Consider the following 69,910-nt stretch of genomic DNA (forward strand, 5'->3'; position numbering starts at 1 on the left):
AAAAGTTGGAAAAAAAATCTAGGTAGCAAGAAAATCTGTATGTCCACCGATTACATGTATGCACATTTGTTCACCTTATGATAGAGGCAGTTTCCAGTATATTCTTATAGCTAGTGACATCTGGTGATCAGGTCATATTTAGTTTTCTGGACAATTTTTACTATGTAAATCATCATGCATGAAGAAAAAAAACAGAAGTTATGCATTGATTGCATTCCAATTTCCAAAATAAATTAAATGGGACAGATCATAGTTCATTTTTCAGGCTTAATAATATACCTTATGGCATAAACCACGAAGGATTGCAAACTTTCTGATATCCTCATAGTTTAAATTCTTTATATTCCACTCATAGCGCTTCAGAAGAAACACTTCAAGCCAATTCCACACAACGGAATTGACACCAGAAGGCTGATCTGGTTCTACATTTTCAGGAACTCCAAGCATTAAATTCAATGCTGCTGCAATTGCTGCTGCCATTTTCTCAGGCTTCTGAACTGCAGATATTACTGCCTGCAGGATATGCTTAAAAGCGCGTACTATCATCTCATGTATGCAAAGGGATTGCACATGTGATAACTTTTCTGAAAGCTTAACCTGGAAAAAGAAACATTAAGTGATAATAATTAGGTTATACTCAAGTAAGATTATATGCCAGGATCTTCTTCATCCAAATAGTAACGATAATAACATCTGCAGACTAAAGGACAACTCATGCATCTGAGCCTGGGTTCGATGGTGATACTAATAGAAAATGTCCTAGTGATAAACATATCAAAAGGAACTGTAAAAACGTACAACTTGTCCAAGGGATCGCATCCGAAGACCTCTAGTATGCATGAAATCTGTCAATGTCCGGCCATCTACTGGTGAGAGCTCTAAAGAACCAAAATCTGCAACCTGTTATCCATGACAAGTGTCACTCGGAATATAAATGGTACAACCAATTTGATTTTTATGGAAGGATATATATAGTTACCAGTTTCGGTAGCGCTACATCATCATAATATTTTTGGGACAACTCAATCAATTCGTGCAGGGACTGTCAAGGTAAATACCAGTCAAAAACATGTTTCAACATTGGAAGTAGTATACTCAACCCACATATATGAAACACTACCTTTGAATGAAGTCCAGTCTCTGACTCTTTTAATCGAGAGAATGCAGCATCAGATAACATTGATTTTAACATAACCTCATTTTCACTTGCACCGTTATCAAGCTGAGATTCTGTCACATTCAATGTTTTTTCAGCTTCATCAGCAGAAGATTTTAAATTCTCATTCTGTTGGTCTGCAGTATTTCCGTCCAATGTCTTCTTTCTGTTTTTAAGGGATTTAAGCGGTGTTCCTAGTCCCTCAACCTTCATTTCATTTTTGGTCTTCTCACTAGGCAGTTTCTTCTCTTTTTCTGTTTTCTTCTGATCTTGTAAATGCTGTATCCAGCAGGCTCCAAGTTCCCATCTCACAAAAGCATCCAGATCATGTTCTTCTTGCTGAAGCTCTTCAAGACTGTCTTGCAGCAGTCTCTTAACAAAAGCTTGGGAAGATTCAAGTTGCTCAGATTCTAATGTTCGAGAATGTGCTGATGCTTTATTTTCTTCAGTTGTAGCATTTTCATGTAGTAATAATCTTAAACTGCAAAATATAAGGTCAAAGTAAGGGCTAATTAAATCAAAGACAAAAAGAGACAAAACTCAAATAAGATACGCGATAAGATACTTTAAATGCAAGGATGGAACAACATCCATGGTTGCATACGCAACTTCTTTTGTGAATCAAGGTGGAGGTGAAGGAACAAATTGTGTAAGACAAAGTAGTATCAATAGTAATTAATGTGCTACTAAGCATAATTACAAGAAAGAGTATAGCAACCTATCAATATTTAGGGCATTAGCACCCCCATCAGGCTGGTCTAGAAGTTCTTGGCTTCGTAATGGAGTATTTGCTCTGGCATTGTCAATCCCTTGAACTTTCACGCATGCAATATAGCCACAATACCTCACATTCACAACACCTAAAGTGGCAATATCCTGCAAATATTTATTTAATAAAAATCCAATAAAAAAAAGTAAGATAAGAATGGACAACAGCAGTACTTCTATCATTCCCCTGAGTTTCTTACATGAGCAGCCGTATTTTCATCAGCTGTGATCCCCTTAAGCAGGTTTCTTTCTCCCAGTTTCTTGTCATCCAATCCTATAGCTTGTTCTCCATCAATCTTAGTATCAATTTTGCAACTAGCATTAGATGCATCTTTCATGACAGTTATGCTCAAGTCTCCAACTTTCTCTGTCAAGACAACTCGACTATTTGAAGCAGAATTAGCTGATTCTAAAGTTTGCATTACATGTTTCACAGCCGTAATGGCCATGAATATTGCAACATCGACAAACAAACTGTGAAGAAGAAATGTTTTTCTATCTCTAATTTGCCTCTCCTCGGCAGTTTTGCATGGCATAGATGCAAGAAACAACAGTTCATTTGCATAAGGTAGCAGATCACTTTTGCCATCTCTGCCTAGACCACCTCCATTCCCTCCCCAGTTTTCATCTTCTGTGGGCAGAGGGGGAAATGTAGATGGTGATTGTGCAGCTATGGGCGGAATAAGCCACGTGTTGGCTCTGAAGCCAAAAGGGAGGTTTCCAAACTGCAGTAAGAAAATATCCGGTCACATATATTCTGCAATACAATGTTGTGAAGGAAAATCTTTTAAGATGACAGTATATCAGTGAAGCTGCAGAGAAATTAGGAGTAGTATGCCCTCTACCTTATTCCTTTCTGAGAATGCTTTCATTAGTCCATCATAAGCCTGAAATGGATAAATTAAGGTATGTCAAATCTCATAAATATTTCCAGCCTTTGAAAGGGAACAGTTATACAAATTTTCAGAAAACAAGTGGAACATTGTTGACCAGAAACATATATTTAGTCATCTTGACCTGTCATCTGTCCACCTGGCAAGAAAGTACTATCTAGCTGAGGCCATTCTTACAACGATTCTGGGAACCCCAGTTTAGTGGTGCACCAAATTTTGTTTGGAATTCCAAGTACCTCAGATATAAGGAAGCAAAGTCTACACAGCTCAACTCTATGAAACATAACTGAAAGATTTACATCCATTTCAATTTAAAGTTGACAGGAGCTATGACACTCAAAAACTCTTATATGCTGTGTGCATAGACAAAATTGGAATATTAAATATGCATGTGTAGTTTAAGTCCCATCAATAAAGGTTAGAGTGCTTACATTATCAAAGGCTCTGCTGAGTTGTCTCAGCAGGTCAACCAGATTGTGACAAAAAAACTGCTGCTTTCCAGTACCATAAAAACCTTTCCTTGAAGCTTCTATAAAAATTAATTTCCCATTGCACAATTTTACCTGCAAAAAAACGTTGCTCAAATGCATGCATTAAAAGCTCAGCAAATTCAAGCGATGGAAACAGTTCTCACCTCAAGAGAGAAAAGGTGATCATCACCAGAAACTTCATCGGTGCTTTTCCTCTCTGCTCTCCTTATAACTGCATAAATTATTTCATAAGTATACACCTCATAGACTAAAACTCTAAGAAGAAGAAGTCTGTGAAAAAGCAAGAAACTAAAGAACCGGACACACATAAAGCAGCATCATTAGTTAAAATATGTGTTAAATATAACCCAAATAGAACAGTAATATCAACTTTGCACGGCAGAACTTGAATTCGTTTTCACATCTTAACAGATGCTTTGCATAATGCATGATGAAATACACCAACAAACAGTTCTCTATCGTGGTATCACCACCTACAGTTCTCTATGGTATCTATCATTACTTGCACATCGATTCCTCCGATCATGCTTAGATTTTTAGCGAAAACACCACCATGCCGTATCATTATGCACCTCCAAACAAATTTCGTTGTATTATCAATCACATATGCTTCAATTTCTGGCGCAGATTTCATAATATCAAGTTAAACTGTTTCAAAGGAAACAGAACAAAACTACAAAGTTGAAGTGATTGAATAGGTCATTCCAGCTGATTAAAATGCAAAGAGACGGCGTAAGAAAAGCCGGCAGACATTACATTGAAGAGGAGGCGTGAGGTGAGAGAGAGAGAAGAACTCGTAGAAGCTCCCGAGCTTCGGAGAAGTGTTGCTCATCTCTCCTTCTCGATCAACCGCAGCTGCAGATCCGTCCTTCGCCTCCGACTCCGCCGGCGGCGGCGGAGAACTCTCTTTCTTACTCTTAGCGCGGGGAGACTTGATCGCTTTCTTAGAAACCTTGGCGTCCTGAGCTCCACGGCCATCCTTTCCCTCTTCTCCGCCCTTGGGAGATGCGGCGGGAGAGGAGCCCTTTTCCGCCGACGGCCCAAACGACGTCGTGCAAGCGACGATATCCAGCAGCCGTCTAACGTGCGCCGCGGCGCTACCTTCATCGTAGTCCTCTGCGAGGGCATAAAAGAGAATTAGCACCTTTTAATTGGTACGACGCCGTATTGGTAATTTCATGTTTTATTTTTGCAATATTTTAATATTACCTTCCACAAGCGTGAGGGTGCAGGGTTTGAGGGCGGATACGTCCACCGTATCTTTCAATCGTGGGCCCCTCACCTATTTATATAACAAAATAATATAAATAAAGAATTTTGTTTCCTACAAATTCCACTTTGGGATATGGAATGACGTATTTAGCTAATTCAGAAAATCTTAACTGGGATGTTCATAGATAGGTATATATTTGTTGGATACTATTGTAATATTTTGGAAATTAATGAAGAATAACAGACCATCAGATGCCAATTTTTATACTAGAACACTATGATGAATATAGAATATCAATATAAAAATAACTAAATTAAAATAATAATAACAATAATCAAATATAGAAATCAATGTATAAACAAAAGCAAATATTTTTATTAAAAATTGTACAGAAGAAAAACATGATAAGCCACTTAATTACCTCGTGAGATAAGGAATAGTTAGTGATGTTGCTCGTTACAGTACTAACGGATAACAATCGACGAACGTCTATAATTCTGTCGGTGGAAATTCCCTGCATTAAATTCAAAAATAAAATTTAAGATTATATATATTGAATCGCTGCGATAAAATATTCATTTGAGGCAATTTCGGTCATCTGTTTACATTAAAATTAAGCTTAATTCCTTTTCTATTTGTGTTTTTTTATTTATCACCGGTGTAGGCACTAAGCAAATTTCCAATGACCATCCTATAATAGGAGTAATTATTTTTCGCTCTTCCTTGATCAAATTTATACGTATTAAAATTCTTGCACTATTAAAACTAATTTTCATGTACAATAGTATATTTTATCATAATAAAGAAAAATACATGAAAAGAACAAAAAGAAGAAGACACGCCGAGTAATGTTTATTTTGTATTGGTCATTCGAATTTGCAAAATATATTCGCATACTTGATTTTATTTAATTTTTTATATTTTTCTTTTTATTTGAATACATTTACGTAACAGATAATAGTATGCTACAAACCTTCAAAATAACATGAGTCTCGTCCAGCAGATTCACTTTTATATCCACCACAACTGGAAGAACTGCAAAAATATAAAATTATTGGTTTATGAAATAACTACATGTGAATATAGTAGCAAAAATATAAAATTATTGGTTTATTTAATAACTGCATGTGAATATAGTAGCAAAATACTAATATAACATGGAAATTAAAAATTATACTATATAGTGTAAATATAATACTTACCCTTTTCTTCTTTCTTCTTCTTGTCTCCCTTGGTCTTGCCTCGCCCACTCTTCGGTGCCATTTCCAAGCTCGAGCTCGACTTGTTTACTTGATACGACGGAAGGCTCACTGGAGTAATTGCATATTACTTAAAATTGCAAGATATATTTATTATATGCGTAATTCTGCATGAAATTTTATTTGCAATAATCTACAATACGTATCACATTAAATTTAACTTGTTACAGTATTAATTAGTACTTCTAGTATTTTTGCTGAGGAGAAAACAATTAATAAGTTTAAAATAGAAAATTCAAATTTAAATCCGCACCCAATAAAAGAATGAGATTCTGACAACTTAGAATCCAAATTTAATGGAACAAGTTATTTAATGCGGCTTTGAATGTCCAATAAAGTAAGAATAAGGAAAGAAAAGTACTAACCAGTAGCAGAAGTGCTGCAGTTTGCAGAGGTTTATGTAAGGTTTAAGAGTTTAGATGGTAATGAAACAAAAGTGCACCATTAGAGAGTTTGTGTTGAAGCTTTTCACGTATTGAGAGAGAGAGAGAGAGAGAGAGAGTGGAAGAAGAGCAAGAGGAAGAGATATAGAGGGAAGTGGGGTGTGATAAGGAAGGAAGGGTTGAGATTTAACAGTCAGAATTATAGTGGCATTTTGTGGCAGCTTCTGTCCATAGGCAGTCATTATATTTTCTTATAGTATTTCATTTCCACCTAAATTCTTTTCTTACAGTAAGTACTGCCTCCGTCACTGAAAGTTTATCCCATTTTATCATTTCGGTCCGTCCCTGAAAGTTTATTTTATTTCACTTTTTATCATTTTTAGTAGTGGATCTCATATTCCACTAACTCATTTCTACTCACATTTTATTATAAAACTAATATATAAAAGTAGGACTCACGTTCCACTAACTTTTTCAACTCACTTTTCATTACATTTATTAAAACTCGTGTCAGATCAAAGTGGGACAATATTTGGGGACGGAGGTAGTATATTACTAAATTTATATTCCCAATTATTTATAGCGAATAAATAGAGGATTATTATTTTTATATATTCCGAGCAATAATATTTGTGTGTTCGGCCGTAGGAATTGTAGCAGTGGTAAAATGTTTGAGGAGTATCATTAATTGACATTTATATACTGCACGATTCTTAACTTTAATTGAGGTTAAAAAATTAGTAGTACTACTAGTATTTATAATTTTGATAGGTTATTATGACTCATTATATAAATATTGATCTGATTAAATTGTAAGATTATTTTAGTTGAAGGGATGACTATAACTCGTATCATATGATTATTATCTACGATTAAGTTGTGAGATTCAATCTCATGAATGAAACACATATTTAATCCTGAGATATAATCTTTCAAACCTAGCAGCCTCATTTTGTATACGTACGCAGGTCAAGATTACTGAATCCGTGCTTATTATATTATAAGCAACATTTCGTGGTATAGAATTTTGTATCATTACTTAATACTCCATGTTTATATGATGTTATGTAGTACTACTATTAATAGTTCTTCAATTACTTTATAATAAATAATCGAACTCCGGCCTATTAGATAGAAAAGAAGTGTATTGTCAATTGAGTCATGCTTTGGTCGGTTATTTAACCCATTTGTTGCTAATATTAGTTTTATGCACTTTAGACGCATTATTATTATTTATTAAATATTATTATTATTATTATTATTATTATTATTATTATTATTATTACTACTACTTATGATGCTACTAGTATTATTTATACCGGTAAGAGGGAGCAGATAACACTTTAGCAGATTGCAGAGGAGAAAAAGGGACCACTTATTGTTTAGCTACCCCACAAATGGGACGGTACCACTTGTTGAATAGTTTTTTTATTATACGATTAATGAAGATAACCTCGACACATATAAATCTAGTACTATCTAAATTGAAGTTTTATTGTATTTACGTCTTTGTTAGTATATCAATAGCGTAAAACATTTATTTGTCATTCAAAGAGACTTGAGTTCATCTCAGATGCAACATTAAAAACATAAATATTTATAAGATTTAATTAATGGTAATTATATATTATTACCAAATGCTTTATTTATATAATAAATAAAATTAAGATAAAACAAAATTATAATTTTAACTATAAAAGTACCATAAATTCATCAAGCGTGTATATATTCGAGCTATGATTTCATTTTTTAAATTTCTGAATACATCATTTTAAAATGGATTATAGAGAAAACATGCCATTCACATTGAAAGGATTAAGTAAAATACATGACACTATAGGATTAAAATTTTTATTTGAGTTGATCACGCATAAAATTATTTTTGTCAAAATTATGTGATTACTTGGTGGCGTTTTCTTATTAATTACTGAAGTTTAAATTGGTCAGTAGAAAAGACACCAAATTCTTACAAAATTTCTATTAAAATATCAATGAAAAACTCATGAAACTTTAATAAAATAAAATAAAATGAGACATGTCACACTTTGCGTACGTTTACCCTCAAATGTGTTCAGTGCATAAAATAAAACAAAAAAAGAAACATCTTGATCAGTTAAAACTAGCTAAGAAAATGTATCCACGTCTTGTGCTTGTTTTATTGTGTTTTTTCTTTTTATTATTCTTTGAATATTAAAGAGATAAAGGAAATGGAAAACAATTTTTATCAACAAGAAAAAAAGAAATGATGGAGATTGATCAGAGGACAGGATGTAGCTAATTTCCTCAACTGCAACTTGGAAAACATGTAGTACAAGAATGTGAATCAATATTGGACAACTATATTAACATATGGCCATTATTTTTTTGTCTTTGTATTAGTTACATATTACGCATATAGAGATTATTTACAATTGATTTGTGCAAATATTTTCCTCGCCTTTTTCAAATGACTATATCATAAAACGAAATTCATATTATCTCATAGTGGCACTCTTATACAAAAAAAACCTTTGCAAAAAAAACATTCATATTATCCCATATAGTGACACTCTCATACAAAAAAAATCCTCACTCAAATGTATGACCTTTTAGTAGATTCTTCTTGCGTTTCACGAGTTAGATAGGAAAAAACACACACACATATATATAAATGTATACTATATTGCAGAAAATTACGACTATAGGATAATACAATTTGCACCACAAGTTTTTTAATTTTTTGAAATTCCGAATTAAGAAACAAATAGTCAATTATCGGAAATTGACTAAAAAGGATGAATGAACTATACAGACAAAATTCTATGTGGTGTAATCAAATCGATTTTCATAACGGCATTGCGACCTTTATTTATTGTACCTTACACGCAACTTTATTTCAATTGTTCGAACTTCATTTTCTAATATTATGATTTTCAATAATAAATAGGAAAAAAGTGCATACGCTGCGGTCGTATCATACGTATTTATTCTATACCAAATTTTATTTATCAAACACAAAAATTAGTTTAATTAATTATAAATTTATAGGATATTGGTCCCTAAAATGACAAATTTTGACTGAAATTTGATATATCTTGTGAACTTTTAAGTTGATCCAAAACTTAGACTTGTATTAAATCTCCCACTAAATCAGTTTTTCCCAATTCATAAAAATTCACTACAAGGGATAAGTTCATAATTTTTCCGATCAAATTTTGAGTTAATAGGAAATACCAAATTATGACAAATTTTTATTTTAGGACCACTAGCCTTATCTAAATCTATTCTTTATCATTTCTCACACAAGATTTTTTATTTTAAACGATATTCATTTCATATTTAATTTTCTTGTTATCTCAAATTTGGGTAACTAAATATTTTATGTGTTTTACTACTACTCTCTCCGTCCACGAAAAATAATCTTATTTTATCATTTTGTGATATCCACGAAAAATAGTCTCATTTCAAAAATGAAAACATCCTCTCATATTTTTCCCACTTATCTTTGTCCTATAAAAATTTAGACATTTAGGACGACACGAAAATTAATGCACAAAAGGTAAAGTAAGGGACATATAGAAAGAAAAATAATTATAGTATTATTAATTGAAAATGAAGCTGACCTTAATTACTGAAAACAGAAGGGGATATTTTTGTGGGACATCCCAGAGTAGAAAATGCTCTTATTTTTATGTGACTTGAGGAGCATATATTTTCACAAACGGGAAACCCACTTCTATCAATACTGATTTTGTGAACTGGGTGTGGAATATTCGTAAAGTCGTAATAAACGAATAATCAATTAAATATACATGCATGTACTTAAAAAACTCTCGTAATTGTGGATTTAAATAAGTAAATGTTGTGTTGAGAATAATAGAACTCGAAGTACTGAGATCAATAAAATAGATATTTATAAGAGAGTTTTCGTCTTATTTTATAAAAATGGTTACTGTTGTCAAACGATTTGTTGAATCGCATATGATCATTCAATAATATGGTTCGCCTAATTCAATCGGAAAGAGAATTAGGATACATGGAAATCGAATATTGAGTGTATCCATATTCCATAATGTTATAAATTAGCTAAATTAAATTTATGATTCAAAAAATTTAATAATAAAATCATTAAATATTAATGGAAGACTGATAAATCATGATTGGAATTACTCGTCTCCATTAAATGTTTCCTTATTTGGATAGTCCTCAATAAATGTCGAATTTCATATTCACTATTTTTACTAAATGGACCTTACATTTCACTAACTCTTTCTACTCACGATTGTTTTATAAAAGTGAGGTCCACATTCCACTAACTTTTTTCACACACTTTTCTTCATAAAGTCAAAACGATTTCATAAAATTCGCACAGGTCAAATATGGAATAAAATTCAACCGGTCAAATATAAAATTCACATTTCTAAAAATAGAAACGTCACTCTCTCTACTTTTTCTCCATCTCTTACTTTATTCTCTCCACTTAACTCACAAAACAATACTCCCTTCGTCTCAAGGTAGATGTTACACTTTCCTTTTTAGTTTGTCCCACACAAGATGTCACATTTCTTCTTTTGAAAAAAATTCCCTCTCACATCAATTATAAAATTATATTTTCTCTCACCACTTAACACACAAAATAACATCTCCTAAAATCTCGTGTCATCTCCCAAGTGTGACATCTACCTTGGGACGGAGGGAGTACTATATAAAATCTCATGTCATAATAGAAATGTTCTACTTAAAATGGGATGGAGGGAGTATAAATGAATTGACCAATATCGAATATTCCAAATTATAAAACATGTTTTGAAATTTACCAAAATATATCTATATTTCATTTTAATTTTATAAAACTTAAGATTTTTTAACATATCAATATCCAACAATTCAAGAATTATTATACTTACATCATTTTTGTCCAATGTCATATTTTTTTATATTTATACTTGTAGTACTTAATCCGATTTGTGTTTATGGTTTTCACATGATTAATATCTTTAATTTTTGTATATGTTTATACATTATAAATATAAGTTTCTTAGGACAAAATAAGAAGATTTATTCTAATATTTAGCTTTAATTTTATCCTGATTAGCTCATCAAGCTAGCCCTTATATGAACGTTTAGGTTTATGGTTAGAAATTTACAACCCGATAAATTTCAATTCAATTATAGCATCAACCAACCAATTAACCCGAAACTCAAATAGGGTTGAACCGAAACTCAATGTACTGATCCGATTGACATTTCTATTTAGGAGAATACTTTGACCGATGATGAATTAATAGAAATAATTCAAATTAATTCATTGTTTATTTTGATGAATTAATTGATTTGAGCTAGTTTGACTATTTTATCCTTTAAATTGTTATATTTACTTTCATTCAAATATGTTTACTAAGCTCGAAATCACATATATCGAGAGGGTAACTTTGTTATAAATGTGTGATCTCATCGTACTTACGACTTTGGCCTGGATTTCCACTCCTTGCCAAGCTTCCGGCGACCGTCAATCAATAGCTCCTTCATGATTTACTTGACCTCTGCCTTTTTCCATCACAAAAAAGCAAACGCCATCTAAGAGTTATGGGGCTGTCGGAAACCTAAGCATTGGATTTTATAAATATTGCAGCATATTTCCATTTTGAATAATAAAATATAGAGCAGTATTCAGAACCTTTAGCAACAGTAAAATTTATCGAAAATTTTAACTTCAAAAGTAGTAGTACGTGCAAATAAAAAAGTGTGTCACATTTATGTATTCTTATAGGTCACTAATTTGCAATATGATTAATGGGTTCATTTTTCGTATGTCAGCATAGACTACAATACATAGCACACAGAATTCAGTTTATATCGATGGGCATACAAATATTACTCCAAGTCTGAATCAGTTTTTAAAACTACTTATATGTATATAGTAGCATTAACTAGTTATTTCACCATAAATTTTCGGTTTGAACTATTTTTTTGTATGTCCTGCTTCCATAATGCATCTACGTAATTCTTAATCACTATCATTTATATGTAACCGCACTAGCATAACATTAGGAAAAAGATGTAATAACATTGGAAGAAGTCAACTAATGCGCAATACCCACTAATCAATTGACGAATTATTACAACATGATTAATATAATTAGTGGGGCGGTAGAAAGTAGAAACCCTAGTACTACTAATTTATTCTTTCATCCTTAAATATGAGAATAGCATACATAATTTATTTAACTAACCGCGTTTAGTCAAATGATTAAAAAATTGACACATATTTTTGTCACCTCGGTATCTATCTCATCATTAAATATTGCAAATTGGTTGAATTCTAACATTGCATTCAGAGTTTATATTTTACACCATATAGCAACATGAATACAACCATACAAGTGAAAAAACATGAATACGTGTCAATAATGACAATAGGTTTAAGAAAAATTTTGCTAGAAATAAATGATTAATTACTTTATTGCTGAAAATTATAATTAAAACTTTTAACGGCACTCGGAATGACATGGAAGATTTACTTTCTGAGCACGTACCGACGTTCCCTACCGCAAAGCATGACTTGATCGCATGAGGGACAATTAAGCTTGTTGTGGCGTGTAAGAGTGTCCACAATAATGTGGTACAGCCACGGAAGCACTTAAGGCAAAGCCACAAAAACTCTTCACAGCCACAAAAACTATTCCACAACCACAAAAAATATGTCCAGCCCAATAGTGGCCATGCCACCGCCCAAATCACACTATTTTATCAATTATTGATATATTTTAGTTGTACTGGAACAAAATTAATTAGACAAAAATAAATAGAATGCAATGGAATGAAAAAAATGAGTTGGGAACATATATTAGAGATAGATATTTAAAAAAATTAAAAAAATTAAAAAAATCAAAAGTCAGAACCGCCACCCCCGCGGCTCTCAAAGCCGTGCAATAGGGCACCGCGGTCAGCGCCGCTGCCTCGCCGCGTATGCGGCTCGCGACTTTCCTCCACCCTCTGCCGCGCTTGCCCGTGTCCTTGGCATAGGGGAGCCGCGGCGCCGCCGAGGACGCGTCGGCCGCCGCAGCTCCCCTATTGTGGACACTCTAAGAGCACACTATTGCACGGCCAATTAGAGTTTGTCATGACATTAATGTTCAACTTCTTAGTACTTAAGAAAGAATTATGTATAGTAATAAAAAAACACATGAATTATGTAAGTGCTAAATTTTTTAGTGCTTAGAGGTTATAGATAGTACTAAAAATAATATAAGTGTCAGCGTATCAGTGTTCAACGATATATGAGAATTACTTTGTCATTCAAGAATAATAAAATCGGGTAATTTTATATATTTGTGACTGCTATCACTAGTTCAAAACATTAAATATGTCACGTTCTCTTAATTTGAAGGATACGATTGGGAAATATTCACCAATGGGGTTGGAGCTTAGTCCGAATTCTGTTGAGGATTAGCTGAGGTAAGAGCTTAACTAAGATACAGCATTGAATTAAAAAAGATTAAGTTGTACAAATTCCACTGATTGTGCGCCTTATACATACAAAATAATTTGTGTTTTTATATTTTGATTGACATTTTCTAGAGTCGTCGTATTGGTGTTAATTCTTGATAGGATGTCGCATTCAAATCCAATTTGAAAAGCGGAAAAATAGAAAAAGATTATAATTAAGATATACACACCTTTTTGGGACTTTTTCAATTTTAAATGTTAAAGAGATTTCGACCCCTAATTTTATATAGTTGCCCTCCTCACCAGAAATTATATGTACAATTCGAATATTTTAGTAACGAGAGATACAAAATACGTTACCAAATTTATTTTATTATTTAAAACAATTAATGGGCTAAAACGATTTCTACTTTATACCAATTGAAGGGCTAAATAAAAGGTAATCATATAGTCCGAATCCTGAAAACGGTACCCGAGTAAGATCCATTTGTAAAAACACCGGCAAAAATTTGAATTACGCCTATATATATAACAACGAGAAATTAAAATATAAAATTATTTTACAAATCGCAACGGCAGAAAATGGGGAAGAGATTGAGTAAAGCGCGATCAATCTGCTGCTGCGCCTCCCCACGGTCATCGTGCCGGAATCCACACGCGATTTTCAGCTGGTACGTATCTGATTCAGATGCTTTTCAATGTTTGTGTTACGAGTTTTAGTTTTCTATTTTTTTTGGAGTGTCTAAACTTGAAGATGAATAATATTGTTGATCTGAGTTCTAGTAGGTGAGAATGTATTGATTGAGTGTGGGTTACAATCGAGTGAGATATGTGGATTTAATTCGTGTTTGAGTGTTTTTGTTGTGTTTTATATTCAGCTTAAATGTTTTCATGATACACAATCACTGCTTCTGTTGAGAGCTTCATTCTGCTTTTGGATTCGCTTAAGTTTTTCTGAATTGCAACTGCTTCTATGCTTTCAGAAGATGTCTCATAAGTTACATTTGCTTGTCCTCACTTTTACATTGAGTTTTAACTTGAAAACTGGCTTTGCTTCAGTATCAATTTCAAGCAGTGTGCTGAGCCTCACTTTGCATAATGCAGAGATTGCACCAAGCTTATCCATGAGTTGAAATATGACTAGTTATGCAGTAGCATTTCTATAATCTGAAGGTATATTAATTGAAATCGTTCTATCTCGTATTTATCTTTGACATGAATAGGTATGAAGAGGATGTATGGGACGAGGTTGCCAAATTGTTGGATGGGAGATCTCTAGTGATGCTTGCTGTAACTTGCAAATGGTTTCAAGTTCCTGACCCTGGAAACGTCCCATTCAAATGGATCGAACTCTATACCACAGCTTTTGGTATTTTCAGTTCCTTATACGTTTTGTACAATTGTGGGATCAGAGAAATTGTTTTGACTGATGTATAGAGTTTAATTTACAGATGGAAGTCACACATACATGTTCCATCAGCAGGAGAAACATATTGGTAATGCATTACTGTGTACATTTTCCTGTTTTCTCTACAATTTGTTTACAATGAAGTGTTTGAAGAATGTAATCTATTAGGGTAGTGATTTTCAGTGAATGACATGATTAGCTATCTCTTCCCTCAAGTTTCAACTTGATATCTATCTATTACATTCTACTATGATTTTTACTCCACTTTCATGCTTTAGAGGACAATAAACAGTCTTCTGTCCAAATTCATTAGCTTTGTCTGGTAACAGATTAATTGGGTGCGAATTGGAGGATTCTTGTTTGACTCACCTGATGCTCTCCTGACTGAGAGTTTAATAGAATGCATAAAAACTCCCAAAGAGGAGACGTCAGAGAAATTGGTGAAGAAAGAAGGATACTGTTTGTTAAACAATATTAAAACTGGAATTTGGATTGCTGGTAATTCAAATTGCACCATTCCTTTCTCTAATTATATTGATCAATCATGGATATACCTAACTGACTTCTATTCTACTGCTTTTCTGTTTGAACACTTGCACCTTGTCTGATGCCCTGTTTGTGACCTTGGTACTTGTGATGGTGAGTTAAAACTTTCGACAATATAATTTATCAGTTTACATTCAAACTGCCTTAGTATGGTTTGATTCAAGAACACATGCCAAAATCTTTGATCAGCTTGCATTAGCACTTTCTATTGTTATATCTCTAGAAATATGAGAAACAAGTGAAACCATTAGTCATTATCTCCTCTGGCATGCTCGTATGTAAAAGAAATCGGTCCTTGAACTAAACAAGTATTCGATTCAGGTATAATGCAGACGTTGGATGCTAGGCATATTGAACTCTTCCTTAGAGAGGAATATCGTAGTGGGAGCTGGGACTACCACCTTTAAGGATCCCATAATGTCTACAACCAGGCTGATGTGGCTTCTGCTGGGATTTTCGACATCAAACATCTCAATGATGAATCAACTTCTGGTATGTATCTCATATCATCACACTTCCTTTTTGAGAATTTATTCATCCAATCCTCTGTATCATCCACTACGACAATAAACCTTAAGTTAGGCTGTGTCATTCTGAATAAAATTCCAGATATCTTTGATCTCAAGTCGTGGGTGTGAAAACAAAATAACTGGAAACAAAAAGCTATGATAACTCTTCACGCAGTTGCAGTAAACACTAATTTGCAAGATAATGAAGGTACTATTTCCATTTTTGGTAATAGTACTGCATCATTCACATCTTGAAATTTGAAACAAAAGCCTTATTCTTAGCAAACAGATTGATTTAGTTGCAACAGCTCAAAATAGGATAAGAGCGCTACTTGTGATTAATATGAATCAGGTCTTCAGATTAAATACCACGCCATGAGGGCCGGGAAAGATGGCAAAGTTGTATCGATTCGTATATCTCAGCAGCTGCTCCAAGTTTTGCCCTTAGCCTATTCATTTTTTGAATAAGAGTGTTTGTCTTTAGCTCATTAACGTCTCAACAAATATAACCATTTTTAGGCTTATCTTAAAGCATGTAGCCCTGTACCATTTAGCACTACCTTATTTCCTGCCCTTTGAGAGTATTTCTTAATTGAAATACCCAAATAGTACTACAACAGTTGTTGACAACATTATGCAGAAGTTGTAGGTGACCTCTATTTCCCCTTTTTACCTCTCGAGAATTGCCTTCATATTAAAATAACATGGTTGTCAATCCATCATTCTCAATAATCTAATCCCCTGCTCTGCTCATGTCAACTCCCTGGCTGCAACTTGAAAGAGTAAAGTCAATATTTTTTGCAAAAGTCAAAACATATATAGGGATACATGTCTCATGTAATTTAATATAATCCCTTAAATATTTTATAATTAATGTTGGAAACTAGAAGTAAAATCCCTTACGGTTCTCAACAAGATTGCAATTGTTCCTCTCAGGCCATTTTAATCAATTTAGTGAGATAATCAGTGACATGTTATTAATATCATCAATTTTATATTTAAGTTGAATTTGATCATTTGGTTAGCCCACCAAGCAAGCATCTGACTTTTTTACTTTAGCAACCTACACATACATGAATTCTCTCTTTAAAAACCCCAGACAAATGACAAATCCAACTCCTTTGACTAATGGAACGTGTCATAAAACTCATCCTCTTCTTCACTTTCATCCTCTCCTCCCACAAAATCCAAGCTCAAAAAAACCATTGCCCACCACAATATTGTGGAACCAATACCTTACCTATCCGTTTCCCCTTCACACTGCAGGAACAACAGCAGCCTCAAAACTGCGGCGGCTACCCCGGCTTCTCCCTCACTTGCTCCGACGATATTGCAGGGAGAGGAGCCCTTCTCTTGACCCTCCCATATTCTGGAAACTTCTCCGTCCGCTACATAAACTACCTCATGCAAGAGATCCAACTCTACGACCCGGACGGCTGCCTCCCGCTGAAGCTCATGGCTCTGAACCTGACCTCCTCGCCCTTCGAGGCCATGTACATGGACGAGTTCGTCTTCCTCAGCTGCCCCCGCGCTGCGGTGGCTGGGACGGGGCTCGCCACCGTCGACTGCCTCGGGAACTCCACGTCGGCGGTCGTGGCCACCACTTCGGGGACCCTCGCCGGGTCGATGAGCATGTGCACGACTATGTTCACGCTCCCGATCCCCGTGTCGTGGGACGACAGCGGCGGGCGAGGAGGAAGTGGTGATTGGCTGTCGTCGGATCTTGGCGGAGATCTGAGGCTGACGTGGAGCTTTCCCGACTGCAAAGGATGTGAGGCGCGGGGCGGAGTTTGTGGGTATGATCGGAACAGCACCGTCGGTGGGATTACTTGCTACTTTGATCACGGAAAAGGTAATCATTGATTAATACTAATGATTTTGTTGAGCCTTTTGTTGGAATTCAAGCAAAGTCAAAAATATTGTTGGATGTAGGATATTGATGGATTATGATATCATAGTAATGATTTGTTTTTAGTGAGTATGTTAAACAGATAAATGGGGACTTTAACTTAACCCTCAAGAAAAGAATGGACTTTAATTAGGTGACCAAGTAAATACACACATTGAAAATTTTATGTTTCATGATTTCTTTCCTATTGAAACTCTCGTTTTTTTGAATTTTTTACAATTGAGATGTTTTTATATATACGACTTTGTTCTTTTACGGAACATGACGAGAAATTTATCAAAGTAATGAAGATTTTAATTACTGATATATTGTCTTCTTCTTTGTTTCCACTTGTCACATGTGTATTTTTCAAGCCTAGTTAAGGTATTCAACCAAAATTCAAGCCACAAAATTAGAAAATAACCATTTATTAACCAACTGTCATTGCCTATATATATCACAAATTAAAATACAATGACCCAAACCTTATGAACCACCACTTTCTTATATTTAAAATCCTGGTAAACTCAAATATCTTAATTTAATTGGACTAATAAACTAATCCCACCCCGTCAACTTTGTATTGTATGCTATATTTATTTGTTGTCACAATACATTTTATCCAAGTTGTGACAAATTTTAATGTAACAACTACCCACAGGTAAAAAAGGGCTTGAGGTATTCAAAATCATTGCACTATCAATAGTGATACCAGCCATCATGTGCTCCATATGCATTTCATGCTTCACATGCATAGTGGAAAGAAGGGCAGCTCGGAATAGGGCTGCCACGGTGGCGCCACCTCCACCTCAGCCACCGGCGATGGTGGGTCTCGACGAGTCAACCATTGAGTCATACAAGAAGGTTGTGCTCGGCGAAAGCAAACGCCTTCCCGGACCCAATGGTGTCACCTGCCCTATATGCCTAGTTGATTATTGTCCAAAAGATGAACTCAGATGCATACCAGAGTGTCAACATTGCTTTCATTCCGAATGTGTTGATGAGTGGCTGAGATTGAATAGCTCTTGCCCTCTTTGTCGGAATTCACCATCACACCCTTTAGAAGCAGTGTGAGTGAAGATCAATTGTAAGTTCTAAAAGGATACATCATGTTAATAAAAAAATTTGGAGTTATACATGATAATCAAAAAGGGCATGAGAGTTTTTTTCTGTATATTTTACTATCAAGTCTATTTTAGTTTTGACGATTTAGTTATGTAAAAAATTAATTAGCCATAATTCTTTGTATATGACTGCACAGGTTGTTGGCTTGTTGCACTCAATGAATATTTTTGTTGAAAGATCTAAAGAGGTAAATATAAAGAAACATAAATTTTACAGTAATTCATGTGTTCGATACATTCCATATTATTGATTTTATAAATTTTCTCCTTCAAAATTACTAAAGTAATCAAATAATCGAATTGTATTTTCTAATTAAACTTAAAAATTGCATCAAATGTTCGATTTGATATTCCCTAATACCCGAACGAATGTAATACAAACCGCGAAATGCAAAATTTATTAGTAAATTATTTGAATATCAATTTGTATATTCACCCCCTTTAGCAAATTCAGTATAAAGATATTTAGTTCAAGTCGATTCATTTACATCTCTCAGAGCATCCACAATGGCGGATTTTCGGGCAGGTTTAATTTTTATCCACTAATGTGGATTCCCTAACCGTGAAATATGGTTCATATTAATTGAATAGATATTCTAATTTAAAATGTTAGAATACAATGAAGATTTGGAAAGCTTATTTTATAACATGAAATTACATGATTAGATAATTAAGAAGAGAAAAAAGAAAGTAGATGATACTCCATTAACTTAGAAGCCCGCACGATCCATGCTCATCAACGAAGAAGTATTAAAAACCCCATCGGCTCGTTATTTTATTAGACAAAAAGATTATTTAAATCAACATTTTTCGATATTCCCAATTCTAATAAAAAGCATACTCCATAATTTTGATTTTAAACTCAATTGAAGTACAATAACATTGACATTTAATATGAAATGAATGTGGTCGGGCTCAACTGCTGCAATATAAAAACAAGAATTAAATCTCATGTGATAGGAGATCAAGAAAGAACGACAAAGAGAATAGCCAACCTTCTCAAATGAGCTAATAGGGCTTATGTAGGAGTAATTAGTTATTGCTTTCTAAATAAGACAATTGCTTTCTAAATAAGACAATTGCTTTCATAAACTTTGTAGAGTTTTGATGGAAATACTATTAATTAGTGTCTACTTTACTTATGCTGTATCTTAATAGATAGTAGGTGGCCTATAATTTTTTGTATGTGCTCTCTAGAATTGCATCCATTTTCAAATAAGTCCACTTATTTGCTTGGGTCAAAACTTAATTTTTTTTTTTTAAATTTATATTTTATTCTTTAGTTTTATGTTAATCGAATTTAAATCATGCAAATAAGATTTTTATCATGTAAATCAAGTTTAATGGTATAATATCAGATTTTAATAATGTAAATTAGGTTTTTATTGTGTATATAAGGTTTGTAAATCAGGTTTAAATAGTGTAAACCACGTTTAAAAATAAAATTTAATCATGTAATATCAAGTTTTAATCATGTAAATAAGGTATAATTACGAAATATCGGGTCATATCGTGTAAATCAGGTTCGAGTCATTACTGTATTGTTATTGTATTGTGTCAACCCATATTACGTGCATCAGGAACTGGTTCGTGTCGTGCTCAAATGTGATGGTACAGATCAAGTTCATATTTAGATTGATCAGAACTTCTTTAACATGTCGAATTCAAATCACGCTGACTAATGGAAATTCTCATAAAAATCATCTTCTTCTCTTTCATCCTCTCCTCCCACAATGTCCAAGCTCAAACAAACCCTTGCCCTCCACAATTCTGTGGAACCAATAACATACCTATCCATTTCCCATTCACACTGCAGGGACAACAGCAGCCTCAAAACTGCGGCGGCTACCCCGGCTTCTCCCTCACTTGCTCCGGCGAGATTGAAGGGAGAGGAGCCCCTGTCTTGATCCTCCCATATTCCGGAAACTTCTCCGTCCGCTACATAAGCTACCTCATAAAAGAGATCCAACTCTACGACCCGGACGGCTGCCTCCCGCGGAAGCTCATGGCTCTGAACCTCACCTCCTCGCCCTTCGAGGCCATGTACATGGACGAATTCGTCTTCCTCAGCTGCCCCCGCGCTGTGGTGGCCGGGACGGGATTCACCACCGTCGACTGCCTCGGGAACTCCACGTCCGCGGTCATGGCCACCACTTCGGGGACCCTCGTAGGGGCGATATTGAGCATGTGCACGACTATGTTCACGCTCCCGATCCCCGTGTCGTGGAACAGCGGCGGCAGAGGAGGTGGTGATTGGCTGTCGTCGAATCTTGGCGGAGATCTGAGGCTGACGTGGAGCTTTCCCGACTGCAAAGGATGTGAGGACCGGGGCGGAGTTTGTGGGTATGATCGGAACAGCACCGTCGGAGGAGGGGTTACGTGCAAAAACGATAAAGGTAATACTCCCCTGAGTTTTAATGTGTAATGTTAAAGTAAAAGATGGTATAAGTATTGCTGATGGACGGTGGAGTCCATATTATCAGTTGTTTAAAATTTTCTTTATTTAGAATTGGTAAAATTAAACTACTTTTTTTATGGAAAGGAGGATAATACTAGTAATAATAATACATAAAAACTCCCTCTGTATTCAAAAAATAGAAACATTTGAAATGACATGGATTTTAATGCACAATCGGTAAAGTAAATGAGAAGAATTGGTAAAGTAAGAGAGATGAAAGGAAAAATGAATAAAGTAAGAGAGATGAAAAGAAAAAGTAGTGAAAGTAGAGTTAGTTGATTGTGGAGTCCATGTCCTAAAATAGAAAGATTCTAAAGTTTCTATTTTCAAGGAAAACCCCAAAATGGAAATAGTTACTATTTTTAAAAATGGAGGGAGTATTTCTTTTTGGATATAATTTTGTTGAGCCTTTAATTTGTTGGAATTCAAGCAAAATCAAATGTTGGATGTAGGATTGAGGAACTATGAGTCTGATTGATATCGTAATGATTTTCTTTCAAGAGGTGACTAAGTAAAACACACACATTGATAATTTTATGTTTGTATATTTATGACTCTTTGTTCTTTGAATGAACATTTTTTACTAGAAAATTTTCAAATTAATGAAAGTTTTAATTTATGATATAGTATTGCCTTCTTCTTTAATTCCTATTGTCAACTTTGAATTGTAGTTTACTATGTTAGTATTTATTTGTTGTTAGATTAGTAATTTTTATCCAAGTTGTGGGAAATTATGATCTAAGTACAGCCATAGGTAAACGAGGGCTTCAGCTGTTCACAACCATTCTTACAATATCAATAGTGATACCAATCATCCTATGCTTCGCATTGATAGAGGCAAGGAGGGCAGCTCGGAATAGGGAAGCTATGGCGCGGCATATGGCTGCCATGGAGTCGCGGTCCCCACCGGAGATGGTGGGTCTCGACGAGTCAACCATCGAGTCATTTGACAAAATTGTAATAGGCGGGAGCAAACGCATTACCGGACCTAATGATATCAAATGTTCAATATGCCTAGCTGATTACTGTCCAAAAGATGTACTCAGGCGCCTACCTGAATGTGAACATTGCTTTCATACCGAATGTATTGATGAGTGGCTGAGAAGGAATGTCTCTTGCCCTCTTTGTCGGAATTCGCCATTACACTCTTTAGAAGCAGTGTCTGAGAATGTCTGATACATTGGTGGACACACATAATGTCAGGGAGGGGCTTAAGCCCTTCCCAAATTAAGTTTTTGCATTTTTTAGTTGCAGAGCATTATAATTTTGTTTGTATTTTATGTAAATTAATGTGTAAAATCTCCTATTAAAACAATAAAATATAAGAAAATTGTATCTTATACAAAATTTAGTATATATAGTCCTTACCATACTAATTTTCTGCATCCGCCCGTAGTCTGATATATCACTTGTATTGAAAATGAGAGAATGCAGCCATATTCATTCTCCCAAGTTAGAAAAGGATATAGAGCTGATAAAAATTGTCAGTAACAACATATAGTAGTATAAGTTTGTTTTTACTATTACTCTATTTTGGATTTGACTATTCTACTATATGAATTAATTTAGCTACAATTCTTTTTACGCATTCGTGACTGCCCTGAAGCCCGCCCTATACATCGACACGTCAGCATTTTATCCTCCTGCCCTTTCACCTGCAGTGGGGCGCCTTGTAGGTTTTACTATTGTTTTGTTAATTAATTTAAATGTTTTCAAATATATAAATGCAAACTAATTAAAAAACACAACGATTAAATAGAAACGACAAATAATACATTGATTAAAAAAAAGTTACAATGGCTATAAATAAAAAAAATTGACTATTCTACAAAAGCCCCAACTTCCGGCGCAACTCATCGATCAACCCCTGGAGACGGCTACATGTCAGAGAGACCGTACGAATCCGTACTGAAGTCGGGGTCGTACTGCGTGTTTTCGTCGAACGACCGATATTCGCCAGGTTGTGTACCCGGCCACCGTGCGCCATCTCCAAATATCGGGCTACCAGGACTTGAGTATCCATCGGAATCCATTTTATAACGTAATTTGAGAGTAGAAAAGTGAATCGAAAAGTTACAAATGAAATCTGAGAATGTGGTATTTATATAAACAAAATTTTCGAATTAAAAAAAAAAACTAAAACGCGTTGCATCGTTCGCGTCGCCCACAGTGGGCGAACGATGCCCTATCGTCTGCACTTCGCCCGCGGAATAAGCTTAGGGCGCGGACGACGCATCGTCCGTTGTCCGCGCACCCGCAGCGGGCGCGCTATCGTCTGCCTCATTGTGGATGTTCTAAAGGAGAAAAGGTAAATTGAGAGTAGTAGTATAAGTTAAAGAAACATAAATTTAACAAGTACATGTGTTGGATGCATTCCACATTTATTGAAATTTTAATTATTTTATGAATTTTTTCATTTAAAATTGCTAAACGAATCGAATATTCAAATTGTATTTTCTAATTTACGCTTACACTTAAAATACAAATTAAATGTTCGATTCGATGTTCTCTAATACGCGAACGAATCGAATACGAACACGAACAGCTGAATGCATAAAACATTCGTGAACTAGTTAAATATAAATCCGTATTTAACAAATACTACTCCAAAAACTCAGTGCAATGATATTTGAGTTGTTGGGTTACAAACCCATCCCACATCGGATGAGGGAGGGAAGTTGGAAGGTGTATATAATTCCTGTCCAACCCCAATTAGTTTGAGGCCTTTTGGGAGTGACCCAAAAACAAATCCGTGCGGGCTTGACCCAAAGCGGACAAATGTTGCAGGCGACGATCCTAACAAGTGGTATCAGAGCTCAGGTGGCTATGGAACCCATCCCACATCGGATGAGGGAGGGAAGTTGGAAGGTTCGATTCAATTCGTTTATATCCCTAATCGTGAAATATGATTAATCATATATAATTGAATAAGTTACTAGAATATAATTGAAGATTTGGAAAGCTTATTTTATAACAAGCGAATTACATGATCAGATAATTAAAAAAAAAGTGAAGGGCATTAAGTTTGAAGCTGGCACGATCCATGCTCATCAACTACGAACAGTTCAACACCATAACGGGCCAATATCACTATTAGATTAAAATATTATTTAAATCATCTCTCAATATTCCCAATTCTAAATTATAGGAGTATGTTTTATTAGAATTTCTAATAAAATAGTACTATAATTTTGTTTTTAATATCAAATGATGTGGGAGCCACGCTCTCTACTGTTGGTCTGTTGCGAAATAGTAAAAGCAAGAATTAAATCTCATGTGATACTGAATATAAGAATAGAAGACTGATAATACTAATAGTCAACCTTTTCAAATTAGCTATTTACATACTAAAATGAGGCAACAATATGCTTTTACAATTAGACACTTGCTTTCCCAAATAGAACACATATATAATGCCATTTAAAATATAAAGTATTACATAGTACTAGACTACTAGTACATTTTTAGCTTCAAGACAATGTTTCTCTAATTAAACATGATATCATAGCTTTTCAATTCAGGTTTAACAGGATATCAGAGCAAATTCATGCTAAAAATGAAGGGAATGTGAAATCAGAAAAATGTGTGAACTCCCAACTAAGTTTTACTAAAACATTCAATGAATTAGTTTCACTGTCTTCTAGCAACACATGGAAGAAACAGTTTTACCTCTGTCACTAAATTTATCTACATCACTAACTGCAATTGCAAATTAAAAAACAATGAATTATCTATTCAGGGTATAGACCTTCTCACTGTTTATGGTTTGCAGCATGCAAATAACAGAACACTTCTCCAACTGAAAAAACAGAAGATAATAATCCAGAAAAATAAAAAGGAGAAAAGACTAAAGCAAAAGTTGGCAATGTCTCAACAATTTCCTTCCTTTGTCTTTACCCTCTAAGCAGGCCTGACTACTAAAATATGGGGCATCAGACAAAATATTAAACAAGTTAACATGTAAAGTAGTAGTAAATGTTTATGATGCACACTTATACATCAACCTTCTTATTCTTCTTCCAGTTAAAAATTATGTATATGGATATTCTTCAACTCTTGATTTTCTTCATTCTCTTCTTATCAGGAAACTCTAACAACCTATGTCCAATTTCACATTGTCCAAACAACACCTTGCCTGTCAAATACCCTTTCAGAATACAAGGCTATCACACTCCAAAGTGCAGCTATACTGATCTCAGATGCAGCAGTGAAGGTGCAGTGATTATTAACCTTCCTAACTTCGGAGATTTCTATGTACGAGACATACGTTATGGACAAGAAGACCCTCTGATCTTTCTCTATGATCCTCAGGAATGCCTCCCTAAGCGATTCATGGCCTCAAACTATGCGTCGTTCAAACCTGGGAAGGCTGCATATTTTCTTTACTACACCTTCTACAGCTGCCCTCCTGAAGAAATTGCTTGGACAGGGTTTCCGACCATCAGTTGTCTGAGCAACTCCTCAAGTGCTGTAGTAGCTACTCGCGCAGTTTCAAGGCAGACGATGACAGACATGTATAGTTGCAAGGAGATTGTTACCTCATTCGTGGCAGTTGCAGGGCGCGTTCCGCCAGATTTTATTGGAGATGAGACTGATTTCGCCTTGGAATGGCGTGCCGGCAGCTGTGTGAGTTGCCCTTATAAGGCAACAGGTAAACATTATTTTTTCATAATGTTTGCCTTCATCAACCATCAATGCAGCTGGGAATGAAGTGTTTTAGTTTGTTTTTGCAGGAATGGTGTCGGGTCCTGTTTGGATGGCCTTACTTATGATCGTTTACTCTGCAATAATAGTGCCCGGTATAATCTGCATAGGCTGCTGTGTGAGTTTCATCTCAATGTTTAGGAAGGAACTCAAGGAGAATAGGTCAAATGCACCTACTAGCATCTCAAATGCACCTTAGCTGTTTTCAGGCTTCACCCCAAAGATCGCGGACTACTGCTTGAACTTGTTACAGGAGAAGCTTATTACATAAGTTTAATACTACTTGAAAGATCAGAAAATCTATTTTTATAATGAGATATCTAAAATGTGTATATTTGCCAAGTTCCCATTTTGTTTGAAGATGGATGCGTAGTTTTGGGACAGAATATCTAGTTGTTTACCACAAATCTAGATATTGGAATAAAGAAGTTTTCTTGCAACCAGACCATTTGTACATGACTAGATGTTATCCACAAACAATTTCTGCTGTCAAATGTTTCAACCACACTATGTAATAATGACAAATGCATTTCTTGAAGGTATTAGACAGAGCCTAATAGTCTTAACCAACAATCATGGATATGTTATGAAGGAGAGCTAATGGTTCATTCACTATATTGATGCAGAGAACAAGAAGCATATCGAGATTGATCGTTGCTTGATGTGCGATTATTTGATGAAGCAGCATATTTCCTCATCTATTTTGGGGAAGTACAAGACTAATTGTATGCATATCATTTCTTGGTATCAGATTTGTCAAACAAGGTAATCTTGTCCTACTCTCTGACTCTCTCTCGTAAATTTCATTGGAAAACTCACAGCTAATAGCAATGAGCTATTAGCGCAGCTTAGTCTCCTTGCTGTTTAAATCTCTCGAAATAGTCCAAAAAGTGATATCAACAATGCAAACACACTCCAAAGATTCTATACTTTGGCCGGCAGCCTCACATACATACAACGAGGCATAAGAAAATAAGTTTCATTACATATGAAACTGCAATAGATAGTCCAAAATTGTTTGATTTTGGAAGAATAGCAGTAGTTGTTTTTGTTCAAGTGTATGTGCACAAGTAAGAAGATTGCTCCAAGAAGAAAAACTAGCTCAGCCCACCTGACATGTTCATTTTTATATGTTACAGTTATACCATGAATCTTGACTATGAATATGATCTTTGATTTGTGGATTTTGTTAGTAAATGTATGTTCTTGAATATGTATTGAGAGAAAATTTAAACATTTTTTGCAGGTGGATGAGAGTGATGAATGTTCTGAGATTAATACTTGGTTTAATACTTATGATACCAGCTATCACTTTCCTTATGATGGTGGTCTTCCTCTGCGTGGCATGCTTATCGCACACAATGGACTGTTACACCGGAGAAATAGACAGTGAAACTGGTCGTAGAAGGATCATGGATGAATTTGGAACTCCATCCACCACATTGAATGCAGCTCCGGCTGCTGCTAATGCAACACATCTTGATGATACTCAAATTAAGTCATGCTCGGTGCTGATAGATGTGGAGGCTAATGGAAGTGGAGTTCAAGTCCAGAGTGAGAAGAATGGCTGTTCGATCTGCTTAGAAGAATACTGCGCCAACGACAAGGTAAGGCAGATAAATCTATGCCAACATGGCTTCCACGCTGATTGTGTTGATCATTGGTTTCAAAAGAATAGCACCTGCCCTATTTGCAGAGTGTCTCTGTTAGATGAGAAATTGTAGCATTTTCTTCAAGTTTTAAAACATGACAAATTTGTAACCATTGTATTTTTTGTGTAAAGATTGTGAATGTGAAGAATCTGATATTCAAGAGCAAGAAGGCATTCCCTTTCTTTCCTTTTCTTTTATATTTTGGTATTGCTAATTAGTTTTTGAATTTTCTTCGGAGAACATATGAACTAGCTCTCGTTATGACAGATAAACTGCTCAGAAAATGTTCCAAATGTATAAAACCATTTTCTACATAGATTTAAATATAATGAGAAGCACGATAAGCATATGTAACGTTGGCAAGAAAACACCATCTCTCCCGAAATATATATGTTTTTGTTGGAATTTTAATTGACCGGATCTATGATGGTGGTATATTCACTTTCTCTAAGCCGATCGTATATGATCGGATTTAATTTTAAATAATTAAATAATCGATCTACGCTCCAAGTAGATGCTTGTGGTATATTCACTTTCTCTAAGCCGATTTTGGAGAGTGAGAAATAATATATTAAACTATGTCACGATATATGGAGATATGTAATTAATTAAATAATTAATTAATCAATTATTGACACGTAGATAAAATAATGTGGCAAATGAGCATACGGAGAAAGCTTCGTAGAATGCATGCACATTGATCGAGTCGTCCAGATACATTTCTGGAATGAACAACTACGTGAGAGGTGTCTAGATACATCCGTCCAGGTTCATGCTCCATTGTTGACGTTTGTAACGTTCGTAACGGCTTATAACCCCCGGCGGTTACAATCAAACCACCATGACACACATAATGATTGTTGACTCCATCAATTCAAATGAGTGGACTTGGCCTATAAATAGGCATGCATCCATTTCATTCTCTACACAACCACAAGCATAGCATTTGCGTAGCTCTCTCCCTCTCTTTGCATAGTCTTCCGTTGAAGCTATGCCCTCGCCATCATTCAGTTCGCCGGAGCTTGTTATGTTTGCGGTGCTACAACGAACAAGACGAAGCCGTTTTATCTTTGGGGACGACACGCCAATCCGAGAGCACTACCGGGGCGCATCTCGTTTTGCGGAAAGAGGACTCCTCGACTCGGCTTACAACTTATTTACGATTAAATGCACTTGATCATTGCATTGAAAAGTATCTGACTTCCATTTGTTGATGTAAAGTTGTGATAAAATGGCAACTTTTGTCTTCTTCTTTTTAAGATGACAGAAAAACACTGCATGATCAGTCAATGCTTGCTTTTTCCTAATATAACATTATGATTATGATATATATTAGTATCAGAAGTCTATTTTGTCTCTAGTTTGCTCTCTCCCGCATGCATTATTCAGCTGCCATATTTTGCAGCTTAATCACCCAGAAAATTGTTCCAGATTTTGGAACTATGGATCTTACAATCAAGCATACTTTTCTCATTATTCTCATAATTTCCCCTGTTATAATCCACTCCAAAGGTTCGTGCCTGAATTCAAGCTGTGGAAGCAGTTTGTTCCCAATAAAGTACCCTTTCAAGCTAGAAACGGACGACCCACCAATAAACTGTCACAACTCCATCAATCTGAGATGTGATGATGATGGCCGCACCGTGATATATCTTCCTCGTTTTGGTGATTTTTATGTCACAGATATCAACTACAATCTCAGAATAATAGCTCTGACATATGCAAAAAACTGCCTTCCAAGAATGCTCATGACAAATTTTTCTGTGTCTCCTCTAGCTACCTTCTCTGTTGAGAATTACACGTTTTTCGTGTGTGACAAAAATCGCTTTACACGTCGGTATGAGATCCGATGCCTGAGCAACTCCACTAAAGCAACTGTGGCGATGACTAGAGATTCAAGTGGGCATGTTGAAGGGCTAGGATGCCGGCCAATAGTTAGCTCGATGATCCCTGTCCCGTTGTTAAATGAAGACAATGATTGGCAGAATCTTGATCATCTTGAACTAACATGGAATCTTCCTAGCTGCCAACAACATTGTGAACTGCTGTATGGTCAAGACAAACAAGGTTAACTTATGTTAATTATCGATTCTCGATTTCCTTAAACATTTTCTGAAATTTTATCATGATGTAAGACAGTTTGGTTTTAGTATAATCATCTTTCTTGAAATCACTAATTCTCACAGGTGAAACCAAGAGCAGATTGGCCAAATTGATCACGGGATCATCTGTCTTCATTCCTTTAGCTGTTATACTCACAACATTCTTCAGCATAGCTTGCATCATTCGCCTTCTGAAGCTCATAGCCGGTGGCGCCACCACCACCACAGTGGCCCGAAACATCCCAGAAGGTTCCACCGCAACAACAGTAGCACCACCACCGCCAGCCACTGCAGGCGGGCCCACCAGCGCCGAGGCCTCCAAAGTGGAGAGTTTCTCACAAGTGATGGTTCTTGATGAAGGGAATCAAGATACAGCATTGATGTGTTGCTCAATATGCCTTGAAGAATACCATGGCAAAGATAGGGTGAGAAGTTTGGGTCAATGTGGACACCTTTTCCATGCAGAATGCATAGATCAATGGCTACTGAAAAGCAATAGTTGCCCAATCTGTAGAACTCCCCTTTCTGTTCTCTAAGTTTGTGTGTGTGTTTCTTTATATAAGTGTATGTTATACATCAGACAGTCAGTACTACAAATTTGTATTAAAAGCTTTCTTGCATTCCAAGATCAGGTCTTGAAAAGAAAATCCACTTAAGAGAGTGAAAGCAACTTTATCACCACCAAAGCTTGCAACTTTATCAAATGAACTTTTATAAATGGGTGATCTCTTACACATATCTTTGGATAAGTATGGAAATTAAAACAAAAATGCATTAGCTGATGGAGAAACCTATTATCTTCTAGTCATCGAACGCTTTTGACGCATAAGCTTAGTGGAATCATAGTAAAGATTCTTCTTAAAATATTAAAAATCTTTGCTACATTTAACCTTCATATCTTTGCTATTTTTCCAAAATGTGACCAATGGCTGAACAATATGGGCTTATTGCAACTCAAATTGTTTAGGTTTCTGTTGAAAATCCTCATCACATAACCCCCTATGATCTGAAATTCCCTGAACCACCCTTTTTCTGGGGAGTTCTACTTTCCAGATATCGACTATTTTCAGCAGCAGATAGGGCTCTAAGATCCAAACAACTTCCTTCCAAGGAGGCTCTTGAGCCTCTCATCTTCTCCATTTGTTGCTATGAGCTATCAGAATTATACCTTCTTAAGCTGCCCTCTCGAAAGCCCAATTTCTCATAATCTCACTGGGATATGATGCTTGAGCAACTCAACACCTCAGTCGCACCTGCATCGGAAATTTGTATGATGATGAGATCAAGGATGTACAGTCTGCAAGTCCGGGTTTCGCAGGTTTTAGAGTATGTATACAATGGCTGTGATGGTGATCTTCAGTTGGCATGGATTGATCCTAGTTCCACAGGAAACAGCAGAGGTTGCTGATAATCGTTGCATTTTCAGCACGTTTTTGGCAACAGAACTCTAGGAGTGAGTTAATGCAATAAGAGTGTTACAATGTTTTAGCATCCAATCAGGTAAATTCTTAATTAAGAAGTTATGTCTATATTTTCTTTTGGGAAAGAAAGTTAATCATATAACAACTTTTTCAACAGTGGATTCCTTAAAAAAAACATTTGAAATGAGTTTTTTTTATGCAATAGTGTCAAACCCACTTCAACTGTCATTTCAGAGTGCGGTTGCAGACGCCCCGGGGCCCTGATGGCTTCGTCTCGAGCATGCCGGCAGCTGGTGACTCCAAGTGTCGCTGCAGTCTACTCTTACAAGTCAGAGTGTGGCTGCAGATGTCGTTGATGGCTTCGTCTCAGTCACGGCTTGAGCATGCTTGCATCTCGTAGCGACAGATTCCATTGATGACCCTTCAGTCATATCTTCGACTCAAGTCCAAGGGGGAGCCACAACTCCTCTGATTATTCTTCATCCGACTTGACTTGCTTTTGATTAAAATTGTAAACTATTTTCTGATTTAATTATATTGTGATTGGTGATTGCAGCCCTGGTGCTTAAATACAGGTTTACTACAACTATATGCTGAAGATGTTCTAGTAACAACAATGTAACAGACTCATTTGAAAGACCAATGTCAAACATAAATTATTTTAAGTAAATCGGAATTTAATACCTGTTCTTGAATGTTTTGCAAAGCTGCAATATAAAAGCAGCCATTTTTTTCCAAAATGTACAAGAAAATAAATAATTATATCAGCCAAATATTAAGAACGAGATAGATATGAAGAAGAAAGTTCATTTCTTGAACAGCTCAAGAAAATTCACATACATCATCAGTAAATAGTGACGACTTCGTCATCTATTCGATACAAGCAGTAGAATAGCTCCCGTTCATAGAAAGACGAGGAGTAGTGCTAGGGGTTTCATTTCTTGGCAAACAGCTTCTTAGGAAGCATCTCCAACGGGGTGGTTTTGAGAAGGAAAAGCCTCTCTGCACGTTCTTTCAGAGTGCCACCACACTTCAACCCATGGGCTTGAAGTTCTGATTTTAACCGTTCCAAGCCAAGAACCTGCTACGGATCCATGAAACAAAGGATGAGTTGCCAACAACATTTATACCTTGCAGAAATACATGATAACTGAGGTTGACATATCATCAGCAGAAGAGAAACAGAAACGCACCTCCATCATAGTAGCTGAATTATAATCATCAAAGTTAAGAGGTCTCACTACATTTTCAAGACTTGCAGAAGCAGATGCTGATTCCACTGCAGAAACTCCTCTTGTTTCTCCAGCTAGAACCACTTCATCCTCAGAACCAGAGGTACCAGGGGGTTGGCTAATCACTTCGTGTACCTCACTTGGGTGAGATTTGCTGGGAGAAACGACTCCATTATTGTCTTTACTTTCATTGGGACTCTCTATCATTATCACATGGGTATCCCCATTTTTACTATCGCCATCTTCACCACATCCATCAAGACCTTTTGTCGATTTTAAGGACTCCTCGCTACCTTCTTCCTCAGAGTAAATCCCCGAGGAGCCTTGCTCAATAGTTCCAGCACCAAGTTCCTCACTAGCAACTGAACCTGAACTTCCACCTACTTCTTTGCTTGAATCTGAATGATTCCCGTCATCTATTATCACAGACCCCTCATTTTTCTCTTCTTTTACGCATGCACCATCTTCGTCCTCATCTTCTTCACTGTCGCTGTCACCCAACTTTCTCTTACCAAACCTGAGGAACAAAGTGCATTCAACAATTATGAACAATGTTGTGGACAGAACACATAAACATACTCGAGATTCAGGGCATGGTTCCCCACACTTGGTATACATAACATATATGTTCTCAAACAACAACAAAACCAATAGTTATTAGCAAATGGGATTGAATACCAAACCAGAATCTTCAACTAGAAAAATAACGAGCTTCAGTACCAAAGTCAGAGAAAATACTCCATTGCTAATCAAATCTTCTATTTTAATTAATCGCCCTATAATTGCAGAAATTTGAGATATAAATTTACTCATACCAACCCAATGCAAACAATCACAAAGCAAATGCATCAGAATGCAGAGTTTCAGAAATTCCATACCATATCTTTAACTTCTTGGACGCAGACTCATTCCCTTCATCCTGGTTCTTCCTCTTCGAGCTCATCAATCCCTTAACCGACTCACGCACCGACCTCTCCACCTCTTCCCGACACTTCTCAGAATCCTCCCTATACTTAGCCACATACTTCTCAGCACCATCACCCCCATTTCCCTTGCCACTCTTCTTGATCTCTTTTGCCTTCTTCTTAAGGAACTCATCCGCCATCTTCTCCAACCTCCTCTCCTCTGCCCCCGCCTTCCACTCCTCCAGCTTCTTCTCGGCGTTCACATGCCGCAGCCTCCGCCCACTCATATCCCTACAAGCATCAAAATTGTTCGTTTTCTTCTGCCCAGCCTTGGTCGCCGCCCCTCTCAACAACGACCCGAATCCCCCTTTCCCACCCCTTAGCCTCAGCAACAAATTTACCACAACAGGAAAATTCCCAAATCCATCAGAACGGGATCGAGTAAAGCCTCGATCTTGGCCTATTTCGGAACTGGAATTAGGTATTAGGGTTTCAGAAGATTGGAAATTCTGGCCGAGGATTAGGGTTTGGTGGTCATCGAGGATACGGGAGCTGTTAAGGAGGAGCTGGAGGCCGGAGGGGATGGAGGTTAGGGCTTCGATGCGGCGTTTGAGGGCGGAGATGGAGACGGAAGGCGCGTCAAAATTCAAGATCCGGTGGCTCCCATCTAGCAATTTGACAAACACCTGGTGAATCTCGGACTCGAACGCATCCATTGAATAACTTGTGATGAACGATCTTCGACGGTTTGATAAGGTGACGGTTGTTCTTCTCTGCTAACGTCTGCGCAGTTGGAATCTGATTGAAGGAAGAAACCGGGCAATGATCTTGAAATCACGCCCAACTTTGCTACCAATCTATGCTTCTTGATAGCGAAAAATAAGCGAAAGGTGCTCAATTGAGAATATAAGGGGAATGAGCAATATATTGATAAGAACTCTGAAAATACAATGAGATATGAAAAGGAACTATAACTAAATCTCCTCCTTTTATAGATCGTTTGCCGTATGCATATTCCTCACAGCCGTCAGCAACAAACAACGTCCGTCCTTCTCCGTCACAGCACACGCCCTCCTCGCTTTCCATGCACTTTTCATGCCACACGCCCTCCCTTGAATGCCAACTCGGATACCACTTGTACCCATTATTCCTTACCTTTATTTTCCACGTATTCCTAATATTATGATGCATGCGATCACACGTCCCCTTCAGCAATGCATGCATCAATACTCCCCCCTTTAAGGTTCCTTGTCCTCAAGGAACCAAGGGAAACGAGCCTTTATTTCATCCGCGAACTCCCAAGATGCATCCACCGGAGAATGACCGGCCCAATGGATAAGCCACTGTGTAGCTGCATGATCACAGCGCTTCACCATTTTGCGCTCGAGAATTTCCTGCGGAACACTCTCCGAAATCTGGGAAGCCGGCGGCAGGTCAGAGCTCGGACCAGTAGGTGGTGCGACAGCCTTCAACAAGGAAACATGAAAAACGTTGTGAATAGTGGCGGTGGCTGGCAATTGCAATTTATAGGCCATCTTCCCTATCTTATCAAGGACTTGATATGGCCCATAAAATTTTGGTTCAAACTTTTGGTGATTCCCCTTGATCGACTTCTGCCTATAGGCCCTTAACTTCAGCCACACCCAATCACCTATCTCAAATTCCTTATCCACCATGTGCTTGTCAGCCTCCCTTTTCATGCGATCAGCCGCCTTTTGCAGGTTTCTTTTGAGAACGGCTATCATCTCCTCCCTATCCCTCAGAGCTACGTCAACCGCTTCCACTCGTGAGTCTCTCGGTAAGTAGGGAACGTGTATCGGCGGAAGAAACCCATATAATGCCTCAAACGGAGTCATCCAAATAGAGGAATGGTACGAGGTATTGTACCAAAATTCCGTGAGCCCAAGCCATTGTACCCATGAGTGAGGTCTCTCCCCAGTCATACAACGGAGGTAGCATTGCAGGCACCGATTGACCACCTCTGATTGCCCATCCGTCTCGGGGTGATAGGCCGTCGAATAAAGCAACTCAATGCCTAGTAACCCAAAGAAGTCCTTCCAGAATGTGCCCACAAAAATGGCTCCTCGGTCGCTGATTATCTTGACCGGCATACCATGGAGTTTGAAAACTGAGTTCAAGAAGACATCGGATACTTGCTTAGCCGTAAAAGGATGAGATAAGGCCATAAAGTGTGCATACTTGCTCATTCGGTCAACAACCACCAAGATAGCATTCTTCCCCTGCGAAGTCGGTAAAGCCTCGATGAAGTCCATTGTCAAATCTGTGAATAATACCGTCGACACCGGCAACAGCTGGAGCAGTCCAGACGGCGGGGAGTTCCCTGCCTTGTATTTCTGGCATACTACACATACCCGCACAAACTCGCGCACATCTTTCAACATCTTCGTCCAGTAGAGCAGCGATGAGAGGCATTTATAAGTGGCTAGCCCTCCTGAATGCCCTCCCACGGCCGAATCATGAAACAATGTAAGAATCTGAGCTCTTAACTCCAAGTCATTCCCAACTACCAGCCTTCCCGACCTCCTCAACTCTTCCTTTCGCCGCTCAAACTTGGGATGAGAAGTAGGATCCTTCTTTTTATCCTCGATAACCTACATAATCTGGGCATCCTTCGACCATGAAACCCGAACCTTTACAATAAGTTCGAGGGGAATAACATATGATGTGAGTGCATAGAACTCTGTTTCCGGTACCCGAGATAGCGCATCAGCCGCCGAGTTCTCGACTCCCCTCTTGTAACGAATTTCATAATCAAATTGCAAGAGTTTTGTCATCCATGCTTGCTGCGTGGGTATAGTTAACCTCTGCTCCAATAGATACTTCAAACTCTTATGATCAGTCAGGATCACAAACTTCCGACATTGAAGGTAGTGACACCATTTCTTCACCGCGAGCAATATGGCCAATAATTCCTTGTCATAAACGGACAGAGCATGGTATTTTGGGGATAGCACCTTGCTAATGTATGCGATCGAATGCTTATCTTGCATAAGGACAGCCCCAATTCCTACTCCCGATGCATCAGTTTCCACTAAGAAGTCGCGCGAGAAATTGGGCAATGCCAAAACAGGGGTTGTTGTCAGCGCGGACTTGAGCCTTTCGAACGCCTCTTGAGCTGGTGTAGTCCACTGGAACTCGCTGCCCTTGACAACATCGATCAAGGGTCGAGCTATCAAACTATACCCCTGCACAAAGCGCTTATAGTACCCCGTTAGACCGAGAAAACTCTGCACCTGTTTGATGGTTCTAGGCTGAGGCGATGCCAAAACTGCTTCAATTTTCCCCTTATCAGTCGCCACCCCTGCCTTTGAGATTACATGGCCGAGATACTCTACCTCACTACATCCAAACGAACATTTAGAATGTTTAGCAAGAAGGCTATGCTCCTTCATCAACTCCAAAACCAGCCTTAGATGTTGCACATGTTCCTCTTGGTTATCACTGTATACCAAGATGTCGTCAAAGAAGACCAAAACGAATTTCCTAAAAAACTCCCAGAATACCGAATTCATAAGATTTGAAACGTTGCCGGCGCATTCGTCAACCCGAAGGGCATCACTAAAAACTCGTAGTGACCCGCGTGTGACTTGAAAGCCGTCTTGTAGATATCTTCCGGATCCATACGGACTTGCCAATAGCCCGATCGAAGATCTATTTTGGAGAAGCAAGCCATCCCAGCTCTTCCAAGAGTTCTTCAATCACCGGGATCGGATACTTATCCTTAATGGTGATAGCATTAAGGACGCGGTAATCTACACACATATGCCACGTCGCGTCCTTTTTCTTCACCAACACGATGGGACTTGCAAACGGGCTCTGGATAGGACGAATCACCCCTGTCTGCAGCATTTCCGCTATCATGACTTCGATTGAATCTTTTTGTTGACTCGCATATCTATAGGGGTGTATGTTCACCGCCTCTGCACCACTTTTGAGAGTGATACGATGATCGTGCTCTCGTTGGGGTGGCAGTCCCTGTGGCTCCTCAAAAACCTCCTTAAACTCCTGCAATACCTCGCTCAAAGCCAACCATAATTCCTCCTGACCCGCACTGAAACAGGACATGACTTCTCCCTCAACTGCAGTCATCACCGTACTGATCTTAACATCTTCATCCTCCAAAACTTGCTCACTCCACACATGAAGACATTGTAACTGCTCATTTGGAGCAGCCCCCTTCTCCCCTGTTAGCCGCACCTCCTCTCCGCCAAGCATAAAAACCATGCTCATGTCACTGAAGTCCCACCATATGCGACCCAAGGTTGACAACCACTGGACTCCCAAAATCAGATCATAAGTCTCAAGCCCAATGATGAAAACCTCAGTAGCAAACCTCGTACCCTGCATCACCCACGAAAACTCCACACACTTGCGATTACACTTCAGTACCTGACCGTTTGCCACTTCTATAGCCTTAAGAGGAACTTCCACTGTCTCACATTGAAGTTATTCTGCCATCCAAGAGCTCAAGAAATTATGCGTGCTTCCGATATCAACTAGCACTTTCAAGGATTTGCCATGGCTCTCTCCTCGAATACGCATAATTTGCGGCGCCTTTGTTCCCCACATAGCATGGAGAGAGAGTTGTATCTCCTCCAGATTAAGTGGCTCCTCTGTCTCCTCTGTAACTGGCTCCTCTTCCTCCTCAGATTCCCCCTCTCCAGCCATATGCATCACGAATGCCGCCGCCTTGAGCATACATGATTAGCAGTGAATTTCTCCGGACACCAATAACACAACCCTTTCGCCCTCTTCTCATCCATCTCCTTTGGGGTCAAACGAGGTCGCATATTTTTCCACCCTGACCCTGCTCTCGTGGTGCCGAAGTTCCAGAAAATCCCCCGACTTCAAGGTCGTGGCTGTCACGGCTAAGGATTTAGTACCAGAATATGTAGCCATCCCTGATTGTCCCCCACCTGAGCTACCCTTCGGCTTTTCTCCCAAAGCACGCACCGTGAGCTCTTGTAGTTTAGCTAAGGAAAACGCCTCCGCTAGCCTCTTCGGTTTGAACATCCGAACGGGCATTTGTAGCTCGTCAACTAGTCCGGACAAGAAGAAACTTAAGGCCTGGTCCTCGCGGATACCAGTTCGCGGGTAAAGCTCATCGAATGCCTCCATATACTCCTGGAGTGATCCCGATTGCCTCAGATTTCTCAGATCCGCCAGCGGATCCTTGTAGGCTTGTGCACCGAAGCGAGCTCCCAATGCCGACACATAACAATCCAAGTTGGCATACCCGGCCTCACCCTGCAAATTCATGAACCCCCGATGCCATTGCAAGGCTTTGCCCTCCATGTGAATCGCCGCTACACGAACCCTTCCTCTCTCCGGCATTTTTGCCACCTCAAAAAAGAACTCCGCACGCATCAGCCACCCTTCAAATCCACCGCCATCGAATTTGGGGAATTCGTAGCGTGTGGATCTTCCCCACTTTTTCGTTCTCACCTCCCATACCCACCAATGCCTCTCCTTCCTCCGCTTTCAACGGCTGTCGCCGGAGCTGACCGTTAATCGCTGCGAGGGCTTGCATCATCTCCGCGAACTGCCCATCCAGCTTATCCTGCCTCTCCACCAAACGATCCACCACCTCGCTCACCCGCCTATCCACCACATCCATCAGCTTCCTCTCTGCTTCCGTCATAGACCTCGTACTCGGAGTGACCATGTCCGGAGAACGACGGCTCTGATACCACTTGATAGGGTATGAGCTAACTCCGTCGTCGGAACACACGCACTCACACCCAAAAGCAGCGAAAAATAAGTGAAACGTGCGCAATTGAGAATATAAGGGGAGTGAGCAATATATTGATAAGAACTCTGAAAATACCATGAGATATGAAAAGGAACTATAGCTAAATCCCTTGGATCACAGATCTGTAGGCCAAGAACAATCACACAGTTAACATGCTCAACAAAGCGGTGGTCCCCTCCTTTTATAGATCGTTTGTCGTCTACATATTCCTCACGGCCGTCAGCAACAAACAACGTTCGTCCTCCTCCGTCACAGCACACGCCCTCCTCGTTTTCCATGCACTTTTCATGCCACACGCCCTCCCTTGAATGCCAACTCGGATGCCACTTGTACCCATTATTCCTTAGCTTTATTTTCCACGTATTCCTAATATTATGATGCATGCGATCACACGCCCCCTTCAGCAATGCATGCATCACTTCTCCGATTATATGAACACTCAAAAAATATTTGGGCTTTGCTAAAAAACAAGATAGTTGGTTGGGCTTCGTAGTGAGACTGTAAGCCTAGTAAGAACCCTTGCAAATAGTTGAGATTTCATAAAAACGGATTAAATTTGCTGACTTTTTAAAATTTAGGATTAAATTCATTGATCTTTCGAAATATTGAAACAAGACATAGCGAAATTTTTCAGAATAACCAATTTTGAGTTTTTCTCTTTTTTCTCATCCTTTTTCTTATTATTTCCCTTATAAATAACTGGCCAAATTGCCCCTAATAATTTTACTTCAATTCTGATATTTTCCACCCCAATTCTAGAAACCAAGATCTCGCCGTCTTCATGCCTTTTTGCATACTCTTACCTGATTTAATATACAACTGAGAAACCCAACATTCTTACCAGAAAATATGATAAATAAACTATTTTACAATTTCAGTAAACTCTAAAATCAAATGCATTCATGCAATAGCATACAAACATGCTAAAGAGAAATGCACAACGCCTAATACGTTAGAAGAAGCAAATTCCACTGCGACAATGAGTCTTTATTGATTTATACGTAAAAAAGGTTGAAACCCCGTCCCTAAGGTAACATAAAGCATTGATATTTTAAGTAAATTCAACCCCAAGTCCCCAATTATCAACAGCAATAGCATCACTAGAATAATAGAAGTAATCTGATACGAGCATATTCCCTATAATTATCCCCATATCTATATTATTTAGTTAGTTATTAATTTCCCATATCTTTTCATATTTATAGGATTATTTTCTTGTACCTTAAATTAGGGTATTTAGCATTATAAATAGGAAGACAATGTTATTCCTTTCATTCATTCAAGAAATATCAAATTATCTTATTTTTCTTTTATCGTATTTTACTTTTTTTTGCAATCCTAAATCTTGGTTTGATCGACGGGCAATGCTCCCGCGACTACCATTTATTCCTCCGCCGATCTTCTCTGCGACGCCAGAAACTTGTTAAGAGAAATCATCTCTTAACATAATCACACTAAACTGATTAAGCAAATTAGGCGAAACCAAAAGAAAATTAGTAATAGACAAAATGTGGTAACTGTAGTTTCCGTTTTTACCAAATGAGAGTTATCACCGTATCAGGGGTGAAAATATTAGAATTGGAGTGAAAATAGTACAGGATAGTTTGGCCAATTCATAAATTTTATTAGGAGAAAAAGGGAGAGAAAAAGAGAAAAACTCAAAAATCTCTTATTTCGAAAAATTTGCATGCCTTGATCCCATATTCCGAAAGATCGGCGAGTTTAATCCCAAATTTCGAAATATAAGCGAATTTAATCATTTTTTTTCTGAAATCTCTCTATAAATAGAAGCTTGATTCTGGACTAATTATAATACTCTCTCCGTCTCATGTTACTTGAGTCGTATTCCATTTTATTCTTTCTTTTTACTTTATTCTCTCTCACCTCTCTTACTTTATTCACTTCTCTACTTTATTTTACTTTATTTTACTCATTGAGCACAACTTTCTTAAATATTGTGCCGAAAAGAAACGCCTCAAGTAACGTGGGACGGAAGTATCATTATTTATTTATAACTTTTTATTTAAATTTTGATGACAAAGATTCGTGTTAAAAGTGATTTTAAAAAAAATAGTTGTAAAATTACAAATATATAGATATTATGTTGTAGTAAATGATTGAACTCTTTCATATCTAAGTTTCGTAATCGGAGAGAAAAACTGAGACAAAGTCGTAACCGTAGCCGGAGGAGGAGACTAGCAGAAGATGAGCGACATTATGCATCACTTCATTTTGACAAGTTCATGTATTTTAATACCTAAAGCCTTTTCCTCTTGCAGAGGTGCCACATACAATATAAATCCAATTTTTAAACTCTTTTACCAATCAGATTTCTGTTAAAGAAATGATCGGTATAAGAACATCCGCATCGGTGATCTCCGGGACGAACGGCGTCCGTGCCACTGGCACGGCAACGCGTTGTCCGCCGCTGCGCTCTTGCCGCTGGCACGGTGATGCTCGATGCGTCAAGCACGTCCGTGCCGCTGAGCATGCTGACGTGGCGCGACGGGATTGGCAGACGGCATAACAGTTGGCATTTTCAAATTTTTTTAAAAAAATCGAATTTAATTTTAAAAAATCGATGTTAAATAAAAAAATATTTTCCCACTTCCCAATAAATTATATCCGTTTTCTCACCACTTTTAATTTATTTTTCAATTTTTTCCCCAAAATTCACATTTTCATCTATAAATACCTCAATTTCCACACACAAAATTTCCCACCATACTACACAATTCTCATCTAACTTCTCTCATAATTCTCAATCTTTCACTCTTACAAAAAAATGTCCAGCTCCAGCGATCACCCCTCCGACTCCCGCGGTTGTAACCACGAATGGTTCAGCTCACAACCATTCCCTAGTCCGGAAATGCAATTCTCGACCCCTTCTCAAACCCAAGGTTCTCAAATTCAGGGTGGCTACCGACCTTACCCGGTGGACGACCAAGATGCCCCCGATGGGCGATACGGGTGGGCACCCGAACCCGGATCGGGAGGGAGCGGCGACACTCAAACTCCTCCTACTCCTACTCCTACTCCTCGTGGTGTTCGTGTTCAGGGTCGTGGCGGTGATAGTCATCACGTCCGCACCCCGTACACTTCGACGGAGATGGATCAGTTATTCAAAGCCTATTTTATTATCTCTGAAGATCCGGAGGTTGGCACGAACCAAAGCGGGGATAGGTTTTGGTGGTGCGTCTCTCGTCGGTACAATGAAAACCGACCGGATGGAACCATCGAGCGCAATAAGAGTATGGTGCGCAATGCCATCTTCAGAGCCAACGAAGAAATCCAAAAGTTCCAGGGGTATTACCTCCACGAAGAGCAGTCGGCGGGGAGCGGCAGGAGCGAGCTCGACATCATCAGTGCCACCATGGCGACCTACCAATCCCAACATTACAAACCATTCAAGTACCTCAGCGCTTGGCAGGAGGTGCGTGTGCATCCGAAGTAAAAGGGAGGTGTATCATCCTCCTCCAGCAAACGGTCGAGGTCGATATCCCAATCCGACGCCAGCGAGGATGAGGTGGCTAGCCAGCTTGCCGGAGCTTACTTGGTGATTTTTAATTTGTAGGATTTTAATTATGTATTTTTTATTTTTAGGATTTTAATTATGTAATTTTTATATTTTAGGATTTAATTATGTAATTTTTATATTTTTAAAATTTGTAATAGTAGTTCGAGTATTTTAATGTATTTTTATATTCTAGAAATGTTTTTAGTAATTGAAGTATTTAAATTAAATAATTGAAAGGTGGTACCCTTGAGCATGTCCTTGCGGAAGAGTATGTGAGTGTTGTGCTCTTGGGAAAGAGCAAGGAGTAAAAAATTAATAAAAGTGGGTCTGAGCCCACGTCCATAATCTTTGGCAATAGTATGGATGGGGATGCTCTTAGAAATACGAGAGAGAGTTGCAGATTTGCCATGGTAGTTATTTTCCTTTTGGAAATTGTTTTCCAACAAAAACACTCCTACTCGGCGCCGAATGAGAGGATGGTGGCTGCGACAGAATTTCAGAATTAAGGAGTATCACATACTACTATATTGAATTTAAACACTATCGGTAGAAGAGTTTCAAAATTGGTTTTAAATTTTATGTGGATAATTTGGTTAAGGAAAATATTTCTTTTTTTGAAAAGAAAATTCTTTATTAAAAAAACTTGACATGTCTCGATCTCATATTTTAAAAAGTCAACAAATTTAATCTTCAATTTCAAAAAATATGTGAATTTAATCCATTTTTTTTTAAATCTCTCTTCATACTATACAATTATAATTGAGGCTTCGTGTTGTTTTCCATCCTAATCGACTATGTCATATACAATCAATGTTTTAAAAACCGAACCGGACCGGACCGGCCGGTTCGACCGGTCGGACCGCGAACCGGTACGTAGTCCGGTCCGATTCACCCCTTTAAACCACCACTGCATTGAACCGTTGTGAACCGGGTGGAACCGGCCGGTCGAACCGGTTGGACCGTGAACCGGAAACCGGTTTTCTATTTTTTTTTCAAAATTTTTAAAAATTTGTTGTTGGTAGAGGTTGAACTCATGAGTTCTCTTCTAATTAAGAAGACCTCTACCACTCCACCACATGGGTTCATTGAACAATTTGAACATTAAATATTTTTATACATTAACCATTAATTTTATCTACAAAAACTAATAATTCATTTTAATTTTATTATTCTTTAATATAATTGTTAATTATAATATATATAATTATCATCCTTTATATTTTAATGATGATCTACTTACCACCTATATTATTATTATTAGTACCATATAAGATTCATTATTTACTATAAATAAATTTTTTATATTACATACTTAATTTATATACCCTAGCTATTGACATTAATGAATAATCTTATCTAAACTAATTAATAAGTACTTAATTCGTATTTAATTATATATTATTTTATGAAATAAATTTTCTTAAATTAATATAAACATTATCTATTTTAATACATGAAATATTAAATTTTTTATCTAGTCTAACTAATATTAAATATATATATCTGAATATATTTACTAAATTTTAATATTATTTATATTTATACATCACTAATTATCTATAAGGTTTAATGTTTTGTGATGTATTATTAATTGTAAATCATTTACTAAATTTAATATATTTTTATATATATTTGCAACAGTAAAACGGTTAGACCGGTGGTTCGACCGGTTGGACCGATTGAACCGTGAACCAGTAACGTCGCCGGTTCGCTTGCCGGTCCGGTTTTTAAAACATTGTAGTATACAATTATAATAAAAAAGCTTTATGTTATTTTTCAATACATTTAATTAATTCATTTGTATAAATTTAAAATAAATTAATTCCCATTACTATTACGAATTAAATGTACACAAATCTTAATTAGGGTTAAAAATGGGTTAAATATACACAAATCTTAATTAAGAATAAAAAATTTAAAATACTCGTAAAACTTTATCTTTTTATTTTCTTTTATTTGTCCAAACTTTAGGGAAAATATTTCCATGGGATGCACGATATGTCACTATTCTTTTGCTTTGCGAACTAAGCAAATATTCATCATCCAAATTTTGATTGAAGAATTTCAAACTGATCGAGGGATACAGAAAATTCAATTTAATATGAAGAAAAACGGGAGCGCGAGCAACGTTTCTGATAAGGGTCGGATCCTCGACCCGAATCTCCCGCGGTTTCTCTGCCAGTACTGCCGCCAGAGTCTCTGCATCGTCGGCGTGGATTCCTATGCCGACAGATTCCCCGGCTCAGGTTTCAATTTTATGATTCTCGTGTTTCAATTTTTGTTCTTTTTGTTTTTTTCACTCGAGTTGATTGTCGAAATTGTGGTTGATGGAATATTCTATTTAGATTGTACAGTGATGGAGAACGGGATTGTGGAAAAAATGCTTAATTTTTAGCTAAACTGGTTGTTTTCTTTGTATTTACTTTTTCGAGTGATCGAGATTTTGTTTGAGCAGGATGGATTGACAAGGTTGTAGTTTAGTGCATTGTTTGTAAAGTATGTGCTTTATTGTGCTTCTAGGGCATAGCTATGATGTGTAGTTGCTTTAGCTCATATGTGAATTTAGCATTATTTTTCTCTCCTAGTTCGATTTTTGTCAACTATGTAGATGAAGCCCTCTTCTATCGGAACTGCCAAAGATATAGTTTTATTTAGGTGCAAGTTGATAAGTATATGTATTCTGCATTGAGATTTTTGGTGTGTTGTGCAGGTATGCAAGGTTCTTCAATCCTTGGAACTGGTAGTGTTTCTGGTTCAACACGTATGGACCACTCATTTGTTGTGTTGCCAAAGCAAAGAAATCAGACCCCAGGGGTTCCTCCTCGCCCCCGTGGTGGAGCAATGAACCCAGATGCTAGCCAGTCTGGGAAGGCAATAGATGAGTCATTTGTTGTGTTACCTCCGCCAGCTGCTTCAGTGTATAAATCGGAACCTGGAGGTGATGGAGGTGGGACCAACTTGTCATCACCTGAGGGTGGACCCACTAGCTCCCCTACACAACCACACAATTCAGGCTTCCATTCCACAATAACAGTCCTAAATCGTGCATTTGATATTGCCACTACACAAACACAGGTGCACATAATATATTATATTCATGTTTATTGCAAAAGTTTGTGGCACGTTGTGTATGATTCCACATTGTACTATTCTGACTTCAAACATTTCATGTTCCGCGTGTGGCATGTAATTAACAATTTCCATAACTCCTTTATGTTTTGTACATCTTATGTTCAGGTTGAGCAGCCTATGTGCCTGGAGTGCATGCGTGTTTTGTCTGATAAACTTGATAAGGAGGTTGAAGATGTGAATAGGGACATAAAATCATATGAAATATGTCTTCAAAGATTGGAAGGAGAAGCCAAAACTGTGCTCAGCGAACCAGAGTTTCTTAAGGAGAAACTGAAGGTGCTAATTCTATGATCATATTGAAATCAGTATGTCGTGTTTGTTTTGTATATGTGAATTTTATGGAGCTCAATGCTTTATATGCTTACCAGTTTGTCTTTCATCTAGCAGAATGTTCAACTTATTTGTTGATGTTAAATCTTCATGATCGAAATCCACGGTAGATCATGCTTAAGTATCTCCAGAAATTATGTAATCAATGTCAAAGGGGAAATAGTTAATCACTTTATGCTGTATGTACTGAGTTTTTAAGGCAAGTGTGCCTTTTAGTATCTAACTAGAATTCAAAGACTGATTATGTCATATTTGGTTAACTTATAAGATAGAAGAGGAAGAACGAAAGCTCGAAGCAGCAATTGCAGAAACAGAGAAACAATGCGCTGAAGTAACTGCTGAACTAAATGAGCTGGAGTTGAAATCTAGCCGGTTCAAAGAGTTAGAAGAGCGGTAATGCCAAATTGCCAATAAACTTCCTTATATTATTCTGAGACATGTGTCTTTGAGTTGTTTCTGTGGTGATGTCTGAGAAAAATGTGCATATTTTTTATCGTTCATTCTTCTTCGTTTTCCATTTCTTTGTTGCCATATTTCTTGCAATTCCTTTGGATTATTCATATTGTGTTCTATCTTTTACAGGTACTGGCAGGAGTTCAATAACTTCCAGTTTCAGTTGATCTCTCATCAGGTTTGTCTCAGTAGCTCCTCTTGAGTCTTAGTTTCTGATCATGCTCTTCCTTGCAGTCACTCCGTATGGGCATTATACTTCCCATGCTTCCTTAAGATTAGAAGATAGAGATGCTTGAAAAGAAAAGATCCCTTCTCCTATCTGTCCTATATTTTTTTTCTCTCAGAAATATGTTCTGCAAAATTATTTAGCTTCAAATGTATGGTTGCTAGGAAGAGCGGGATGCAATTCTGGCAAAGATTGAGATCTCACAAGCTCACTTAGAGCAGTTGAAGCGCACCAATGTGCTAAATGACGCCTTCCCGATCTGGTATGATGGAGAATTTGGAACTATCAACAACTTTCGCCTGGGAAGACTTCCTAAAGTTCAGGTATATTAATATTGTAAATGAATAATGTTATTTTTTTCTTTAAATGTCCACCTTTTTCACCTGGCCTGTGGAATATTGTTAGGTTGAGTGGGATGAGATAAATGCTGCTTGGGGGCAAGCTTGTCTTCTCCTTCATATGATGGCACAATACTTCAGACCAAAGTTTCTGTATCCTTCTATAATATCAAATGTCTGCATATTATTTTCTGATGTTCTACTTTGTAAAAGTATTAAGTGTCTAGCAACAAACTTTGAGTTCAAACTTTTATGTTACCTTCCTGGTTTATCCTTTATTTTCTGCTCAAGCATATCTGAGTTATTTTCATAGAACTGAAATCTCTGCCTTCTTAATGGTTATTCCTTATTCCTTAATTCTTGCTTTCAGATATCGCATTAAAATAGTTCCAATGGGAAGTTATCCTCGCATAATGGACAGCAGCAACAATACTTATGAACTGTAAGTTGGAAATGATGCCCACATCTGTTCACCAAATTTGACATTATTCTTTGGCCACATCCAAAAGGGTAGTAAAACATTGATAAAACTTTGTAGTGAGGTTGATTATTGTGTATATCATAAATTCATAATGATTCATGCTGTCAGAATCCAATAATTCCAATTGCATCTTTATTCTGCAACCTTCTCTGGATCTAATGTCTAATTGTAGACCGTGCCTTTAGTTCCATTTATTTGTGCATATCTAGGTATATTTCTCATTCTTTCTTAAACCTTATAGATGTAGCCTGCCATTTTTAAACAAAATTGCTGCTCTTTTTTTAACAGGACAGTGGACACATGGTTTGCTGTATATTTCATTAAGCACAAGTGCTTGATCTCACTTGCATATTGACACATCTAATGCTAATTATTTCCCAGCTTTGGCCCTGTGAATGTATTCTGGAGCACTCGTTATGACAAAGCTATGACATTATTCTTAACGTGTCTAAAGGAGTTTGCGGAATTCGCAAACTCAAAGGATAAGGGAAACAACATACCTCCAGAGAAATGTTTCAAGCTTCCTTACAAGTAAGTTGATTTGCATATACATGTATTTCATTGGTGGTATCATTTAACTGTTCATTCAAACATTTCAAGTAGCTACTAGCTACTGAATTCGTAAAATCAGAAGCATCCCCAATCTCAAGAAACACATACCATGCTGCCAGAAATGCTGCAGTCTCTAGTTTCCTCTGCTGATTCTCGTTAAGCTGGCATAATTTATTGTGCTTGCTTAGTCGGGCCTAAAATTACTTTTAAAGCTTAATGAGAACAATGATGTTGTGCGAGAGCTTTTACCAATCTACTCTGGTTTCTGACTTTCACATGATGTATTCACAGAATTGAGAATGACAAAGTGGAAAATTACTCGATAACACAGAGCTTCAACAAGCAGGAGTATTGGACCAAGGCTCTTAAATACACCCTTTGTGATCTCAAATGGGCTCTCTACTGGTTTGTTGGGAATACAAACTTCCAGCCGCTCACTGCCTCCGTAGCAACCCATACCGACGTCTCAAGCGCTGGGTCGATCTACAGTAAACGACCAGCCGATACCAGGTTACAGTCAAAGTAAATCATCTGCTGATATAGTAAGGTTAGAGACCAGAATGGTTGTACAGTGCACAATGTGATTAAAGCAGCTGTTATATAAATAAGCGTAGCAACTCCAACTTGTACCGCAAATGCAGTCTCTGAGTTGCTAGCACAGTGTAATCTTACTTCTTCTCTGTTGACATGATAAGATTGCTCTAATTTTAATAGTTTTCGTTGTTTGAATTCATCATGCTCGATTTAGTAATCGAGCTGTGATTTGATCTGATTTGTAATAGTTGAAAGGAACCAGATAAGTTATCCTAGTGTTTAACTCGAAATTTATGATAACCTTACTGTATATCATATCCGTACTTATTATGGTTAATAAGCTTCTCTCAAAGAATGCTTCTCTACCGATATATTTTTACATCCCACAACAGATCGCTTAACCCTGTTTATCTTTGGGTTAAGAACGCTCAACGGTGAGCTATTACGCACTCTTTCAAGGGTGGCTGCTTCTAGCCGAACCTCATGTGGTAGAATTGTCATTAGCCGAGTTAGGCGCCAGTTTTTGTAGCCATACAACAAGCCTTGGTTATATGTATTCACACAAAAGGCTAGGGATAAGTGACTTGCACACCCAAAAAACGGCCATGCCAGTTTTTGGGCTGGGCTGGGCCGGGCTGTATCCCGATTGGCTCAGGCTGTAATGAAAGCTAACTTGATATACGGCAGCAATTACTTATTGATTAAAAGTTCGATGATATGCAACTATGTCGAGATTGAAAAGGGTGAAATTTACAAATCAGATAGTAGTAAATCAAACGAAACCATGTTTTCTTGAATTCTGGCACAACGCAAAAAAGGTGACAATCGGAGGATCATGCAAATACCACATAAAGAAAGCCACACAAGAAACATAGTATCACTAAACAAACTCAACTAACTAACTAAAACATATGTAGCTAACTATATAAGCCTCTCTGGAAACTCCTCTGTTTCCACATCAAAATGAGTCGCTTCCTTCACATACTTGCCCTCCTCTTGTTCGTCTCAAAATACGTCGTCTCTGCTCCTTCATGTGTGCTGGTTGTGAAGGACGTAGCGCCTTGCCTCGAGTACCTGCAGGGAAAAGGAGCCTCCCCTGAGTGCTGCCAAGGGGTGAATGATTTACGTGGCTACGCTAAAACCAAAGAAGATCGAACCGCTATTTGTAGCTGTGTGAAGCAAGCGCTTTCTTCCTATAAGTATGATCCCAAGCTTATCCCTCTTCTTCCTAAGAAATGTGGATCAAACCTTGAGTTACCACCCGTTGATAAAGACTATGATTGCTCCAAGTAAGCAACAATTTTCTCTGCTTTTTTTTAACCATGTTCAAATTTACTTTTGACTGTGATTTGTTTGGATGATAATTGCAGGGCCTAGATTATGAAGATGGAGATATGATTTGGTGGAGGAGACAAATCTTTAGTTGTTTGGGAAAAATAAATAAATCAAACAAGTTGTAATATGATGATGTAATAGATCCTGTTGAGATGGGGAATAAACATTTGGATAAAAGATATTTGCCTTCTCCTTTTCTTCTTTTTACATGTATAAACAGTGCTTATGCCTTATGAATTATACTAATATGAGGAAAAAGTAAACCAACAAGAGAATATTAATATTGGTGATGATAAAAAGGGCTTGATCAGATTTACCTAACATTTATGGAACTTAACAAATATATCTGCTGTATTTTTAATTTTAATTTTAATTTTAATTTTTTAGCTACATTATCTCATGTAAGCCGAGATGAATTATTCGTATGCATGGACGAAACATCTGTTTCCTTCTTCTTGAAGCAAACTACTGTCAATTTATTGTTGGGTGGTTGGCTTTGAAAAAAAATAAAAACAGAAACTTATGTTTTGGTCACCAAGAATCTTGAAAAGGCTCCACTGAAGTTTCAGTTTATCCATCCTATAAGAAGGCAGTTTTAATACTCAACTTTTGCATACAAAAAAACTAGAGAGGGAGAGAGAGATGGCAGAAAGTAAGAAGTTCATCGTAGAGATTGAGAAGGCAAGAGAAGCTAAAGATGGGAAGCCATCAATCGGGCCGGTTTACAGAAACGCGATTGTCAAAGATGGATTCAGACCGTTGCCACAAGGCCTCGAGAGCTGCTGGGATAGTTTCTGGTGAGGACTTTATCAGTATACAAAATAGAGAAAATAGCAATAATTACTTGATAATGTTTGCAAATTTTGCAGCCAATCTGTGGAGAAATACCCCAATAACCAAATGCTTGGTGAAAGAGAAATGGTAGATGGAAAGGTATTAGTATAAGGAGATTTTTGAGGCATTTTCTCAAAAAATGTTTTGTATTTCAACTGTCACAGTTTGTTTAAGCATGTTTTGGCAGGCGGGCCAATACGTTTGGTTAACTTATAAAGAAGTGTACGATTTAGTCCTAGCAGTCGGTGCATCTGTCCGTTCTTGTGGTGTCACTCAAGTAAGAATTTTCACATATATTCTACCAAATGTTGAGCTCAAGATAAAAATTTATGCTAAATTATGACAGAAGTTTCTAAACATATGCAGGGTGACAAATGTGGCATCTATGGTGCAAATTGCACGCGTTGGGTTGTAAGCATGCAGGCATGCAATGCACATGGTCTCTACTGTGTGCCATTATACGACACTCTAGGTAAGCTCCGCGCCATCTCCTTCACTGTTCTTCCAAAATCAACACAGAAAAGTAGTTGCATATTTTACGACACTATGGTATTGAGTTTTTGACTAATTTTGGGCTCTCCCGCCTCTTCTATGTTTTACTTCAGGTGCTGGTGCAGTGGAATACATCATCTGCCATGCTGAGATCTCAATTGCATTCGTAGAAGAAACCAAAATCTCTGAGGTAATGCAGTTTTTTTTACACTTTTTCCTTGTTTACTTGTGGAAAATAAATGACTGGTCTTAATCATCAATGCTGCAGCTTTTGAAAACATTTCCCAGCTCTGAAAATTACTTGAAAAGTAAGTTTTTTTTTTTTGAATTTTGTATGTGTGTGTGTTTTTTGAATGATACATAATCAGAAACTCGCAACATACTATAGCTATTGTAAGCTTTGGAGAGGTAACTCAAGAAGAAAGGGAGGTTGCTGCAAATTTTGGCACAAATATATATTCTTGGAGTGAATTTTTGCTTCTGGTACAATTCCTCTAGGCCTAATAAACTTCTTCTTCATGATTTCCAAACAAGAGTTTTATTGTAATACGATGCGGCTTTCTCAGGGAAAGAGCAAGAAATACGACATCCCGGTGAAGAAAAAAACCGATATCTGCACAATAATGTACACTAGTGGGACAACAGGCGATCCAAAGGGAGTGATGATCTCAAATGAGAGCATTCTGTCAGTTATTTCTGGAGTGAATCACCATTTAGAGAGCATAAATGAAGAAGTGTGACATTTTTATACTTTTTTATGTATAGAAATATATAATTTGGTACACAAGATAGCATAATAATTTCTTCTATTTACCTATTCTCTTGCATTCACAGTTCAGCGAGGCAGATGTGTTCCTTTCCTATCTCCCACTGGCGCATATATTTGACCGCGTTATTGAAGAACTGTTCATCTCAAAGGGCGCCTCGATTGGATTCTGGCATAAGGTGAGGTTTTAGAAAATAGAAAAAAATCAAAGTAGACTGCAGCATCTCTTGAAATTATCTTATCTGATGTTAGTGAGTGGTCTCATCAGGATATCAAGAAGCTTCTGGACGACATCAAAGAGCTCAAACCGACAGTCCTATGTGCTGTTCCGCGCGTTCTAGACAAGATATACACAGGTATAACAAATCATGTCCTAAAATCTTGAAAGAGTAGAAGCTCATGTAGAATGATTTGGCCAACTGTATAGGATTGATGGAGAAGATTTCTTCGGCTGGTGTAATCAGACAAACACTCTTCAACGCGGCCTATGCCTAGTAAGTACCGAATGTGCTCGCTCCATTTATCCACTTAAAGAATTTGAACAAAACTTTAATAGTAGTTCTTACATATAACACTGCATTTGAAAAAAAATATGCAGCAAGCTGCATAACATGAGCAAAGGGTACAAGCATTCCGTGGCAGCTCCAAAAATCGACAAACTTGTATTCAAGAAGGTAATTTAATTGTACAATGCAAAGTATTAACTTTTCTGTCGCCTTCAAATTCTACAAACTTACTACACCCTAATATACAGGTCCGAGAAGGCCTAGGAGGAAAACTGCGCCTTATCCTATCTGGAGCAGCGCCTCTCTCTCCCAACGTGGAGACATATCTACGCGTTGTTACCTGTGCTCATGTTTTACAAGGATATGGTAGATTGGGCGGATAAAATTTTTATGATTACTATAAAAGTCACAAAATTGTGTGTTTAAGAATTGTGACAAAACAGTGGTAATGTGATGCAGGTTTGACAGAAACCTGTGCAGGATCGTTCGTTGCAAGGCCAGATGAGCTAAGTATGGTGGCCACAGTTGGCCCTCCCCTCCCAGTTGTAGACATACGCCTAGAATCTATTCCTGATATGGAATATAACGCACTATCTTCAACATCTCGTGGAGAGATATGCACAAGAGGGAAATGCTTGTTCTCTGGTTACTACAAGCGCGAAGATCTCACCAAGGAGGTCATGATTGATGGATGGTTCCACACAGGTAGGTAGACAGATTCACTAGCTAGCTAGTTCCAAAATCATTCAAGATTCTTGAAAAAACACCTCGGCGTTTTAGTACTAATAAGGCAAAGCATTACCACAGGGGATGTTGGTGAATGGCAGCCAGATGGGAGCATGAAGATCATTGACAGGAAGAAGAATATTTTCAAGCTCTCACAGGGGGAGTACGTGTCAATCGAGAACTTGGAAGGCATCTATTCCCTAGCATCCACCATAGACTCGGTAAGCTCTCTCCTATATCACAATTCTTTTGTATGATCAGATTATTCTGATGCATGTTTATCAACAGATATGGATATATGGCAGCAGCTACGAGTCATTCCTCGTTGCTGTTGTCAACCCCAACCTCGATTCCCTTGAGAGTTGGGCTGAAGAGAACAAGGTTGATGGAGATGTTAGTGCCATATGCAGAGATACAAGAGCTATAGACTACATTCTTGCAGAGCTGACAAAGACTGGGAAAGAGAACAAGGTTTGTCTCTGACCATGATTGTTGAAGAAGGAAGATAATAGGATTTTTTTTTGAGAAAAATGATGTTTTTTCCTTTTGCAGTTGAAGGGATTTGAGTTTATCAAAGGCGTGTATCTAGAGCCGGTGCCATTTGACATGGAACGCGATCTTATAACTCCCACTTACAAGAAGAAGAGGAACAAGTTTCTCAAGTATTACCAGAAGCCCATTGAAGATATGTACAAGAACACCAAATGAGAGAGATACAGAGAAGAGTCTGATTTATGTACCTTTTAGAATAGATCAGAAAACAAACCAGTCATCTCAAATACCATGCATTTACACCTCTACAACATCTTCATAACATCATCACTATACACGTAACATATGAAATGAAACACAAAAACACGGCCAAAATGCAATAACATTATTCCAGTACAGAAAAATAAAGTAAGCACAGCATGATAAAACCTTGGTTTATAAAAAACTGTGGTGCGAAAATCCATCAAAACATGAAATTAGGACAACAACATCCACCACAAAAGGGTGGGAACTAAAACGCCTGCTTCTACAACGCCAACAGAGATGGAGCGGTTAATGTTATCCGATATCTCTGGTGGTGTCTAAAAGTTATTATAACCTAGGCCCTCATCGTTGTATCCTAATATAGATAAAGATTGTTTCCTTTAATGATTTTATTGTAAACATAACCTCAACTTAGACTAAAGTTTGGCAAACTTCAGCAAACTGAGGTCCCCAGCTACGACTTCTCCTCGTCTGATGGTGGGCATTGCCCTGGCACAGAATCAGAATCGACAAAGAACTCCTCTACTGAAACAAAGGCAGACACGAGTAAGGAACCAGTTGTAGTATTCAAAGCAAACATGATAGCCATATAAGATAGAGATTCACTTAACCCAAAACCATGATCAAAGGTAAAGCGTTGATTCACTTATATGCTTACACACTTTCGTGTGAACCAATGTGGGATGTATCAAAGCATTAGGTCAAATGAAATGAACGGCTATATACAAGAAATGTCTATAAAACTAGAAATGCACCCACATATAGGCCTTCTACACTACACTTTGGGGGTTCAAATAAATTGCAGCTTGCAAATGGTACCAAATGAACAGACTAGAAAGGTACGTTCATGCAGTTGGGAATACAAAAAAGAGTTATTGCCTACAACGTTAACTTTTGAAGATCATTAAGGTTTTTCGTGGAAGGTATCATCAAGTCGCACTTCTATGTCATACATGATCCAAAACAACGTTTTGATCTACAAAGGGAAGTCGAGCAAAGGGCAATTTTGGTACTCACCTATATCCTCTTGTTCTGGAGAATCAAGTAGAATATCGGAATCAGAAGGCAAAAATGGAGAGCCGGGATAGTTTCCGAGAGCTCCTAAATCTGAGTATATTATTTTTTAACAACAAGAATCACATAAAATATGAGAACTCAGGATCATTACAGTCTTGTATTAACAAATAAGATTTCAAACTAAACAGAAATTACCTCCCAAGTTTGATAAATCTGCTGTCAGGTCTGAAAGACTAAAATTCCAGGGAATCTGAGCCAAGGACCTGAGGGAATCTCTGGAATTTCCAACTCCATTATCCGGAGGGAGCTGCAGTCCTACTGAACTTGCCACATCAGATGTAAAAGCAGTGTCAAGTGCTGAAGCATCAACCCCCATGCCTGATATTTCCGATGTGCTAAACGGGAAATGGCCGCTTGATGCCACTGATGTAGGGCTTACAGGTATATCCGACATCGAGGACATCGCATTGTTTGGTGGCATAATTGGGGATACATCGGATGTATTTGTGTCAATCACCATACTGCAGAGAAAGGATGAGAGCAAGAAGTCATCAAAACAAAATTCTGAAACTTGAGAATTATTTTCATACCCCAACCTCTAAACAAGAAAATGAAGTTCAGAATAATGACTCACTCGTTCCCAGAGTTCATTCGCATAGGATGAAAATTTCCCGGGGCAGGAACACCATTGACAATGTGACAGCTAGATGTTGAATAGCCCATAGGGTCGATATGAGGTTGACCGGTAGCTGGAACGGGAGGATGCTGTATAACAGGGTATCCCATTGGCAAGTTGGTGACTGCACTGCAAAGAAGTGACAGTGAATAATGATGATGATAAAATATAGGAAATACAACACGAGACCATTGTTCCAGTTGGTTGTTGACTTGTTTCCTTGTTTTTTCTTGTATAATATCCTACTCTATTTGAATATACAGCCATCAGATGGTAAAGACCAAACGAGGCAACTTTAATTCGTCTCTAAACCTTCCCAAATGAATCTTTCGGATGGGACTAAAGAAAAATGTCACAAATTGTGGTTAAGATGCTCCAAATCAGAAGAAAAGGTTTACCAGGCATTGGATGGATTCCGTTCTGCATGGGAGCTAATGGAACCTTCGGAGGTACGGGGTATTTCATTAGATGATACTGATGCTCTAGCAAGTGGTTGAATAAGATTATTTGTTTCTTCAACTTAAGCCTTATGTAGTAGGATCGGAAGAAATCAGCATTTTCTTCCTCTAACTTCTGCCACACTGTCAATAGAGAGAAATATATTGGTAAACGAGTAAATAGATTTAAGCCATTATAACTATGGTACAATGTCTAATTAACAACGCGTTAAACAGAATACCTACCTAATGTTGTGAAACCAGGATCTATTCTAGCACGATTGAGTAGGGTCTTTACCACCTCATCTCTATTCATGTACAGCTGTAGACATCGTTCTATTAGATTCTGCACCTACAGCACAATAAAACAACAAAAAATCAATATGCAGCTCAGAATTAATTGTTGAAGCCGTAAGGAGAGGAGGAAAAGAGAGACGGGAAAAAGAATCGAGAAAACTATAGCCTTACAAGTTCGATATCCTCACGGGATACTTTTCTGTTGTCATTGCTTGATGCCGAGACTGAACCTGAGTCTGGTATAGCCGCCTCTGTGGCATTTGGCGGCTCAGTTTGGGAATCATGTGAAACAATATTAGGCTTGATGTCCTGCTGTTGATCCTGAGAAGACAAAAAAAGAATGATAGATCATGCATGAGGATAAGCATGAAATGGAACAAAAATAACTCAAACTTAATAAGTGAAAATCTAGACACCACATCACACGTATTATATGGCATAGTAATCTGAAACACTTTTTTGTAATAACTTTGGTAACACTTCTTATATCCTTCATAAAGTAGAAAATGATTATTAAAATGCAAGAGTTCAACCTGAACGTTCTTCATTTTAACAACAAGCAAGACGGGACCAGTTTTTCATGAAGCTGTATAATCCTACGGTGCTATTGCTCCACTCTCTACCTGAAACAGAAAATTCAAGTGTTAACTAGTTTTTACATCCATTGTCACTTGCCAGTGGCCACTTATAGAGAAAAGCACAGTTACCATATCTGGGTCAATACAGATTCTTTTAGGACTCATTTGATCAAAATGCAGTTCGAGGAATATGAAAATGACAACAGGCTGAAGTAAGAAAAGTATGTTCAAGCAATCCACTACTACTAATTTATGAAAGCTGCACTGGTGCCATACAGATCATGCCCGGGCTTAAGAGATTCGGTAATCCTCATTAATACTAACAAACAACAATCTTGGCCTTCATTCTCTAAGTAGAATTATTCCATTATTCAATTCCAGAGATTTCAAAGCACTATAGCATACAACTTACACAAGATATTTATCCAATCTAGATTGAAAAGAAATAAGCTACTCTCTTGCATCTGAAAATCTCAACATTAACAACACCACTACCTTCAACCATACAAATTACATCGTTGAACAAGAATCCAGAAAGGAAAAAGGCCAGTGAACTATTTATGCGAGGAACTAAATTACTGATGAAAGCACTACCAATAGAATTTCGTTTTTCCCCAGTTAACCAAAAATTCTACTACATCCTAAAAAGAATATACATTGGCCTCGGTGAATTACTTTGGCAGAACTTAAGAGAAAAGATTTGGCGCATTTTAAACCAAGATTCAAACTTTAAAATGGAAATCAGTTACTTTCATTAATTCAACCAGAAAAAATAAGCAACTTCATTAAATAGCACTTCCACAGCAAAAAGATGTGGCAAAATTCAGAAAATTTCATAATCCAAAGCTGGCTATCAAATCTGTCCTATCTAATACTTGATTCTACTTGATAAATTATAAATGTAGACTGGTTTTGTGAACCAAAATACACAAATTTACCAGCTCATTCTTATAAAAGATCCACATAATCTAAAAGGCGTATGTCATCACCGAATTATAGAAAATAATTATAAAATAAGTTATTTACCTTTTGAAGAAACTTTCAACTTCAAACGCCTAAAAGATCCAAACTTTATTATTTTTTTGACAAATTATGCACACCCAGTTTATAAAAAAAGTAGATTTAATCAGGACAAAGAAACTTACGAGCTGAACCAAGAACACTGAGATGAGCAAGGAGGTCACTGAAAAGTTTCAGACTTGAAGGTGTACTTCAAAACTAAAAGTTCAAGAAATCTCCTCCTCTGGAGTCCATCTAAAGTTGCATTCTTGCAGAAAACTTGAATTGGTTATATAATGAGAGAAAATTTGAAGAGGCAAAATTAGAATTGAGGGAGAGGAAACTAAGAAAGTAGTGGTTGGTCAGAATCATGGAGGATTTTGCCTTTGGTAAAAATGGTGGATATGCTGAATCTTGTGAGGGGTTTTATTGTGGTTTAGTTGTTGTTGTCATAAAGGTGAGTGAGAAAGCGAGACTTATATAGACTTGTGAACAGTAGAAAGTGAAGGTGGGAGAGTAAAATTGGACAAAGATAATCTCAAGTTTTATATTAGTAATCTTCAGTTCTCTATTAAAAGAGATATTTATATTTTATTGTATACAAGATTTTACAAAATGATAGAAATAGAATAATGTAGGGGAGAAAATAAAATAGAGATAAAAATAAATAATAAAATAAGAAATAGTAAAGATGTTTTTATGCTAAATAATTATATGTGTTTATTTAGGTGAAATATCCTAAAAAAAATATGAGTCAATTATAATGAATTAGAGATAGTAATAGATTGCGTCCTGGTGTAGTCATGATATACATTTACTATTCACATATCAATTACTTTTAATTCATATTATACTTGCCAGTAAAATACGCGTGAATTTGATACCTTATAATGCTTGCCAGCGATAAATGACAATAATATACATTACGATACACGTGATTTTGATACCAAGTAGTGCTTGCCAGCGATAAATCGACAAATCATATTATACATTATGATACGCGTGATTTTGATACTCAGTGCTTGCCAGCGATAAATCGGCAAATCCTATTATACATTATGATACGCGTGATTTTGATACCCATAGTGCTTGCCAGCGATAAATCGAAAAATCATATTATACATTATGATACGCGTGATTTTGATACCCTATAGTGTTTACCAGCGATGAATCGATAAATCGTATAATACATTATGATACGTCTTGAAAAGTTGGTAAATTATATGACTATAAGTATATCTTTAATTATTAGAAGTATAGAAGTTTTATATTTAAATTTTAAAAGTAAATGTCTATTTTTAAATATCATCTTTATTTCATCTGTATTTATAGAGTCTTATTTGGAAATAAGTTCTTATAAATTTGAGGGGAGTTATTCTGTTTAGTTGTTGTTGACTTGTTGTCATAAAGGTGAGTGAGAGAGCGAGACTTGATAGGCTTGTGAATAGTAAAGAGTGAAGGTGTGAGCTAGTAAAACTGGACTGAGATAATATGTAGTACTAGTTTTACTGTTATAGAGTCAATATTAGTACTCCTCAGTCCAATTAAAAAAGAGATAATATGTACTATCTCAGTCCTAATTAAGTTGAGTTAAAATTTTTTGGCACGGAGGAGATTAGAAATTGTGTTAAAAAAGTAGAAGAGGGAGAATAAAGTAAGAAATATAGTAAAATGAGTGATGAGATAAAGTAAGAGTGATGGGATGCTTTATTTTTTATCAGAAAAAGAAATAATGCAATTTAATTGGAATATCTCAAAAAGGTATATGATTCAACTTAGTTGGAGGGGGAATACTAGCTTTGTTGTTATAGAATCAATATTAGTACTCAGTCTATTAAAAGAGAGACATTTTCTTGGGCATGAGATTATAAAAAATTATACACCCAGAATAAGTTAAGTGAAAATAAAATAATGTAGGAGAAAAAATAAAATAGAGAAGTCAAGAAATAGGAGATAGTAATAGAGATGTTTTTTTTGCTAAAAAATATAATAAGTCCATGTAAATGAGACATAAGAAAAACGAAATTTTAATGAATTTGGAGAAAGTAATAGATTTCGTGGAGTGTACTCATGATATACATTTACTATTTACATATATTTTTAATCCTTATTATACTTGCCGGCACTATACGCGTGATTTTGATACCATGCTTTCCAACGATGAATGGACAAATCATATGATACATTATGATACATGTGATTTTAATAACGTATTATACTTTCCCAATGATGAATAAACAAATCATATCATACGTTATACACGTGATTTTGATACCCTATTATACTTGCCAACGATGAATCAACAAATCATATCATACATTATGATGGGTCTGAAGAATGGGTAAACTATCATACTACAAGTCTATCTTTAATTATTACTCCATTCGTCCACTAATAAACATCTCATTTTGTTATTTTTGTCCGTCCACTAATAAATGTCTCATTTATTTTTTTAACTACTTTTTGTAATGGACCTCATATTTCACTAACTTTATTTCACTCACGTTTCACTATAAAATTAATATATAAATGTAGGATCCACCTTCCACTAACTTTTTCTACTCACTTTCTACTACCCATCGTGTCTCTTTCAAGATGTCCACATTCTTGAATGACATGAGATTTTAGGTGGAGTAATTGAGTGTGATAAAGTAGAGTGAAAAATGTGATTGAATATTTTAATGGGGAGAGAGGAAAGAGATATTTATTTCCAAATATAAAAAGTAAAAATCTTGAGTGAGACAAACTAAAAGGAAAGATGGAGATCTTGAGTAGGACGAAGAGAGTATATTTTTTTAAACCTATGCCCAGTCAAATTGGCCTTGTATCGATGAAAGGAGAAAGTAGAAGTATAGAAGTTTTATACTATTAAAATGTTAAAAGTCTATTATTAAATGTTTTCTTTATTTCATTTGTATTTAGAAAGTCCTATACATAAATTCCTACAGATTTTGAGAGGACGGTCAAGGCTTGAATTCAATAAAAGGATTACAATATTGGCCTCGCAAGAGAATTATCGTTTGTTTTGTTTCAATTTGAGTATATTTCAATCTTTTTTGCGGTATTAGAAGTCTTATTTGAGTTAGACACAAATTTTAAGAATATAAAGAAAAATTGATGGAAAAATATAATCCCTTCATGCTTCATCCCACAATAATTGTCATTTTTATTGTGCGCACGGGTTTTAAGAAATGTAAAGAAAAGTTAGTTGAAAAAATTAGTTGAATGTGGGACTCGTTTTTTTATATTGGTTTTATAATAAAATGTGAGTGAAATGAGTTAGTGGAATGTGTGACCTACTTACCATTTATGATAAAAATGAAGTGTGACAATTATTGTGGGACGAACCGAAATGGAAAAGAGTGACAATTATTGTGGGACGGAGGGAGTAATGAATTGTAGGACACGTTTTTTTATACTCTATTTGTCCCATAAAAATTTGGACTTTGGGTGTGATACGAGTTTTAATACAAAATTGGTAAAGTAAGAGAGAGGTAAAAAATAAAAGGTGATTGGAATATTGTTAGTGAAAAATGAGACTCATCTCGTAGGAAAGAAAAAATTGCCAACAATTGGAAGATGACTATTTTGTGGGACGGCCTAAAATGGAAAAGGAGACTATTTTTATGGGACGGGGGAGTTAGTTTTATAATAAAATGTGAATGGAATGTGAGGTCTGCCTACTACTCCATCGGTCTGCCATTAAATGTCCTATTATTTTTCCTTTTTCGTCGTCCGCCAATAAATGTCTCATTTCACTTTTACTATATTTGGTAAGTGGACCATACATTCCACTAACTCATTGCACTCACATTTTATTATAAAATAAATATATAAAAGTAGGTCTCACATTCCACTCACTTTTACAACTCCATTTACTTAACAAAGTTAAACAATTTCTTAAAACTCGTATCGGTCAGATATGAGACATTTAATTATGGATGGCGGGAGTATTTATAGTAAAAGTGAATTGAGACTCTTATAGCGGACGAACTTAAAAGGTAAATCTAGACTTCTAATGGCAGACGGATGGAGTATATTTATATTCGTATTATTCGTTGTCGACCTTCTTCAGTTCTTTTCTCTAACAATTTGGTGCGATGAACGTGGATATGGTGGTGACGCTAAGTATGGATGTGTGTCTAGAAGCGTTATACTCCCTCCGTCCCAAGGAAGATGACCCCTTCCTTGGGCGGCATGAAAATTTATGTAACTTTATATTGTGTGTAAAGTGGAGAGAGTAAAGTACGAGATATGATATAAATATGTTATAATTAGAGAGAAATGATTTTATTTTTAGTAATGAGTCATTTTGAGTGGGATAAAATAAAAAGAAAAATGTGTCATCTTCGATGAAACGGTGAGAATAGAAGACAATGGAGGAACAAGTCAACTGCCTAACAACAATAGAGGCAAAGCATGACAAACATATACCTTAGGTCCATCCTGAATGGGCATTTCTTGTAGGTGACACGGAGAGTGAAGGAAAAAGAAAGTAAAGTTTGAAATTGTGAAAAAAATTAGATATAAATTTTGGTATCTTCTTACCTTTTAAATTAGACTTCTAGACTAGGGAAGTAATTTATAAACTTAAAAATGTCTTCTTTATACCATTTCTAACCATTTCACTAAACTCAAATACATCCTAATATAAATGTCATTAAATAGTAATTTTACTCTAATTATTCACACTAAACTCAAAATTAAAAGAATATTTTCTACTATTTTATACTCCCTCCGTCCCAACTAAGTTGGATCATAACTTTAGGACACGAAGTTTAAGAAATGTATTGAAAAGTAGGAGAGAAGAATTATTGGGGATCGGTGGTGCACACACGAACTCCACATTAGTATGATATTTCCACTTTGAGCAAAGCCCTCACGGTTTTGCTCTTGAGACACTCTCCAAAAGGCCTCCTACTAATGGAGTTTGGGTAACTCATATATATACTTGCAACTCTTGTTTACTCTTCGAAGTAGACCACACGTCCACACATGTTACAGGTCACCAGGTTACCTCAGGTCTTGGTCGAGTTCACACAGAGACATCGGAGAACTTGCAAGCACAATCCACCGAACCCCGAGCCACATATGCCCCGCCTCTGAACCATGACTCTGAAACCACTGTTGGGGATCAGTGATGGACACCCGAACTCCACATTAGTATGATATTGTCCACTTGCTCTTGGGGTACTCCCCAAAGGACCTCATACTAATGGAGTTGGGTAGCCCATATATATGCTTGCAACTCTTGTTCACTCTTCGATGTCGGATATGGTTTACTCCACCACAGGATTAAAGTAGAAGAGATAAAGAGATAGTAAAGTAAGTGATAGAATAAAATAAGAGTGATTGAATGTTTTTTTTTAAATCAACGTAGTTGAGACATCTCAAAAAAGAATACTGACTTTAATTAATTGGAACAGAAGGAGTACCTTTTTTACCCACAAAATTTGAAAAAATGATTTTAGTTTATTTTAATGTAAAGGTATACTTTACTCAAAAACTAAAAATAAAATTAGTTTTGGAAACCATTGAAACTAATTGCCTATTCCATATTGAATTTCATTGTAACATTGGAAATTGTCTTAAGATAACAAAATACTTTTTGTAATCAAATTCATCCATACACAATTCAAACTAAAAAATAAATATGAGTAATACAATTACATGTTGTAGGGATTATTTTAAAATCGATCACATGCATTTTTGTTACAAGTGCAAAGATATAATCCTTAACTACCTACTTATAAGGTTCTAGTTAAATGTCACTATCTATATACAGTATATATATCAATACCGAATTCAAATAGGATCGGAGAATTGAGCATGCCCACAGGCCACAGTTGTGTTATTCCAATATTATTTGGTTCTATTGTTATATGCAAAGTTGGGATTTAGTATGAAACAATAAAAATGTGGGAATAAGTGAAACTCAGACATTTAGTAAATCACTTAAAATAGTTGAAGAATAGTGATTTATGCATGTGGGAGTGCATCACCAAAAGGGGAAGCAAAATAAATGTTCAAAAGCTTCCGTCACTTTTTGCTCAGATTTTTTCAAATTTGAACAAAAGGAGGAAGAAAAGAAAAGCTGTGGGCAAAGAATATTAGATGTAGGCCATGTTTGGAAAGTACCAGCTCTTTCTAAGTAGCATTTGAACTAAGGTTTTTCCTCTATTACAACACATCAATTAAAATTATAATTTTGTTTTGAAAAAGGTAACCATTATTTCAGTTTTGAGGGGTCTTAGAAAATGACTTTGTGTTATTTGCAGCCTGTAAATACAATCTCAAATTGTTTTTTGTTTGTTTGTTTGCCAATAATATTCTTGGCATTTCACAATATTCTTCACAATATAGGAAAATCAATAGTTTGTGTGGTCCCGTGTTCTATATCTCATTGCCCATCAAACTGACTTTGATTAAGAAATCCTAAGGTATGAAATGAAGCAGAATGTATGGACCACTGCTCTTAAATAATAATAGACAATATTGCAAAAATATACTATATATATTTCCAAATAATTAAATGGTACTAACATATTCAGAGTCATGTAACTAGTTGCGTCAATCTGTTAGAAGGGTCGGGTTGGGCCCAATTGGTACTTCAGATTCTTGGGCCAAAAAACATGCGTCATTTTCACAGTTTTACTTGCACTTGGGGGAAAATAGATCAGATTCTTAGCTCATCCACTATTAAAATGACCTGCTAAAAATACACTAATAATGACCTAAACATTCCCTTCGGATTTTGTTCTCCGTTTTTATATTAAGATTTGATTTTGCATAGATCAAAACCCGATGACTATATATTCAAATACTAATCATGTCTTATATGCTAACCAAGAACTCATCTAGATTGCACGATTTCAAAATCGGACATCTGGAAATGTGCCAAGTGTCATCCACATTCTACCAAAAATTATATAGGTCAATTTGTCCAATGCAGCCGTATGAACCTATGGTAAATCGATTTTTCACACATGATATGTGCTACTATATGTGATTCTATTTAGCATATGAAATCTATTTTTTTTTAAAAGCTTAGAACACGAGAGGGGAATAACATAATCGCCGATATACAATTTGCATCTCACTCTTACAAACATTAGGGCATCCACAACGCGTGTCTCCGCGGTGCCGCGTTCCGTGTCTGCGGAACAAAACCGCAGAGACACGCGTTGTGGATGCCCGTGTCGTCTCCATGCCGTGCCCATGGCGTGCCGCGAGACGCGGCACGACACGTCTCGCCACGCGCCGAGGCGACGTGGCGAGCTCCCAGCGCATGCGTGACGCCCACTCGCTGCCCCGCGAGTGGGTTTCGTCACGGTGACGCAATAATTCATTTTTTTAAATCGAATTTAATTTAAAAAAAATATTTGCAACGGTAATGTTACCGTTTTTTTATCTGTTTTTAAATTTTTTTTTTAAATTTGTTTACTCTATAAATACTCCTATTTCATACTCATTTCACTAACAAACACACATCTATTCCTCTCAAATCCTCTCTATTTCCACCTCAATTTTCATCTGAAATCAACTCTGTTTTTCTTCTCCCAAATTTAATCAAACTAATGGATCCTTTTGAACAAATGCGTCAAATTATTAAATTATGTTTTTTTTACGGAATTTTATGTTGTAAGTTTATTTTATGTAATGAAGTGTGTTTGTTTTAATTGAATTGGGTTGTAAATAAAAATAAAAAATGAAATTGAATGAATAGTAATTTAAGGAACGGTTAAGGAACGAATAATAAACGGAGGGTTGCAGGTTCCGTTCCTTAGTTAAGGAATGGAGTAAAAAAGTACAGTGGGACCCGCAAATAGTAGTTTAAGGAACGATTAAGGAATGGTGGGGGAACAGCGTAGTGGATGGCCAAAATATTAGGAAAGTGAACGAAAATTTATGTTAAATGACAAAATTTATTAAGTTGAATTGTTTCTAGAATAAAAGCAAGATATTTTCCACATAAGACTTAGGTGGAGTGTTATATTGCTAACTCAACCTTTTTTATGATGAATGTTATATTGCTAACTCAATACTTAATTACTAACTATAATTAAATAATAGTCATTAGATATTCAAATCAAGGGCTTAGTTATCAGCCCTAGAATGTCAATACAATAAAAAAAAATATCAAGAAGAATGGTGTTAAGTTAAATTTACAACAAATTAGTTGTAATTAACTTTTGAAAAATATTCCATAATTTTAAAAACGCATATAACTTTCTCGATTTAAATTATTTTTTCGCACAATATATATCAAATTAAAGATAATTTCATAAGGATCCTAACGAGATCTCACTTGCATATGTTCCGATGTCAAAATTTGAATTTTTTTTTTAAATTATCATAAATTTCGTTAACAACTTTATATCAATACACCGCACATAATATGTCAATACAATGCTTGTACAATGTCAATATGAAACTGTATTGACATTTTCATGTCTTTGTATTGATGTATTTCATACACTGTATTGACATTGTATTTCTAAACACTAAATTTGATAGTTGTTATTATCATTTTAATATTAAAAAATAAAAAATGAAATTACACATAACAAATTATAGACCACGAGATTTCTAAAATCCTATGGTCTTAAATTAGTTGTAGTTAACAATTAAATGATGAGTTAACAATTGATCACTCTCCTAAGACTTAGCCTTTATTTTTCGCCTTTTAAGTCTTGTTCATTTTCCCATACTTATAATCTATAGCTCTGTCTTGATCTAAGTCATAGTCCATCTTTAAAGTCGAAATCCGATAAAATGGTTATTTATATCAAAATTAAAACTGATGTTTGATCCAAATTTTGATTGATTATTTAATCATCATGACTCTTAAGTCTTAACATAGTTCTAGTTGCATATGAGAAAAAAGATTAAAAAAAAAGAAAGAAAATTTTATTGATGGTGTTATACTAATTGGAAAACGTTTATTGGTCGTGTTACATTAATTGGAAAAGTTTTAATTATCCCATGTGCGGAAACAGTAGGTTGATGTGTAATCAATGATTATATGTCAAGTTTACAATAAATTTAAAATCTTTTCTTACTATTATAATTTTCTTCTCGGTTCAACATGCAATATTATTATGTTTGATAATGTCTCTACTATATGAGAAGTGATTTTATTTTCATATATTCACTGTCTCATTTAGTTGTGTGTATATCAATATTTGTTTCTTTTTGTTGTAAATTTGTAACCATTTGTATACGTGGTTTGGATTGAAATGGTGTCGGTTTCTTTTAACTTCATTTATTCATCAAATAAAAATATAATGGAAAATAGTGATTGTCGTTGTTGCATTGAATAGTTGCTGTACTTGGTTACACGCCTAGGCACAAAGTGCCTTTTTTTTCCTTTTGGGGTTTGCACACATTTATCTTTTTCTTCTTATTTGTATTTTTCGTTTTCTGCTTTTTTTGATTAAATTACTCTCTTTCCCTCTCTAAAATCGAAGTGCAAAAAGTAGAGGAAAAAAGAAAAACAGGCTGATGGAATCATGCATAGAGAGATATTACCTCTGAATCAAGCCAATATAAATGTATTTTGTTAAACTAAAAAATATAATATAATGATTCTATATTGGTGTAAAAAATAATTGAAATTAGTATATAAATTTTATGGGTCACTCCTATTACCAAAACTAGTTGTATATAAATTTTATGGGTCATCCTTTTATGATTGGCCCATGGAATTTATATACTAGTTTCAGTTTTTATCTTAACAATGATGTGGAATAGTTATATGTTATTTTTTAGTTTCTATTGCCAATACACTCTCTCAAACCCTTCAAGGTTCACCTTGAAGGGGTTGGACTTTTTCCTGATCGTTGGATGATTGGCCGAATTTTTTTTCCAATCGGTTGGACCATTGGCCCAAACTTTAAGTTCAGATATATTGCCGGGTCAATCATTTTTTTCGATTTCAACCCAAATATACTGCTGAAATTGGTTAAATTTAACCTACAATAGGCGACCCGCTCTGATACCATGATGGAAATCCATGAACTTCTATCATATATTCTTTTTGTCCCACGTTATTTGAGACGTTTTTTTAGTTTAGTGAGTTAAATAAAGTAAAATTGAGTATACGAAAGAATAAAGTAAAAGAGAGAAGAGAGAGTAAAGTAAAATAAAGAATAAGAGTAGGTGTGATTAGATATTTTATTTTTAGCTAAAAAGAGAAATGATTCAAGTAACTTGGAACAATTCAAAATAGAATATAACTCAAATAACATGTACAGTATGAGTATGAGTATGAGTATGATGGTAAAATAGCAACATTTGTGTAGATACTAATACTACTACTAATAATAATAGTAATAAGTGGGTGGTCGAAGCTTATAAATTAATTTCTATAACCCCTTCCGACTCACTCATATAATTATATTTGTCGTTGATAAGACCATTTCAAATAAGAGCTAATGTTATCATAAGATAGTTTACAAAATGCAAGTTCAAAGTTCAAACACATGCGACTACTTGAAGTGTATTAACCACACCAAATTACCAATAGAAATAAAACTACCTAATTTCATATAAGTCCCAATCTTATTATTCTAGTTTCTAGATTTCAATATATAGGACATTAAAATTCTCAGAAGCCTAAATATTTTATATTTTCATCAAAACTATCGATGTAGCCTGACAATCCCTCCTTGTTAATTGAAACAGAAATATCTGGATAACAATTATTGACAATTTAAATGATGCAGTACTCAATTATTCTCTTCTGTAGTATGTGTAATCCATTCTTAATTTTCATACATTTTACACTAAGAATTTACTGCAATACACATATCATGACATAGAAAGTAGATTCATAAATTATTTTCGACACTGTAATTTCTAATCAGTCGAAAACAAATTTGCTTAAGAAAGAATTACAATTACAAGCAATAATTTACTCCCTTCGTTTTTTAAAAATAGAAACTATTTCCATTTTGGATCGTTCCTTAAAATTAGAAACTTTTAAAAATAGCGACTATTTTCATTTTCAATCGTTCCTTAAAATTAGAAACTTTAGAATCTTTCTGTTTTAGGACATGAACCCCACAATCCACTAATTCTATTTTCACTACTTTTTCTTTTCTTTTCTCTTACTTTACTCATTTTTCTTTTTCCCTCTCTTACTTTATCAATTCTTTTAACCTATTTTACTAATTGTGTATTAAAATTTATGCTATTTCAAATGTTTCTATTTTTTAAATACAGATGCATTATTTCACACATTGAAAATTAATGCATAATAAAAATAAAAAAAGAGTGACAAAGAATGAGTAGGTGACACTTGGTGATGTTTTTGTTGTCTACAATGCACCAACCAATGAGCGTGTTTATCCTGACAGTGACAGCTCTGTCAAAATCCACCCGACTCGTCACAGTCGGGCTGTCTCCCTACACGTGTCTATTCGTTAGTGGTACGTCGTGGCTGGCAGCTGACCGCCCGTGCACACTCTTGTTCTGGGCCTCATTTCACCCCAAAAGTCCAAGGACGTTAAATGGGCTGTTGGGCCGACAGTTTCTAAAGTCAAACTCCGTAATGACTAATGACTTTTTTAAAAAAAAAATGTATTTAATGAAATAAGATTGTATTTTATCAA

At 36.4% G+C, this 69,910-nt stretch overlaps 9 protein-coding genes across 11 annotated transcripts in view; 5 read left to right on the plus strand and 4 right to left on the minus strand.

The window, feature by feature from the left end:
* LOC121773790 (protein TSS-like) overlaps positions 1-6,321 on the minus strand; it is a 13,164-nt gene extending 6,843 nt beyond the window's left edge. Inside the window, exons 1-15 of the mRNA XM_042170707.1 lie at positions 6,146-6,321; positions 5,724-5,831; positions 5,495-5,556; positions 4,943-5,035; positions 4,518-4,590; positions 4,065-4,424; positions 3,452-3,519; positions 3,249-3,380; positions 2,770-2,811; positions 2,125-2,649; positions 1,875-2,032; positions 1,121-1,637; positions 980-1,042; positions 799-900; positions 280-597 (exon numbers count right to left, since the gene is read on the minus strand). Coding sequence (XP_042026641.1) covers positions 280-597; positions 799-900; positions 980-1,042; positions 1,121-1,637; positions 1,875-2,032; positions 2,125-2,649; positions 2,770-2,811; positions 3,249-3,380; positions 3,452-3,519; positions 4,065-4,424; positions 4,518-4,590; positions 4,943-5,035; positions 5,495-5,556; positions 5,724-5,784 — 2,574 coding nt within the window. The 5' untranslated portion in view covers positions 5,785-5,831; positions 6,146-6,321. The remainder of the gene's footprint in view (positions 1-279; positions 598-798; positions 901-979; positions 1,043-1,120; positions 1,638-1,874; positions 2,033-2,124; positions 2,650-2,769; positions 2,812-3,248; positions 3,381-3,451; positions 3,520-4,064; positions 4,425-4,517; positions 4,591-4,942; positions 5,036-5,494; positions 5,557-5,723; positions 5,832-6,145) is intronic.
* A 7,846-nt stretch (positions 6,322-14,167) lies between these two features.
* On the plus strand, positions 14,168-19,086 carry LOC121773400 (putative RING-H2 finger protein ATL21A). Of its 2 annotated transcripts, XM_042170252.1 has the most exons (7): positions 14,168-14,262; positions 14,815-14,960; positions 15,043-15,087; positions 15,329-15,497; positions 15,878-16,037; positions 17,321-17,906; positions 18,604-19,086. In XM_042170252.1, exons 5-7 carry the CDS (start codon positions 15,885-15,887, stop codon positions 19,014-19,016), a joined length of 1,152 nt encoding a protein of 383 aa, XP_042026186.1. In that variant the 5' UTR covers positions 14,168-14,262; positions 14,815-14,960; positions 15,043-15,087; positions 15,329-15,497; positions 15,878-15,884; the 3' UTR covers positions 19,017-19,086. The 2 variants fall into 2 exon arrangements, with proteins under 2 accessions (XP_042026186.1, XP_042026185.1); XM_042170251.1 differs by lacking the exon at positions 15,329-15,497 and having other exon boundaries at positions 15,867-16,037.
* A 7,659-nt stretch (positions 19,087-26,745) lies between these two features.
* On the plus strand, positions 26,746-30,518 carry LOC121774471 (putative RING-H2 finger protein ATL21A). The gene is made up of 5 exons (XM_042171340.1): positions 26,746-26,767; positions 26,855-26,953; positions 27,534-27,835; positions 29,242-29,947; positions 30,067-30,518. The coding sequence occupies exons 1-5, from the start codon at positions 26,746-26,748 to the stop codon at positions 30,516-30,518; spliced, it is 1,581 nt and encodes a 526-aa protein (XP_042027274.1).
* A 1,678-nt stretch (positions 30,519-32,196) lies between these two features.
* LOC121773344 (replication stress response regulator SDE2-like) lies at positions 32,197-34,501 on the minus strand. The gene is made up of 3 exons (XM_042170172.1): positions 33,514-34,501; positions 32,597-33,152; positions 32,197-32,484 (listed from the first exon to the last, which is right to left on the minus strand). Exons 1-3 carry the CDS (start codon positions 34,254-34,256, stop codon positions 32,338-32,340), a joined length of 1,446 nt encoding a protein of 481 aa, XP_042026106.1. The 5' UTR covers positions 34,257-34,501; the 3' UTR covers positions 32,197-32,337.
* A 3,815-nt stretch (positions 34,502-38,316) lies between these two features.
* LOC121774473 lies at positions 38,317-39,226 on the minus strand. Its single transcript, XM_042171341.1, has 2 exons — positions 39,007-39,226; positions 38,317-38,936 (listed from the first exon to the last, which is right to left on the minus strand). The coding sequence occupies exons 1-2, from the start codon at positions 39,224-39,226 to the stop codon at positions 38,317-38,319; spliced, it is 840 nt and encodes a 279-aa protein (XP_042027275.1).
* Positions 39,227-44,807: 5,581 nt separating this feature from the next.
* LOC121773574 (beclin-1-like protein) lies at positions 44,808-49,176 on the plus strand. The gene is made up of 10 exons (XM_042170459.1): positions 44,808-45,076; positions 45,541-45,905; positions 46,068-46,238; positions 46,561-46,685; positions 46,875-46,923; positions 47,136-47,294; positions 47,377-47,462; positions 47,680-47,751; positions 48,172-48,321; positions 48,634-49,176. Exons 1-10 carry the CDS (start codon positions 44,815-44,817, stop codon positions 48,866-48,868), a joined length of 1,674 nt encoding a protein of 557 aa, XP_042026393.1. The 5' UTR covers positions 44,808-44,814; the 3' UTR covers positions 48,869-49,176.
* Positions 49,177-49,813: 637 nt separating this feature from the next.
* On the plus strand, positions 49,814-50,392 carry LOC121774160 (non-specific lipid-transfer protein-like). The gene is made up of 2 exons (XM_042171072.1): positions 49,814-50,165; positions 50,247-50,392. The coding sequence occupies exons 1-2, from the start codon at positions 49,840-49,842 to the stop codon at positions 50,251-50,253; spliced, it is 333 nt and encodes a 110-aa protein (XP_042027006.1). The 5' UTR covers positions 49,814-49,839; the 3' UTR covers positions 50,254-50,392.
* A 406-nt stretch (positions 50,393-50,798) lies between these two features.
* On the plus strand, positions 50,799-54,335 carry LOC121775056 (long chain acyl-CoA synthetase 4-like). The gene is made up of 17 exons (XM_042172012.1): positions 50,799-51,008; positions 51,081-51,144; positions 51,233-51,322; positions 51,412-51,517; positions 51,651-51,727; positions 51,806-51,845; positions 51,926-52,020; positions 52,104-52,271; positions 52,372-52,482; positions 52,572-52,659; positions 52,731-52,797; positions 52,902-52,977; positions 53,058-53,175; positions 53,269-53,514; positions 53,617-53,756; positions 53,824-54,006; positions 54,088-54,335. Exons 1-17 carry the CDS (start codon positions 50,854-50,856, stop codon positions 54,241-54,243), a joined length of 1,980 nt encoding a protein of 659 aa, XP_042027946.1. The 5' UTR covers positions 50,799-50,853; the 3' UTR covers positions 54,244-54,335.
* Positions 54,336-54,447: 112 nt separating this feature from the next.
* Positions 54,448-58,749, minus strand: LOC121775058. 2 transcript variants are annotated; one of them, XM_042172014.1, is made up of 9 exons: positions 58,442-58,749; positions 57,252-57,341; positions 56,890-57,039; positions 56,668-56,773; positions 56,383-56,565; positions 55,943-56,108; positions 55,504-55,829; positions 55,309-55,398; positions 54,448-54,813 (listed from the first exon to the last, which is right to left on the minus strand). In XM_042172014.1, exons 2-9 carry the CDS (start codon positions 57,264-57,266, stop codon positions 54,746-54,748), a joined length of 1,104 nt encoding a protein of 367 aa, XP_042027948.1. In that variant the 5' UTR covers positions 57,267-57,341; positions 58,442-58,749; the 3' UTR covers positions 54,448-54,745. The 2 variants fall into 2 exon arrangements, with proteins under 2 accessions (XP_042027948.1, XP_042027947.1); XM_042172013.1 differs by having other exon boundaries at positions 54,448-54,816.
* Positions 58,750-69,910: the final 11,161 nt, after the last annotated feature.

The sequence above is a fragment of the Salvia splendens genome, chromosome 17 (assembly GCF_004379255.2).
Source record: "Salvia splendens isolate huo1 chromosome 17, SspV2, whole genome shotgun sequence".
NCBI classification, from domain to species: domain Eukaryota; kingdom Viridiplantae; phylum Streptophyta; class Magnoliopsida; order Lamiales; family Lamiaceae; genus Salvia; species Salvia splendens.

Bases quoted from the DNA above. Each gene is read 5' to 3' on its own strand.
- LOC121775058 (XM_042172013.1), bottom strand. The intron at 56,774-56,889 runs GTAAGGCTATAG...ATTGTGCTGTAG, and splicing joins CCCGTGAGGATATCGAACTT to GTGCAGAATCTAATAGAACG. The intron at 55,399-55,503 runs GTAATTTCTGTT...TAATATACTCAG, and splicing joins AGATTTATCAAACTTGGGAG to ATTTAGGAGCTCTCGGAAAC.
- LOC121773344 (XM_042170172.1), bottom strand. From the start codon at position 34,256: ATGGATGCGTTCGAGTCCGAGATTCACCAGGTGTTTGTCAAATTGCTA. The intron at 33,153-33,513 runs GTATGGAATTTC...TTTGTTCCTCAG, and splicing joins TCCAAGAAGTTAAAGATATG to GTTTGGTAAGAGAAAGTTGG. The intron at 32,485-32,596 runs GTGCGTTTCTGT...GATCCGTAGCAG, and splicing joins ATTCAGCTACTATGATGGAG to GTTCTTGGCTTGGAACGGTT.
- LOC121773574 (XM_042170459.1), top strand. From the start codon at position 44,815: ATGGGATGCACGATATGTCACTATTCTTTTGCTTTGCGAACTAAGCAA. The intron at 46,239-46,560 runs GTGCTAATTCTA...TTAACTTATAAG, and splicing joins TTCTTAAGGAGAAACTGAAG to ATAGAAGAGGAAGAACGAAA. The intron at 48,322-48,633 runs GTAAGTTGATTT...ATGTATTCACAG, and splicing joins TGTTTCAAGCTTCCTTACAA to AATTGAGAATGACAAAGTGG.
- LOC121773400 (XM_042170252.1), top strand. From the start codon at position 15,885: ATGCTAGGCATATTGAACTCTTCCTTAGAGAGGAATATCGTAGTGGGA. The intron at 16,038-17,320 runs GTATGTATCTCA...TTCACACTGCAG, and splicing joins CAATGATGAATCAACTTCTG to GAACAACAGCAGCCTCAAAA. The intron at 17,907-18,603 runs GTAATCATTGAT...AACTACCCACAG, and splicing joins CTACTTTGATCACGGAAAAG to GTAAAAAAGGGCTTGAGGTA.
- LOC121774473 (XM_042171341.1), bottom strand. From the start codon at position 39,226: ATGGTCACTCCGAGTACGAGGTCTATGACGGAAGCAGAGAGGAAGCTG. The intron at 38,937-39,006 runs GTGAGAACGAAA...GTGGATTTGAAG, and splicing joins GGCATTGGTGGGTATGGGAG to GGTGGCTGATGCGTGCGGAG.
- LOC121774160 (XM_042171072.1), top strand. From the start codon at position 49,840: ATGAGTCGCTTCCTTCACATACTTGCCCTCCTCTTGTTCGTCTCAAAA.
- LOC121775056 (XM_042172012.1), top strand. From the start codon at position 50,854: ATGGCAGAAAGTAAGAAGTTCATCGTAGAGATTGAGAAGGCAAGAGAA. The intron at 51,145-51,232 runs GTATTAGTATAA...ATGTTTTGGCAG, and splicing joins GAGAAATGGTAGATGGAAAG to GCGGGCCAATACGTTTGGTT. The intron at 53,757-53,823 runs GTAAGCTCTCTC...GTTTATCAACAG, and splicing joins TAGCATCCACCATAGACTCG to ATATGGATATATGGCAGCAG.
- LOC121774471 (XM_042171340.1), top strand. From the start codon at position 26,746: ATGACAAATGCATTTCTTGAAG. The intron at 26,768-26,854 runs GTATTAGACAGA...ATATTGATGCAG, and splicing joins GACAAATGCATTTCTTGAAG to AGAACAAGAAGCATATCGAG. The intron at 29,948-30,066 runs GTTAACTTATGT...TAATTCTCACAG, and splicing joins GTATGGTCAAGACAAACAAG to GTGAAACCAAGAGCAGATTG.